Here is a 52,417-nt window from a genome sequence, read left to right as displayed (position 1 = left end):
GGCGGCAGGTGTGGGTGCTGGTGGTGTGTGAGTGACTGGGTGTTAATGTGTGGGGGAGGGGCTGTAGTTATTAGAATGGTATAATAAAAAGAAGAAAAATAATAAGAAAATATACTGGTGCAGCAGTAGAAAATGGCTCGGTCCTTGGGAGTAATTTTATTTATTTTTAAAATGATTTTAAAAATGAAAAATTTTTACTCCCAAGGAGTGAGCCATTTTCTACTGCTGCTCTGATTCAAAACAATGAATCAGAAAAATCTAAATAAATCTAAGAAAATTATAGACAAACATTGCTACAATAAAAATGACTGACCCAAGACAACAAAGAGGCACCTATTAAAGTTTTCTGTCATGGAGGTGTGTGGGTGGGGGTTTTTTTTTTTCCTTTATTACTAAGTGTGGTGCTCTATTTTTTTTTTTTTTATTTACAAGACTGGAAAACAATACTACAAAGTTAGACACAAAATTTACAGCAGAATGCAACAGAGTCTAAGGCGCAAGACAATGCGTTACAGAGTCTAAGGCGCAAGGCAACGCGTTACAGAGTCTAAGACGCAAGGCAACGCGTTACAGAGTCCAAGGCGCAAGGCAAACTGTTACAGTTTAAGGCGCAAGGCAACACGTTACAGAATTTAAGACGCAAGGCAAGGCGTTACAGAGTCTAAGGCACAAGGCAACGCGTTACAGAGTCTAATACGCAAGGCAACGCGTTACAGACTCTAAGACGCAAGGCAACCTGTTACAGAGTCTAAGACGCAAGGCAACCTGTTACAGAGGCTAAGACGCAAGGCAACACATTACAGAGGCTAAGGCGCAAGGCAACACGTTACAGAGTCTAAGGCGCAAGGCAACCCGTTACAGAGTCTAAGGCGCAAGGCAACCCGTTACAGAGTCTAAGGCGCAAGGCAACACGTTACAGAGTCTAAGACGCAACTCAACACGTTACAGAGTCTAAGACGCAAGGCAAACTGTTACAGAGTCCAAGGCGCAAGGCAACACGTTACAGAGTTTAAGACGCAAGGCAAGGCATTACAGAGTCTAAGGCGCAAGGCAACCTGTTACAGAGGCTAAGACGCAAGGCAACACATTACAGAGTCTAAGGCGCAAGGCAACCTGTTACAGAGTCTAAGGCGCAAGGCAACCTGTTACAGAGTCTAAGACGCAACTCAACACATTACAGAGTCTAAGACGCAAGGCAAACTGTTACAGAGTCTAAGGCACAAGGCAACGCATTACAGAGTCCAAGACAGAAGGCAACCTGTTACAGAGTCCAAGACGCAAGGCAACGTGTTACAGAGTCCAAGACGCAAGGCAACGCATTACAGAGTCCAAGACAGAAGGCAACCTGTTACAGAGTCCAAGACGCAAGGCAACGTGTTACAGAGTCCAAGACGCAAGGCAACGCATTACAGAGTCCAAGACAGAAGGCAACCTGTTACAGAGTCCAAGACGCAAGGCAACGTGTTACAGAGTCTAAGGCGCAAGGCAAACTGTTACAGAGTTTAAGGCGCAAGGCAACGCGTTACAGAGTCTAAGGCGCAAGGCAACACATTACAGAGTCTAAGACGCAAGGGAAACTGTTACAGAGTCTAAGGCACAAGGCAACACGTTACAGAGTCTAAGACGCAAGGGAAACTGTTACAGAGTCCAAGGCGCAAGGCAACCTGTTACAGAGTCTAAGGCGCAAGGCAACACGTTACAGAGTCTAAGGCGCAAGGCAAACTGTTACAGAGTTTAAGGCGCAAGGCAAGGCATTACAGAGTCTAAGGCGCAAGGCAAGGCGTTACAGAGTCTAAGGCGCAAGGCAACACGTTACAGAGTTTAAGACGCAAGGCAAGGCATTACAGAGTCTAAGGCGCAAGGCAACACGTTACAGAGTCCAAGGCGCAAGGCAACGCGTTACAGAGTCCAAGGCGCAAGGCAACGCGTTACAGAGTCTAAGGCGCAAGGCAACAAGTTACAGAGTCTAAGGCGCAAGGCAACACGTTACAAAGTTTAAGACGCAAGGCAAGGCATTACAGAGTCTAAGGCGCAAGGCAACCTGTTACAGAGTCTAAGGCGCAAGGCAACCTGTTACAGAGTCTAAGACGCAAGGCAACGCGTTACAGAGTCTAAGGCGCAAGGCAACACGTTACAGAGTTTAAGACGCAAGGCAAGGCATTACAGAGTCTAAGGCGCAAGGCAAACTGTTACAGAGTCTAAGACACAAGGCATACTGTTACAGAGTCTAAGGCGCAAAGCAACCTGTTACAGAGTCTAAGGCGCAAAGCAACCTGTTACAGAGTCTAAGGCGCAAAGCAACCTGTTACAGAGTCTAAGGCGCAAGGCAACGCGTTACAGAGTCTAAGGCGCAAGGCAAACTGTTACAGTTTAAGGCGCAAGGCAACACGTTACAGAGTTTAAGACGCAAGGCAAGGCGTTACAGAGTCTAATACGCAAGGCAACCTGTTACAGAGTCTAAGACGCAAGGCAACCTGTTACAGAGTCTAAGACGCAAGGCAACGCATTACAGAGTCCAAGACAGAAGGCAACCTGTTACAGAGGCTAAGACGCAAGGCAACACATTACAGAGTCTAAGGCGCAAGGCAACCTGTTACAGAGTCTAAGGCGCAAGGCAACACGTTACAGAGTCTAAGACGCAACTCAACACGTTACAGAGTCTAAGACGCAACTCAACACGTTACAGAGTCTAAGACGCAAGGCAACGCATTACGGAGTCCAAGACAGAAGGCAACCTGTTACAGAGTCCAAGACGCAAGGCAACGCGTTACAGAGTCTAAGGCGCAAGGCAACCTGTTACAGAGTCCAAGACACAAGGCAACCTGTTATAGAGTCTAAGGCACAAGGCAACGCGTTACAAAGTCTAAGACGCAAGGCAACCTGTTACAGAGTTAAGACACAAGGCAATGTGTTGCAGAGGTTAAGACGCAAGGCAACATTTTACAGAGTCTAAAGGCACAAGGCAACCTGTTACAGAGTTAAGACGCAAGGCAACCGCTAACAGAGTCTAAAGGCACAAGGCAACCTGTTACAGAGTCTAAGACGCAAAGCAACGCGTTACAGAGTCTAAGGCGCAAGGCAACCTGTTAGAGTCCAAAGGCGCAAGGCAACCGCTAACAGAGTCTAAAGGCACAAGGCAACGCGTTACAGAGTCCAAGATGCAAGGCAATGCGTTACAGAGTCCAAGACACAACAGTAGTCATATCCAGCGCAACATTACAGAGTTAGAGGTGACACAACATTAGAGACAACACTACATCACAGAGATAGATACAATGCAACGTTAGAGTTGGATGCCACACAGAGCTAGACGCAATGCAACAGTACAGTCAGACCAACACAGTGCAATATTACAGCGTTAGATGCAATGTTAGACACAACACAATGTTGCGGAGTTAGACACAATGCAACCTTAGGGTTGGATGACACATGACAGAGTTAGACACAACGCAACCTTACAGAGTTAGACGCAACTGTAGAGTTAGACACAATACAACATTAGAGTTGGATGCCACACAACAGTTAGATGCAACCTTACAGAGTGAGATGAAACGGTACAGCCAGACCCGATGCAACATTCTTTAGATGCAATGTTAGTTGGACGCAACACTCCATTACAGACTTAGATACAATGCAACATCAGTGGGATGCCACACGGACACAACACAGCCTTACAGAGTTAAACACAACAGTACAGTCAGACCCAACACAACATGAGAGTTACATGTGATGCAATATTACAGTCCAATGCAAGACAACATTAGAGTTGGGCACAAAAGTTATAATTAGATGCAACAATAGTTAGATGTGATCCAATATTACATAGTTAAACATGATACAACATTAGTTAGACACAACACATTGCAACATTACTAAGTCAGACACAACATTAGACACAATACATCAGAGTTAGACCCAAGACAAAATGACAGAGTTAGATGCCAAAGACTATACAGCAGAGTCAGACAGCTAGAGACTACAAAACACTACACACTAGTCTGCAAAGTGAGATACAACACAAGAGAGTAAGACACAACTAAACACTATGCAAGACAGTACCATTATTCAATACAACATAACACAATAGAGGTAGCCTCAACACAGACTGATTACAATAGCTAAATTCAAAATTGTATGCTCAATACAAATTCCACTCAAAACTGTGGAATACTATAAAATCACACACGGTACAAGTTAGACTCAATAGAGCTACTGTCCATACAAGTTATACTCAAAACACTTCTGTACAACTGTTACACTGAAAACTAGGCATGGAATTTCAACTTCAACATTACTAGCTTTTTTACCAGGTAGGTACCTGGGAACCTCACAGGAAATTACAGTGACTTAAAGTTGCACCAGCACTCTTAACTATACACCTCTGAACAATGTTTGCTTTTAGGAAGTCCTCTGGCCGTCCCGAGGCGCGGCTCCACGGCGACTCCTCTGGCCGTCCCGAGGCGCGGCTCCACGGCGACTCCTCTGGCCGTCCCGAGGCGCGGCTCCACGGCGACTCCTCCGGCCGTCCCGAGGCAGAACTGCCAAGGAGCGAAAAAAAAAACCCAAAACCCCCTAGATGTACCTACTTTTCCAGCATTCTCAACACAGTAACTACAGCCTATTCCGCATCTCTCACCCCAGCAGTACACACAGTCAAGCCTCCATCATTGAGGCAACATCTTAGCCAGAACTAGTTTCTCAAGCCAGAAAGAGAGAAAGCTATGCAGACCTCACTGGGCCCTCAAAAGTCAGATCTGCTTTTTTTAAAATTATTATTTCATATAATTATACTATCAATTACAACCCCCTTCCTCAAAGACATCAAATTTATAGTTAACTTATTACAGTCCAGTTCTGCTCAACAGTAGCCAGCAGGACTGACTCACCTAACCCTTCAACTGCAACATACCAAACAAACTCCATATCACCATGCACAAAACATACCTGCCCACCATAACAAATTATTACCACATTCCAGGGGAGCACACCCCAGGAACTGTGTTCCCAGGTGCTTCAAAATTTGGCCCTGCCTCAAAAAAACCCAGTCCCAGCTCGGCCTGCGCCCAAACCTTGGCGATGATCATCGCCTCGCAGACCGGCCGGGACCAGGGAAAAAAAAACCCAGCTGGGGGAAAAAAAAAAAATCCCCCAGCTGGGGTTTTTTTATTCTATTTTTTTTTTTTAAAGTTAGGTACCTGCAAAGCAAAACACTACACAGAAAACCTCATAAGCAACCCCACCACCCCCCAACCACACAGGCCATCCCTGCCACATAAACCGCTCCTTCCTCCCAGCCCATGCGTGCCACCACCTGCCAGCCACAACAAGCCATCACCCCTAGGCTGCACGGCTCCCTAGGAACTCTGTTCCCAGGCGCCTCAAAATTTGGCCCTGCCTCAAAAAAAACCCAGTCCCAGCTCGGCCTGCGCCCAAACCTTGGCGATGATCATCGCCTCGCAGACCGGCCGGGACCAGGGAAAAAAAACCCAGCTGGGGGAAAAAAAAAAAAATCCCCCAGCTGGGGTTTTTTTATTCTAAATTTTTTTTTTTTTTAAAGCTAAGTACCTGCAAAGCAAAACACTACACATACAACCTCATAAGCAACCCCACCACCCCCCAACCACACAGGCCATCCCTGCCACATAAACCGCTCCTTCCTCCCAGCCCATGCGTGCCACCACCTGCCAGCCACAACAAGCCATCACCCCTAGGCTGCACGGCTCCCTAGGAACTCTGTTCCCAGGCGCCTCAAAATTTGGCCCTGCCTCAAAAAAAAACCCAGTCCCAGCTCGGCCTGCGCCCAAACCTTGGCGATGATCATCGCCTCGCAGACCGGCCGGGACCAGGGAAAAAAAACCCAGCTGGGGGAAAAAAAAAAAATCCCCCAGCTGGGGTTTTTTTATTCTACTTTTTTTATTTTAAAGTTAAGTACCTGCAAAGCAAAACACTACACATACAACCTCAGAAGCAACCCCACCCCCCCCCAACCACACAGGCCATCCCTGCCACATAAACCGCTCCTTCCTCCCAGCCCATGCGTGCCACCACCTGCCAGCCACAACAAGCCATCACCCCTAGGCTGCACGGCTCCCTAGGAACTCTGTTCCCAGGCGCCTCAAAATTTGGCCCTGCCTCAAAAAAACCCAGTCCCAGCTCGGCCTGCACCCAAACCTTGGCGATGATCATCGCCTCGTAGACTGGCCAGGACCTGGGGAAAAAAAAAAAAAATTGTGTTCAATTTCTTTGTGCTAACTGCCTGCATAGCAAGACATTCTACTCCACATACAACGTCAAGGAGCACAATAATAAGTGACTCCCACCTCTACAGCCCCAGACACTCATCCACCTACACACACACGCTCACATTCCCCCCTAGACGCATTCAGACACAAATGCTTGCACAGATGCAAAGTGCTTCCTTTTAGGAACCAAGGGCATTCTTGCTTCAAGTCTTCACTTCCACCTGGGGCTGGCTTGCATGCATGCATCAAGGCTGTGCTTCAAGTCCTTGCTGGCACCTTGAGCTTGCATCAAGTTCTTCCATCACTAGCTTGCTTGCATAAACACATCAAGGTCTTGCCTGCACAAGTGAAATAATTGCTTGCATCCATGCTTGCATCCATGCTGGCAGGCATCAAGGCCATTCCTGCTTGCATGCATGCACTAAGGCTAGGCTTGCATCAAGTCCTTAGTTGCACCAACTTCTTCCATCACATCCTTGCCCACAGGTGAACACTGACTTGTGTGCATACATACAATTCATACATCACAGGCCAGGAGCCAAGTCCTCACTGCTTCAGGGGCATGCACCAAGGACAAGCTGGCAGGCGGGCAGGCATCAAGTGCACGCACCAAGTCCTCGCTGGCAGGCAGTCAGGCAGGCAGGCATCAAGTGCACGCACCAAGTCCTCGCTGGCAGGCAGGCGGTCAGGCAGGCAGGCATCAAGTGCACGCACCAAGTCCTCGCTGGCCGGCAGGCGGTCAGGCAGGCAGGCATCAAGTGCACGCACCAAGTCCTCGCTGGCCAGCAGGTGGTCAGGCAGGCAGGCATCAAGTGCACGCACCAAGTCCTCGCTGGCAGGCAGGCATCAAGTGCACGCACCAAGTCCTCGCTGGCCAGCAGGCGGTCAGGCAGGCAGGCATCAAGTGCACGCACCAAGTCCTCGCTGGCAGGCAGGCATCAAGGGCGTGCACTGAGTCCTCGCTGGCAGGCAGGCATGCACCAAGGGAGTGCACCAAGGGCTGTCTGGCATCCAGTCCTGGCAGCAACTGGTTGCTTGTCTGCACACACCAAGGGCTAGCTGACATCAAGTGCACCCACTGAAGGCTGTGTGGCTGCCTTGTTTACATGCCTGCATCAACTTCTGGCTGGCAAGAGCTGTCATTGAGCTATTACATGGCTGCACTAAGCCCTTGCACCAAATCCTTGTTTCAAGTGCATGCACCAGGGCCTAGCTTGCACACAAATGCTGGGTTCCTTGCACCGAGGGCTGGCTTGCCTGGACATAAAGGGCTTGCATGCACCAAGGGCTGGCTTGCTTGCATACATTTGATGCTTGAATTCTCCTTGCCTAGCAATCACCATTCAGCACACAGGTTGTCCTCCTGCGTCTGAAAAACAATACTGAATAAGTCATCTCAATACTCAGCAGTAGCTTAACAATTCCAGACATCTTGTTTCCATTAGAGATTAATAACCCTCTTTCACACTACAAGCAGGCAGAGAAAAAACAAGCAAAAATACCCCAACCAAACCCAAATGTTAAGTCCCACACATACCATAAATAACACCCTTGATTATGAACTGCTTTGCTACCACTTCAATGGCTTATCCCACACAGCCTTGCTCATCCCCCCTGTAGCTGCAGAGCCAGGCAGAAACTACTTTCCTCAGTAGTTGCATCTATGGCTACTTGATGGGCTGTATATTGTATGACCGTAGGCTACAAGTACGGAGCGTATCAGCACATTAACCATAGAACCTTACTAATACACTTCTGTTGACAATTATTACTTCCATGCCTCGGGCAGAGCACCTCCAACCAGACAAACATATGGAACAACACTGCACATAAAAAAAACAATGACACACCAGAGACAAAAGAAAACTCTGAGGAGAATGACCCCCAGACCAGAGATGCCACAGGGCAAGAATACCTAGGGGCTGCAAGGAAGTCTCAGCGGCAGCCCCAGAAAAGTGGAAGACCGTGGCCCCTTACTAAGGGATATGGCCACAAGTGGGAGGATGCATGTGCAAGAAGTGGTGCCTAAAGACCTTAGAATGTAGAGGATGCATAGAAGAAGCCCCAGAAGAGGGGACGGATGCAAGGAAGTGCAAGCAAGCACTCAATTAGAAAAGTTGACATGGCCTGCAATGCCGCCGCAATAGACAACTGACCAGAAACTTTCCTTGAAGAGTAGAATACTGGGGCCCTGTAAAGACATACGGCTGCAACTGGAAGGATGCAAGTGCAAGAAGCCCTGCTTAAAGGCCTAAAAACAGAGGATGTGTGGAAGAAGTCCCAAAATGGGGATTTAAGAAAATGGATCAATAATCACTGAGGATGCTGACATATCCTGCAATGTCTATGCAATAGACAACCGACCAGAAATTTCCAAAACAAAAGACCAATCCAAGCTTTAAGATGGCAATGCAAGAAGAGCCATGCCCACTTGGCACCTTACCAAGAACAGACATTCAAGACCCTAGAGATGATGCCCAAGGCACATACCACATGCCTTAAGCACCAAGATGACATCAAGGCCTGTGGAAAACTTCATACATGGCAGACAGGCTACATAGACTAAACAACAACACAGATACAGGCTAGAACTACCCTGTCTGGTGCTTGCTATCTCTGAGCTGAGAATTGAACCCCTCCCTATACCTGCACAAAGGTTACTCTTCCAGCACAGCCCTCTACCGTATGCTAAATCCCCTCCCTGCCACTCTCAACATTCTGCCTTCTTCCCAACCCCAAACTGCAGCCCCCTCAACTTAACTTTCAGAGGGCCAAAGACCTGAAGCCGTCCCTGGCAGAAAAAGCTCAAACCACATCAGCTAAGTGGGACAACCCTGCACGGCTAGGTTCCTCTTGATTATCATCTACAAGAAAACCAAACAGAAAACAGCACCGATAGTCAGCATCGCACTGCTCAGTGCTAATATACTTGTACTACACCCACAGCTAAATTGCCAAGACATTCTGCTCACCTGTTCTGTCCCAATTCAAACATCCAACGCTGCAGCCATCATCACGTGGGGCACCTAAGATAGGCAGACAAAAATTACTGTTGTGCTTCTGAGAGATCAGTCCCATGCTCCTTCTCCCCACTACCCGGCTCGCCTCAACTGCTCTTCCCATTGGAAAGGCGGCCTGCACAGCACCTGCAAAATCAAAGATAAATGCTCAATGGAGTTGCTGTGTACTACACTGATCTTAGACACCAATTTGGACAACCACCCCCTCACCTCTCAAACCATTTTTCAGCATGAAGTTTAACCCCTCTGAGGCTGTATGTGGCACCTGCAAAAGAAGAGAGGTACTTAAGATACTAACACAAAGCAGAGGCTGCCCCCAGCAATACCCATCTCCTGCTATGTTTCCTTGACCGCTCTCCTGCCCAGCATCCATCATCTCAGGCTGCCATGGTGAGGTTTGGTCTCCACCTGTAATGTGCAGACAGCAAGGGATGCTTTTAAGATCACAAACTGAAAATGTAGATTAGCTATTTATATTGCCACCGGCCACAACTTCCCAATGACACCACAGCTGACTCACCTCCCTATGGCACTCCACCTGCAACTCCATCAGCAGCTTTTGGTACACCAGTTGTCCCTCGCATCTGAAAAACACAATATCAAAGCAGTCACTCAGACATTCAGTGACACCTTAACGGTTCCAGACCTCTCACTTCGATTTAGCAATACCATCTCTACCACAAACTACAGCCAAGCACAACAAGTCAACGACCAAACCCAAACATTACATCCCAATCTCTTTGAATTTAAACTGCTCCGTTACCACTCCACTGGATTCTCCCACACACTTTTGGTCATCCCCTCTGTGGCTGCAGAGCCAAGCAGAAACTGCTCTCCTCACCCACTGCACCTAGGGCTACTTCTTCTGCAATGTATGGTATGGTATATGCATATCAGCATATTAACCACAGAATCTTGCCCTTCTACCTCTACTCACTCTTACCACCTCCATGCATCGGGCAGAGCAGCTCCAGCCAGACACGAAAGATAGAACAATACTGCACACAGGACGGATGTCATGAACCAGGGACAAAAGAACTCGCTGTACGAAGAATGATTCCTGGATCAGACATACCATTGGACAAGATGTTGTACAGGACTACAAAGAAGAATCTATGACAGCCCTGGAAAAGTGAAGTACCGTGGCTGATTACAAAGAGATACAGCTGCAACTGGGAGGATGAAGGAGCAAGAAGCCCCATTTAAAGACCTAAAGATGCAGAGGATGCATGGAACAAGTCCGAGAACAGGGATCCAAGAAAATGCGTGACTAACGATCGTGGATGCCAACGCAGGCTGCGAGGCTGCAGCAAGAGACAACTGAACAGAAGCTTCCAATACAAGACCGATCCGCACTTTAGGGTTGCAATGCAAGAGTAGCGGTGCCCAATCGAGACCGCATCGATGAGTACAAGCATTCAGGATCCTAGACATGGTGCCCAAGGCATGTCCAGCATGCCTTGAGGGCAAAGAAGACATCAAGACCTGCAGAAAACTTAAGACATGCCACACAGACTACAGAACCTAGATGACAGACACTGGCAGGAAGCCCCGTTGAAAGACCTAGAGGTGCGGAGGATGCACGGAACAAGTCCCAGAACAGGGATCCAAGAAAACAGATGACTAACAAATGCGGATGCTGACACATGCTGCAAGGCTGCAGCACAAGAGACATCTGACTGCAAACTTCCAAAACGCAAGACCGATCCACGCTTTAGGATTGCAATGCAAGAAGAGCAGTGCCCGATTGACACTGCATTGATGAGTACAAGCATTCAGAACACTAGACATGGTGCCCAAGGCACGTCCAGTGTGCCTTGAGTGCAAAGAGGACATCAAGACCTGCAGAAAACTTAAGATGTGGCACACAGACTGCAGAAACTAGATGACAACAGACACAGGCTAGAACTGCCCTGCCCATGCTAGTTTTGGGCTGAGAAGCAGGCCCCTCTGCCTTTGCCTGCCCAAGTGGGACTCTCCCTGCACAGCCCTCTCCCCTATGTTACCTTTAAAATCCCTCCCTGCCATCCCCAACCTTCTCCCCTCTTCCCAGATCCACCCCAGCCTTGGTCCCTCTACTTAACTTTCAGAAGGCCAAGAGTTATCCTCAGTAGAAAAAAAAACACTCCAACAGCATCAGCTATGTGGGATGATCCTGCAGTCACCAGGTTCCTCTTTGCCATCTGCAAGAAAATGAAATGGAAGACAAACAGTGCCAACAGTTGGTATTGCACTGTTCAATGTCAGTGTTCTGTACAACAACTTGCTCTGCCTAACTGCCACATTGTTCACTCATTTGCTATTTGCCATTTCTAGTGTCAGCTGCTGTGGCCGTTATTACCTGGGACAAGTAACTCCAGAGAATTACTGTTTTTCTTGTGAGAAGTCTGTCTTGTGCTTCTTCTCTGTACTACTCTGCTCATCTGAAATGCTCTTCCCATTCCCAAGGTGGCCCACACAGCACCTGCAAAACCAAGGATAAATACTTAACCAAGTTGCCAAATAATACTTCGCTCTTCAAGACATATCTAACTTCCTCCTCACCATCAGCCCCACAATGATGACAATAAGCCGGACTACCTCACTGGTGCCACAGAATTCCATGCAGTCTGCTTACCTCTCCTCTTCACCACTCCCATTGTAGGAATGCAGTAGTGGCGATACCCAGGACAACAGAAAGATGAGCCACAGGGATCCAGATGTTCACAGACTACCTAACTTTAGTCACAGGAATGAACAAAAAAACTTGCAAAAATATTCTAAATGAAAATCAGTAAAGATGACAGACACAGAAGACAAAAAACACAGGACACTCACCATGCAGCAATGGAGACTGGAATTACAGAGACCATCAGCCAATGGAAAAAACCTCACAATGTTGGGATTCGACTACTCAAAGACCTAAATTGGAAACTCAATGACCATAAAAACCACAACTGATAACAAGGATGAGGTAACAACTACTGCAAATGATACTAGAGCAAACCTCACTGGTAAGTTAAGGAAAAATCCAAGACTCTGGTAGTAAGGGAGGCTTGCGTGCCCACAGACTAGATGAAGAAGAGTTGCTCTGCTTCTAACTATCACAAGCCAAGATAACATCCATCCTCTTCCCTGACAAACGCAAAGGAAAGTAGGGACAGAATCCTGCATTGCAGAAAAGCACTGAGACCATACCTTTAAGTAGTGAGGTCTCTGACATTCAGATGGATGGAGACAGGATGCATCCAAAGAAGTCAGTGGGGGAACAAGGGAAGTAGAAGGCACAAGGGAAGGAGAGATCTCAGAGCCCTAGAGATTACGTTTTGAGTGTAGTTGATGCTTTTCAAGATCAAACTCATCTGATATTCAAACCAGATGATTGCTGCACAAAGGTCAAGATGATCCATACCTTGTGTCTCAACTTCATCGTATCACCCATCAGCTGCAGAGAGGGCAAACGTGGATGGCCCTCACATATGACTGCCAAACTAAACTGAGAAAGATCGATGAACCTATCTCACTTCCCTTAACCATCCCCCAAACCATTAAAGTCCTTCTCCACTCCTGAATGGCCAAAGAAAGAACTCTGCTCCTTCCTAACAGCACCTACCCTCTTTTTGAGCCCTCTGACTCTTCACTGTTGCTGTTCCTTGGGAGCTGTGCTTCTGAGCCCTTCCCTGTGTTCTGCTGGCCACTCCTATCTTCTGCCAGCCCACAGATTCAAACTCTCACTCTAGCCTTGCAAACTGAATTCCATATTATTATAACCTACAAGGTGTCTGTTACAAACTGTGAAGCCTCTAGAGCCAATGCATCCCCCCACATGGAACGAGGAACAGGAACAAGTTGTCCCATAACCAGAAATTCTAGGCAAAGGCAGAGCACCCAGAATAAAATAAAAAGAAAGCAAACTATTAAAACATCCTGCCACCTCCAACACCTGATGAAAAATTACAGACCTTAAAAGAAAAGCACGCACCTCCATAAACAAAAGAAATGTACTTACAGCTGTATATGCTGTTTAGCCTGGACTCCTCCCAAACTCTTACCTCCAACAGCAGCCTCTGCTTCTCTGAAAAAAAAAACCAAACAAAAAAGCCCCAACAAACAAATAAACAAAAACCTTATCAAAATAGCTTAGCCTACTCAAAAGCTGCAATGAGTTGAAAGAATAGTAGAGCACTGGTCTTAAGGAAGACCAGAAGCTGAATGACTCCCTAGTGGAAGGCCTGTGGCTTATATACCCCTGAGCCTCCCCACCCACCACCTGGGACTAGGGTGTGGCAAACCCCTCAAAGGCATAAATAGAGCCTGGGGAGCAGCTGTGTTTTATTAAGTTTGCCTTACACTCACAGCAAGAAAAGCACTGAATACAAAAAAGGACCTTTTACTGGAAATAAGGGTATTTGCTCTTTCACTACAACATCATTGTTAGTACAACATCATTATGCCAGTGATGTGACTAAGTATTGAACATTTTAGGGCTAGACTTTTTGGTGCCTTTTGTTTACTATATTGTTGTACACCCCCCCCCCCCCATCCCCAGCCTCTCTGTACCTTTCTTCTTTTATTTTTCTGTTCTGTTTTCTCTCCCTTTTCTTTTCAGTCTTCTGTCTGTCCTGTGCCCATAGGTCTCTTTTCCTTTTCCATCTTTGTCCCAATCTACAGCCTTCTCTTTTTCCCCACAATTTCACTGGCCTTATTCCTGGAGGTCTTTCTTTTTCTGTGCCTGCAAGTGCCTTGCCTTCCTTTCTGTCTTTCCAGTCTTCTCTTTTTCTCCCTATCCCTTTGTATTCCTCACTATTGCTATTTTAGTTTTTCCTTGCATTCTGGGTCTTGACAGTCCCCTTTCCTGCTCCTCTTGCTATTTCTGATCTTTTTTGCTATTCCCTGCCCTTTTTTTATAATCCTTTGTCTGCAGGGCTCCTGACGTCTCTCTTTTTTAATCCAGTCCCTTGTGCTTCTCAAACAAGTCAGCTCTACTTTATGTACCTACATGGCTTTATAAGATTCTTATGTTGAAATTTTCTTCTAAGCTTCTGCTCAGAGAAGTGTTGGTAAAAAGATCCATGTGTTTATATCTTCAGGATGTCTAAAGTGGCAGAGCTTCAGTGTATTTTCTTCCCCTCTCTCCCTCCCTGCCCCAGTGCTCTGTGACTTATAGGCACGGGACCCTAGCTGACTTGCTTTTTGTTACATGCCTGGGATTCACAGATCCCTGCAGTGGCAGCCGACTAATGATGTTGCACCGGTGATTGTATTGAGTTAGTTCTGTGAGAGGAAGGGGTGCAACTCAGCTGATAAAAGCAAAGGCTGTGTCTGTACTTGATGTAAATATAGGGGTTTGACAGCCTTTCTTCTTTTGTCTGGGGACTGCTTTTATTTTTAGCTTGTCTATGACAGATTTATTGTACTTGTCAGCCTGGACATTTTAGCCTGATGACTACACAAAAGACATGGCTGCATGCGATGGTAAGACTGGTGGGAAAAGGGCAAGAAGAAGATCAATAACAAACAATTGCAAACACCCTTTAGAGTTTGCTACTTCTTCAGCTGCTGAGAAACAGGACGGTCTCTGTGACTTTGCTACTGTACGAGAGCACGACTAGGGCTGCAGTAGCGCATTTCAGTCACCTAGTGGCAGCAGAGAGACACATTAATGGATGCGGGCTGCAGAACCACTTTTGTGTCACCTGGTGGCAGCAGAGTCCCGGGTTAATTGACTCGAGCACGACACGCAGAATCAAACTTCACAACTCAGGAGAGTGATAAAGCAGGTATGTTTTATTTGTAGGAGAGATTTTTCTCCTCCTAGCTTGCACACCATATTGTCTAACAAGCAGCTACTTATAGTGTAAAAAGATACATACTCATTAACATGGACTAGGCTACTACAATGAGTTCACTAAAAGGGCATTTCTATTACAATTATTTCCATTATTCTATTATCATAAGTCCACTCCTGGCCTCACATGAATTGGCTGTGTTTCAAACCACAGAAACGGTTAGCCTTGGACAGTCTTTTCTCACTGAATCAGAGCTACACAGCTTCTGCCTGGGCTCCGAGTGTTCCTGACAACATGTCCGTGTTTTGAAAAAAATGTCTTCAATTCTTGTTACTGAATACCTGTGTTGGTTAACTCTTTCATTCTTTGTTTTAGGCTGCTGTACTTGTTTTCGGTCACCCGGTGGCAGGGAAGAGCCGGGTTTGATGACTCGGGCTGCAGTACCGCGTTTTAGTCACCCGATGTCAGCAACGAGCCGGGTTAATCGACTTTGGCTGCAGAACCGCTTTTCGGTCACGCGGTGGCAGCAGAGACCCGAGTTAATCGAATCGAGCTGCAGTACCGCATTTCGGTCACCCGGTACCAGCAGAGAGCCGGGTTAATCAATTCGGGCTGCAGAACCGCTTTTCTGTCGCTCAGTAGCAGGGAAGAGCTGGGTTTGACGACTCGGGCTGCAGTACCGCGTTTCGGTCACCCGGTGGCAGAAGAGAGCCGTGTTCGACGACTTGGGCTACAGTAGCGCTTTTCTGTCGCGCAGAGGGAGCAGAGAACCGGAATAATAAGAGGAAGCTGCTGTCGGCAGCAAACAACAGCGCTTTCCTCCTTCGCTCATTTTTTCTTCTCTGTCCTTCCAGTTCCCCTCATCCTAGGCTGTGACCCATCCAAATAAAGATGAGAAGAGAATCTCCCACAAATTAAGTGTCAAAGGTTCACTTGTGCCCCTGAATGGAAACCACAATGAAAGTCAGGACTTGCAGGACTGTAAGCAGCATCGCTGGACTAAGTTTTATAAACAACCGGTGAGAATACCATTTATTTTAGTATTTATTCTGTTTTTTGTACATGATTAAGAGTTATTTGGACTAAATCGTATCTCATCAAATATAAATGCTTCACACTAAGATGTTCTCAATCACGTTTGTGTGAAAGTTTGGCACAGAAAAGCAGCCCAGGCACCCTCTTAGTGTTAAAATATATTATTTCCATCAATGTTTACAGAAGGGTGCAGCAAGAGGAACAATTCTTTCTGACTGTACCACTCAAAATGCTTCTACAGACAGACAGTGCTGCAATGAACACATGCTCTGGCTTGTTGAAGGGGTCACAGGGCTTGTGTTGGGGTCTCTGGGCCCATTTTGGGGGTCTCTATTCCCATTTTGGAGACCACTGTGCTTCTTTTAGGGTGTCTTTGCTCATTTGGGGGGTCCTATTTTCAGGTTCTTGAGGTTTCTTTTGGGGTCTCTGAGACCATTTTTTGAGTCTCTGCCCACTTGGGGGACTTGGTTTTTTGGGTCTCTGAGCTCATTTTGGGGACCTTAAGCTTGGGTCCCTGGGGTTCATATTGGCATCTCTGTGCCCATTGTTGTTGTCTCTGGGCTTGTTTTGTGTGTGTCTGTGCTCTTTCTTTGTGTCTCTGCTCCTATTTTTGTGTTCTCTGTGTATGCACAACCCCAGGCTCTCTATTAATCATAGGACTCACTGTTATTCTTCTCTTCACTAGCATGTCTATGCTTCAGGCAGAGAAGCTCCAACCAGACAAACATCCACAGATGTGCCTGGCTGAGTCAAGAGCTCTGGCTGGAAATCAGGAAAAAAGAGGAAAATATACAAACTCTGACCGAAGGGGCAGGTGACTTGGGAGGACTACAAAGATGAAGTGAGATGGGGTAGACAAAAAAATCAGAAAGGCTAAAGACCAATTAGAGCTTAGATTGGCCGATTCTGTGAAAGATAATAAGGAATCCTTCTAAAAATGCATTGATAACAAAAGAAGAACCAAGAAGAATTTCCATCCTTTACTGGATGCAGGGGGAACAATAGTGATGAAGGATGAAGATAAGGGGCTTAGGGCTGCCTTTGCCTCAGTCTTTAATCGTAAGGTGAGATGTTCCCTGGATACTCCACCTCCTGAGCCAACATGGGTTCACGAAAGGCAGATCTTGACAAACTAACCTGATTGCCTTCTATGACAAAGTGACTCAAGTACCGGATGATGGAAAGACTGTGGATTCGAGGACTTCAGTAAAGCCTTTGACACAGTTTCTCACAGCATTCTGCTTCAGAAACTGTCAGCCTTTGGCCTGCACAGGTGCACACTCTCCTGAGTAGAAAACTATTTGGGTGGCTGGGCCCAGACAGTGGTGGTAAATGGACTTAACTCCAGCTGGAGGCCAGTTACAAGTTGGTTTTCCCAGGGCTCAGAACTGGGTCCAGCCCTGTTCAACGTCTTTATCAATGACCTGGATGAAGGCATTGAGTGCACTTTTAGCAAGTTTGGAGATGACAACTAAGCTGGGTGGAAGCGTGGATCTAATGGAGGGTAGAGAGGCTCTGCAAAAGGACCTGAACAGGCTGGACCGATGGGCTGAGACCAATGGCATGAGGTTTAACAAGGCCAAATGCAGGGTCCTGCACTTGGGGTGCAACAACCCTATGCAGTGCTACAGACTAGGAGAAGTCTGGCTTGAAATTTGCCTAGAGGAGAAGGATCTGGGGTGCTGGTTGACAGCTGACTGAACATGAGCCAGCAATGTGCCCAGATGGCCATGAAGGCCAAGAGCACATTGGCTTGTATCAGAAATGGCGTGACCAGCAGGTCCAAGGAGGTTATTCCCTCTCTGTACTTGGCCCTGGTGAGACTGCACCTCTACTACCGTGTTCAGTTCTGGGCCCCTCACCACAAGAAGGATGTTGAGGCTCTGGAGTGTGTCCAGAGAAGAGAAACGAAGCAGGTGAGGGGGCTGGAGAACAAGTCTCACGAGGAGCAACTGAGAGAGCTGGAGTTGTTGAGCCTGGAGAAGAGGAGGCCGAGGAGAGACCTTTTAGCTCTCCAAAACTACCTGAAAGAAGGTTGTGCAGAGTAGGGAGATGGCCTTTTCTCCCAAGTGACAGAGGACAAGACAAGGGGGAATGGCCTCAAGCTCCACCAGGGGAGGTTCAGGCTGGCCATCAGGAAAAAACTTTTCAGGGAAAGGGTCATTGGGAACTGGAACAGGCTGCCCAGAGAGGTGGTTGAGTCACCTTCCTGGAGATGTTTAAGGGACAGGTGGATGACATGCTGAGAGGCATGGCGTAGGGAGTGTTAGGAATGGTTGGACTCAATGATCTATTGGATCCCTTCCAACCTAGTGATTCTATGAGGCTGTACACAGGGAGGAAGAACAAAACAAGACTTCCTTGATCCAAGAGGAAAGGACTAGACACCTGTTTAGGCAAATTAGGTATTCATGTCTATGGGGCCAGAGGGGATTCACCCAACAGTAGTGAGAGCTGGCAGACATGCTTGCCAAACCTCTTTGCACCACCTACCACCAGACCTGGCTGACTGGTGAAGTTCCATTGGTCTAGAGCCTGGCAGATGTTGCACCCATTTACATGAAGAGCTGGAGAGAAAGGAAACTACAGACTTGTCAGTATGACCTCAGTGCGAGGGAAGGTCACGGAGCAGGTTATCTTGGGTACCATCTAACAGCACATACAGGACAACTGGGTGACCAGGCTCACTCAGCATGGGTTTATGAAAGGCAGGTCCTGCCAAACTAACCTGATCACTTTCTATGAGGAAGTGACCTGCTTGATGGATGAGGGAAAAATTGTGGATACAATGTACCTGACCTTTATGGAAGCCTTTGACACAGTATCTCACAATATTCTCCTTGAGAAACTGGCTACCACTGGCCTGGAGAGGCATACCCTCTGCTAGGTTAAAAACTTACTTGATGGCTCAGCCCAAAGAACAGCAGTAAATGGTCTAAAATCTAGTGGGAGGCTGGTAACAAGTGATGTTCCCCAGGGCTCAGTGCTGAGTCCAGGGCAGTTCAATATCTTTATCAACGATGCGGATGGTGAGGTTGAATGTACCCTTAGCAAGTTAGTAGATAACAAAGTAGGAAGAAGTGTCGATCTATTGGAGGGTTGGGAGGCTATACAGTGGGATCTGAACAAGCTGGATCGAGGTGCTGAGGCCAATGGGATGAGTGCAAGCATTCGGAACTGTAGAAATAGTGCCCAGAGCACATGCTCTGTGTCTTGAAAACAAAGAGGACATGCAGACCAGCAGAAGATCTAAAACACAGCACACAGACTAGATAAACTACAAAACAATACAGACAGAGGCTGGAACTGCCCTGCCTGGCAGAGGCTGGTGGTTGGCTGAAAAGTAACCCTTACCCATATTTACCTGCCCAAAGAAGACTATTCCCCCACATCCCTGGTCCGCCAACTTAGCTTTCAGAGCAGCAAGAGTCAGAAACTGCCCCACACAGGAAAAGCTCAAACCATATTGTTTAGCAGAATCAAACCCTATAACCCAAAATGAGTTATAAAGCAGGTATATTTATTTCCAGCACTGGGGTGCAAGGGCATTCTCCTAGCTTGCACACCATATAACTTTACAAGCAGTTACAGTGTCAAGATATGCATAGTTCTAAGAACCTACTACATATTCATAACCTTTCCCCACTTTGTATTATAATTAGTTCTCGAAAGTTAACTCTAGTCTTCAATCTGTGAAGTGCCTCCGGGCGGTCACGGGCCGGGGTCTTATGGATGAAGCAATAGGTCTTCCTCAGCAGAAATTTTTTCTCCTTGAACTTTGTGCAGATGCAGTCTTGTCTGGGTGTTTTCAAACTCGTGAGCCAAAAGCAGCCAATGCCCACTTATCACTAAAGTTCTGCTAGCTGACTCCATTATCAGCCTCCAAGGTATTCAAGGTGAACAGCACCAAGCTGTAACGAAAACTCCCAACCCCCATGTCTGCTTTCGCTCATCAATGGGGCCTAACTAGAGTGATTCTACAGTCACACAGTTCCTCTTCATCATCTCCATGAAAACCAGACAGGAAACACACAATGCCCAGAACCAGCATCACACTGCTTACGGCCAAGATCTTGTACTACACCCACACACACCCACCGCAAAAGTGCCAAGGCATTCTGCTCACCTGCTCCATGCTCACTCAAAATATCAGATACTGCATCTGTCATCACCTAGGGCACCTCAAATAACAAAGACAAAATTAATGTTGCAATTGTGCAAAATTAGGTCCATGCTCCTCCCTACTACCCAGATCACCTCAAATGCTCTTCCTCTTCCCAAGGCAGCCTGTATGGAACCTGCAAGACGAAAGATAAATGCTCAACTGAGTTGACATGTACTACTTTGCTCTTAGACACCCATTTGGACAACCTCCTCACATCTCAAACCATTTGTTGAAATGAAGCTTTGCACCACTGAGGCTGCATGAAGAGAGCACAAAAGAAGAACGGTGCTTAGATACAATCAAAATACACAGGCTGTACCCAGCAATTCCCATCTCCTACTCCATTACCTGGACTGTCCATCCCCCCAGCCTCCACCATCCTGTTAGGCCATGTTGAGGCACGTGCTCCAAGATGCAAACAGCAAAGAACTAAAAATAACAAAAAACTAACCTCTGACACTCGCACTCCACCTGTAATACACAAACAGCAAAGGATGGGCGTCCCTTCGTGGACTTTAAGGCAGCTGAACGATAACTGCCGCTTCACATAACTCACCATTTCTGCCCCCTTCCAGGTCAGCTCCGCGGCCACTATGCTGCTTTGCTCGTTGCTCAGTACCTTCCAAGTGAAAACACAAAACCAAAACCTGTTATCTAGTCATATAGCCACCGGACACATCCTCCCACCTGCACCACAGCTGATTTGCCTCCCTTTGGCAACCTACCCGCAACTCCATCAGCAGCCTTGGGCCCACAGGTCGTTCCTCTGCATCTGAAAGACACAATATCAAAGGAGTCATCCCGACGCTCAGTGACGCCTTAAAGATCACAGATCTCTCGCTTCCTTTTAGCGATACCGTCTCCACTGCACACTACAGCCAAGCAGAACAAATCCACAACCAGACCCAAACCTGGAGTCCCACTCCCTTGGAAATTCTTAAAACTGATTCGCTACCGCTCCACTGCCCTCTCCCGCACAGTTTTGGTCATCCCCTTCGTGGCTGCAGAGCCAAGCAGAAACTACTCTCCTCAACCGCCGCATCTAGGGCTACTTCTTCTGCAACGCACTCTACGCCCCTAGACTGCAAGGTTTAGGCATATCAGCGTATTAACCACAGAACCTCGCCCTTGTACCTCTGCTGACTCTTATCCCCTCCGTGCATCAGGCAGAGCAGCTCCAGCCAGACACAAAACACACAGAACGACGCCACACCCAAGACCGATGTCGTGAACCAGGGACAAAAGCAAACTCGCTGTAAGAAGAATGACTCCCGGACCAGACACGCCACCGGGCAAGACGACGTACAGGGCTATGAGGAAGCATCTATGGCAGCCCTGGAAAAGCGAAAGAACACGGCTCGTTACAAAGAGGTATGGCCGCTACTGGGAGGATGAACGTGCAAGAAGCTCCGTTGAAAGACCTAAAGGCGCAGAGGATGCACGGAACAGGGATCTAAGAAGAGGGATGGCTAACGATCGCGGAGGCTGACGCAAAAATCCTACTGTCCCTTTGCCACTCTGGATGGTTTTGGAGAGTGAAAAACACTTCATTCTACTTACCCTCTCTTTAAAAACAACATTGGTTGCAAAACGGTACTGCCATCCTCTTCTTACTGATTGAGCCTCCGGCTCCCCCCGGCCAATTCCTTCCAGTGCTGCAATATGCATCCTAATGGGCTCGCGCCCGAGGAAATTCTTGCTCGGTTTTGTCCCCGTTACACTACCTTCTGACTCTGCCTGTCTCCAACTTCCACAAATCATTTAAACGCTTACAAATGTCCCATCTCTAAGTTCTCAGGAACTTCCCACAAAACTAGCAACAACAACAATCCCATCTACAGATTACAGATGCTCAGGACAATAGGGTGATCCCAACCTAGCTGAGTAGCACAATAACACTACGATAGTCCAAACACCAAATCTGATCCATTGCCGCGGTCCGCCCAATTCTGCCCCCCACTCCCCCTCCCCCCCTTGCTCCTCCCATCCACGGAAACCTTCTGCTTTTACACTTACAAATTATTCTTTTTTCTCACACACAGCACCTAACTCACCTAACTCGCATACCAGGAAGGGGGAAAAGGGAGGGGCACTCTCAGTCCCTTCTCCCATTTTTCTCTTCTGTTTTTTCCCTTCCCTCCTTCTATGCCAGGTATTGTAGAATGTCATCCTTTGCAGCCTTCCATTCCAAAGGTCTGAGGTAAATATACCCATTTGCCGGCTCAACAGATGTTTGGAATTAAAAGGCTTCACAGGTGCATTCCTAGAATCAAGACAAACAGGGCTTCTAAACTATTTGCAAGTATTTCAACATTTTCAGCTCAGTCCACCTCTGAGGAAGAACGTCCCCCGGTAAGCTATCCCTCTCAATTCTGCTGGTACTCCGTTATACGTCAAACAAACAATTCACAGAGTATATTTATGACATAAAACACACAACGTATAACAGTGATCACTCGCTTTGTTCTTCTCCGGCTGCTTCCTTCGCAGGAGAGCGGAACCGCGGATCGGAACTCTGCACTCGCTTCGCGCTCAATTGCGCGTCTCACACAACCACACTCACATACAAACACTCCACAACATAGGAGAAGTTTAAAATGAGCTCTTAACGATCTTAAAATACACACGGTACCAATACTGAAGACTTGCAACAGGTGTAGAAGACGATAGCTACCTCATACGCAGCACTCCTGCTTCCTCAGCAAGGAGAATCCAATTCGTAATAACGTTATACTATAATATTATCTTGTCTATAATACCAAAATCCCTCACTCTGCGTCTCCGTCTAACGAGAAGCTTGGGATTATATTTTACCTGCTGCTCTGCTATCACAGCAGCGAGCACCCACACCAGACCACAACAGCTAATTTGCTATTTTACCCAGGGGCGGGCAGTGCCACCTCCTCACCCCACGCAAGTAGGGGATTCATATCCCTCCCTCACGGCCTTACGGGGTCTCGGCAAAGGGACCCTAACCCTTTGTCACCACATGAGGCGTCCCATCCACCACTTACAGACTCGTCCCCCACTACTCTGCAGGTACATCCAAATTATTCTACCGTATCATACGTAAATCACATACCTGGTCCGCCCGCTGATGGGCCGTCTCTCCCCCTGCAGCGATCGGGTAGAGATGGGAGATTCTCCGGAGAAACAGCTTACCGGGGTGCGCCTTAGAATGTCCCACTCCCCACCGATCCTGCAGCCGGGCAGAGAGGGTGTCCCATCTGGAGTGCCAAATTGTTTTGCGGAATCAAACCCTATAACCCAAAATGAGTTATAAAGCAGGTATGTTTATTCCCAGCGCTGGGGTGCAAGGGGGTTCTCCTCCTCCTAGCTTGCACACCGTATAGCTTAACAAGCAGCTACTTCTAGTGTAAAGACATGCAAAGGTATAAGCGCCTACTACGTATTCATACCCTTTCCCCGCTTCGTATTATAATTAGTTCTGGAAAGTTCGATCCAGTCTCGCGCCTGCATAGTGCCTCCTGAAGGTCGTGGGCCGGGGTCTTAGAGATGAAGTAGGAAGTCTTCCTCGGGATGACTATCTTTCTTTTTGAACTTTGCGCTGACTCGGTCTCCTCTGGCTGCTTTCAAACTCCTGAACCAAATGCAGACAGCTTTCTGCATTCCAATGCCCACTTATCAGTAAACTTCCGCTAGCTGGCTCCTTCGTCACCAACTTCCAAGGTCTTCAAGGCAAAGAACGCCAAGCTCTAACAAACACTCCCAACCCCCCCTTGTCCGCTTTTGCTCATCAATGGTGCCCAAGGCACGTCCGGCATGCCTTGAGTGCAAAGAGGACGTCAAGACATGTAGAAAACTTAAGACGTGGCACACAGACTACAGAAACTAGATGACAGACACGGGCTGGAACTGCCCTGCCAGTGCTAGTTTTGGGTTGAGAAGCAGGCCCCTCTGCCTTTACCGACCCAAACAGGACTCACCCTGCATGGCCCTCTCCACTATGTTACCTTCAAAACCCCTCCCTGCCATCCTCAACCTCCTCCCTTCTTCCCAGCCCCGGTCCCTGAACTTAGCTTTCAGAGGACCACGACTGAAACTGTCCTTAGCCAAAGCAGCTCGAACCACATCTGTTAACTGGATCAATCCTGCAGTCACCAGGTTCCTCTTCATCATCTGTGAGGAAACCAAAAGGGAAAAACAGTGCCAACCGTCAGCACCACAATGCTCAGTGCCAACATCTTGGACTCAACCCACAGCCCCACTGCAAAACCGCCAAGGCATTCTGCTCACCTGCTGTCTGCTCGCTCAAACTTCAGGCCCCACAGCTGCCGTTGCCTAGGGCACCTATGGTTCCGAGAAACAAAATTACTTTTGTGCTTGTGAGAAAAATTAACAGTCCCGCCCTCCTTCGTGCTATGATCCAGCCTCACCTCAGAGGCTCATCCTGTTCCAGAGGCTGCCCGACTGGCAGTGGCAAAAAACACAATCCCTCAGCTGAGTTGCTTGACACCGATTCAGAGAACCACCTCACCTTCTCAGATCGTTTGTCGGCACAAAGCTTGGCCCCCTCTGAGGCTGCATGCTGAACCTGCAGAAAGAGACATGCTTAGGCGCAACACAAAGACACAGGCAGGGCCCAGCAATTCCCACCCCCTGCTGCATTACCTTGACCACTCACCCACCAGCCTGCATCTTCTTGGACTTCCATGCTGAGGCTTGCACTCCACCTGGAATACACAAACAGCAAAGGACGGGTGTCCCTTCATGCACTTTAAGGCAGCTGAACAATAACTGCAGCTTCATGCAACTCACCATTGCTCTCCCCTTCCAAGTCAGCTTCACTGCCACTAGTCTGCTTTGCTCATTGCTCAGTACCTACCAAGTGAAAACACAAAGCCAAAACCTGTTAACTAGTCATATAGCCACTAGTCACATCTTCCCAACGACACCACCACCAACTCACCACCCTCTGGCGCTCTACCCGCAACTCCCTCAGTAGACTTTGGCACACACGTGGTCCCTCTGCATCTGAAAAACACAGTATCAGGAAAGTAATCCTGACACTCAGTGATATCTTAACTCTTCCAGACCTCTCGCTTCTGTTTAGCGGCACATCTACACTGCACACTACCAAGCACAACAAATCCACAACCAAACCCAAACCTTAGGTCCCATTCCCTTGGAAATTCTTAAAGCTGCTTTTCTACCGCTCCACCGGCTTCTCCCGCACAGTCCTGGTCATCGCCTCCATGGCTGCAGAGCCAAGGAGAAACTGCTCTCCTCATCCGCCGCATCTAGGGCTACTTCTTCTGCAACGTACTCTACGCCCCTAGACTGCAAGGTTTAGGCATATCAGCATGTTAGCCATAGAACCCTGTCGTGATGCCTCTGCTGACTCTTATCACCTCCATGCATCAGGCAGAGCAGCTCCAGCCAGACACAAAATACACACAGAACACCAGCACGTGCAAGACCCATGCCACAAACGTGGCACAAAAGAAAACTCACTCTGAGAAGAATGACTCCTGGACAAGACGGGCCCATAGGGCAAGATGACGTACAGGGCTACGAGGAAGTATCTGTGGCAGCCCTGGAAAAGCGAAAGAACGCGGCTCGTTACAAAGAGGTATGGCCGCTACTGGGAGGATGAACGTGCAAGAAGCCCCATTGAAAGACCTAAAGGCGCAGAGGATGCGCGGAACAGGGATCCAAGGAAAAGGATGGCTAACGACCACAGATGCCGCTGCAAAATCCTACTGTCCCTTTGCCACTCCGCACGGTCTCAGAGGGTGAAAAACACTTCATTCCACTTTCTGTCTCTTTAAAAAGAACATTGGTTGCAAAACGGTACTGCAATCCTCTTCTTACTGATTGAGCCTCCGGCTCCCCCCGGCCAATTCCTTCCAGTGCTGTAATATGCATCCTAATGGGCTCGCGCCCGAGGAAATTCTTGCTCAGTTTTGCCACCGTTATACTACCTTCCGACCCTGCCTTTCTCCAACTTCCACGAACCATTTAAACACTTACAAATGTCCTGTCTGTAAGTTCTTGGGGACTTCCCACAAGGCTAGCAACAACAACAATTCCCATCCACAGATTACAGACACTCAGGACAATAGAGTGATCCCAACCTAGCTGAGTAGCACAATAAAACTTTATGATAATCCGAACACCAAATCTGATCCATTCCTGCAGCCTGCAGAATTCTGCTCCACCACCCCTGTCCACACAAGCTTTTTGCTTTTACACTTTCAAATTATTCTTGTTTCTCACACAGAGCACTTAAATCGCATTCCGGAAGGGGAAGGGTTAACTCTCACACATAACACTGAACTCGCATACCAGGAAGGGGGGGAAAGGGAAGGGCACTCTCAGCCACTTCTCCTGTTTTTGTCTTTTTTTTTTTTCACCCTTCCCCTGTGCTAGGTATTTTAAAATCTCATCCTTTGCAGCCTTCCATTCCAAAGGTCCGAGTAAATATACCCACTTGCCGGCTCAACGGACATTTGGAATTAAAAGGCTTCATCAGTGCATTCCTAGGATCAAGACAAACAGGGCTTCTAAACAATTTGCAAGTATTTCAACATTTTCAGCTCAGTCCACCTCTGAGGAAGAACGTCCGCCGGTAAACTATCCCTCTCAGTTCCTCTGGTACTCTTATACATCAAACAATTCACAGAGAACACTTATGACATAAAACACATAACATATAGCAGTGATCACTTGCTTCATTCGTCTCTGGCTGCTTCCTTTGCAGGGGAGCAGAACTGCGGATCGCAACTCTACACTCGCTTCGCACTCAATTGCGTGTCTCATGCAACAACACACTCACAAACAAACACTCCACAACATAGGAGAAGTTTAAATGAGCTCTTAGCGATGTTAAAATACACACGGTACCTATACTGAAGGTTTGCAACAGGTGTAGAAGATGATAGCTATCTCATACACAGCACTCCTGCTTCCTCAGCAAGGAGAGCTCAATTCACAATATTATCTTACCCATAACACCATAATCCCTCACTTCGCGTCTCCATCTAATGAGAATCTTGGCATTATACCACAATCTCTCACTCTGTGTCTCCATCTAACAAGAATCTTGGGATTATATTTTACCTGGTGTTCATCTCCCACAGCAGGGAGCACCCATACCTGACCACAAGAGCAAATTCGATATTTTACCAGGGGCGGGCAGTGCCACCTACTCACCCTGCTCAAGTAGGGGACTCATATTCCCACTAGCGGACTTACAGGGTCTCGGCAAAGCTACCCTAACCCTTCGTCACCACATGAAACGTCCCATCCACCATTTACAGACTCGTCCCCCTGTACTACTCTGCAGTTAAATCCAAATTATCATACCAAATCATGCATAAATTGCATACCTGGTCCGCCCACTGATGGGCAGTCTCTCCCCCCGCAGCAATCGGGTAGAGATGGGAGATTCTCCGGAGAAATAGCTTACCGGGGCGCGCCTTAGAATGTCCCACTCCCCACCGATCCTGCAGCCGGGCAGAGAGGGTGTCCCATCTGGAGTGCCAAATTGTTTTGCGGATTCAAACCCTATAACCCAAAATGAGTTATAAAGCAGGTATGTTTATTCCCAGCGCTGGGGTGCAAGGGGGTTCTCCTCCTCCTAGCTTGCACACCGTATAGCTTAACAAGCAGCTACTTATAGTGCAAAGACAGGCATAGGTGTAAGCGCCTACTACATATTCATACCCTTTCCCCGCTTCGTATTATAATTAGTTCTGGAAAGTTCGATCCAGTCTGCGTAGTGCCTCCTGAAAGTCGTGGGCCAGGGTTTTAGAGATGAAGTAGGAAGTCTTCCTCAGGATGACTATCTTTCTTTTTGAACTTTGCACTGACTCGGTCTCCTCTGGCTGCTTTCAAACTCCTGAACCAAATGCAGACAGCTTTCTGCATTCCAATGCCCACTTATCAGTAAACTTCCGCTAGCTGGCTCCTTCGTCACCAACTTCCAAGGTCTTCAAGGAGAACAACGCCAAGCTCTAACAAACACTCTCAACCCCCTTGTCCGCTTTTGCTCATCAATGGTGCCCAAAGCACACCTGGCATGCCTTGGGTGCAAAGAGAGCATCAAGAGCTTCAGAAATTGAGACACAGCAGACGGACAAGAAAAATGACACAGCAACAGACAGAGGCTGGAACTGCCCTGCCCATGCTAGTGTTCAGCTGAGAAGTAGGCCCCTCTGCCTTTACCTGCCTAAAGAGTACTCTTCCTGCTTGGCCCTCTCCCCTGTGCTACTCTTGAAATACCTCCCTGCCATTCCCAACCTCCTCTCCTCTGCCACACCCTACGCCAGCCCTGGTCCCTGAACTTATCTTTGAGAAGGCCAGGAGTCATTCTCAGCAGAAAAAACTGCAACAGCATCAGCTATGTGGGATGATCCTACAGTCAACAGGTTCTTCTTTCCCATCTGCAAGAAAACCAAATAGAGAACTAAAACTGTGCCGACAGTCAGCATTGCACTGGTCAGTGTCAGTGTCTCACAGAACAACTTGCTCTGCCCAACTGCCATGTTGTTCACTCACTTGTTCCACACTGTTTCTAATGTCAGATGCTGCAGCTGTTATTACCTAGGGCAACTAAGATAAGAAGGGAAAGTTACTGTTGTTGTGAGAAGCCTTTCCTGTGCTCCTTCTCCCTACTACCCAGCTCATCTCAAATGCTCTTCCCGTTCCTAAGGTAGCCTGCATTGTACTTCAAACCCAAAAGTAAATACTTCAGAGTTGCCATATAGTTCTTTGCTCTGAGAGACATACTGAACTTCCTTCTCACCATCAGCCCCACAATAATGAGAATAAGCCTGAATAGCTTACCAGTGCCCCAGAATTCTATGCAGTCTGCTTCCCTCTCCTCCCCATCACTCCCTTCATAGGAACACCGTGGCAATACCCAGGACAAAAGAAAGGTGAGCCATGGGGATCCAGATGTTAGGAAGTTACCCAACTTCAGTCACTGGAGGGAACAAAAAAAACTTGCAAAAATATTCTATTTGGAAACTAGTAAAGACGATAGACACAGAAGGCATGAAAACACAGGACACTCACTATGCAGCGATTGAGACAGACCAAAGGATGAAGCAGAGAAGATGAAAAGCCCAATGCAACAGTGCTGAGAGGCACTCAAGGCCAATAATTTACAAAGACACCAAAGGGATTACAGAGGCAGTCAATCAATGGAAAAACTCAACATGTGGGGATTTGACTACTGAAAGACCTAAATTGAAAACTCAGTGACCATAAAAAACCCACAAGGGATAACAAGGAGGAGATAACTGCTGCAACTAATACTAGAGCAAACCTCACTGGTAAATTAAGGAAAAATCCAAAACTCTGCTAATGAGGGAGACTCATGTGCCCACAGACCAGATGAAGAAGAGTTGCTCAGGTACTAAATCTTACAAGCCAAAATAATATCCATTCTCTTTCCTGAGAAATGGAAGGGAAAGTAGGGACAGAATCCTGCACCACACATAAGTGCCAAGTCCATACCTTCAAGTAGTGAGGTCTCTAACATTCAGATGGATGCAAAGAAGTCAGTTAGGGAACACAGTAAGTAGAAGGCACAAGGGAGCAGGGATCTCAGAGCCCTGGAGATTACATTTTTCAGTGTAGCTGATGCTTTTCAAGATCAAACTCATCTGCTGTTCAAACCAGACAATTGCTGTACAAAGGTCCAGATGATCCACACCTTGTGTGTCAACTTCATCTTATATCCCACCATCTGCAGAGATACTAGAACAGGTCAAACCTGAATGGCACTCACATCTGACTGCAAAACCAACCTGAGAAAGGCCAATGAACCTACCTCCATTTCTCTAAGCATCCCCCAGTCCTAAACCCTTAGTTCTTCTCTAATCCTGAACAGCCAGAAAAGGAAGCCTCCTCCTTCCTAACAGGACCTGCCCTATATTTGAACTCCCTGACCCTTCTGTGTTGCTATTCCATGGGAGCTGTGCTTCTGAACCCTTCCCTGTGTTCTGCTGGCCCCTTCTATCTTCTGCCATCCCACAGACTCAAATTCCCACTGTAGGCTGCAAATTGAATTCCAGGTTATTGTAACCTAACTGCTACAAACTGCAACAGCTCTAGCACCAGTGCATCATATCACGTGAAATGAGGAACCGCAAAAAAAATCTCATAATCAGAAATTCTAAGCAAAGGCAAAGCATCTAGAAAAAAAATAAAAAAAACCCCAAGCCCAAACTATTAAAACATCTTGCCATCTCCAACACCCAATAAAAAAGTCGCAGGCTTAAAAACAAACACATCCCTGTACACGAAAAAATATACTCACAGCTGCATATGCTGCTTAGCGTAGACTCCTCTCAAAGCTCTTACCTCCAACATATGCCTCTACTTCTCTAAAAGACAAAAAAAAAACTAAACAAAAATTACTAAAATAGCTTAGCATGCTTAAAAGCAGCAAACACTTGAAAGAACAGCAGAGCACTGACCTCAAAGAAAATTAGAAGCTAAATGACCTCCAGAGGCAAGGCCTGTGGCTTATATACCCCTGGGCCTCCCCACCCACCACCTGGGAATAGGGCAGGGCAAACCCCTCAAAGGCATAAATAGGGTCTGGGGAGCAGCTGTATTTTATTAACTCTGCCTCACATTCACAGCAAGAAAAGTGTTGAATGCAAAAAAGGAATCTTAGCAGAAATAACAGTATATGTTCTTTCAATACAATATTGTGCCAGTGATGTGACTAGGTATTGAATGTTTTAGGGTTGGACTTCTTTGTTCCTTTTATTTACAGTGCTGTCATGCTATTTTTTTCCCCTTGGTTTTCCTGTACTCCTTTTATTTTTCTGTTCTGTCTTCTCTCCCTTTAATTTCAAAACTTCTGTCTCTGTCCTGCATCTGTAGTACCTTTTTCTTTTTCCATCTTTCCATCCCAATCTTCTTCCTTCTCTTTTCCCCCCAATTTAACTGCCCTCATCCCTGGACTTCTTTTTTTTTCTGTGCCTGCAAGTGCCTTGCCTTCCTCTCTCTTTCCATTTTGCTCTTTCTCTCCCTATCCCTTTGTATTGCTCACTGTTGCTGTTCTAGTTTTTCCTTTCATTCTGCACCTTGACAAGCCCCTTTCTTGCTCATCTTGCTATTCTGATCTTTTCTGCTAATCCCCGCCCTTTTTTTTTAATCCTCTCTGTCTGCATGGCTCCTAATGCCTCTCTTTTTTAAACCAGTCCTCTGTGCTTCTCAAACAAGTCAGCTCTACTTTAAGTACCCACATGGCTTTATAAGATTCCTACTCACTCTGAAATTTTCTTCTAAGTTTCTGCTTAGAGGAGTGTTGGTGAAAAGATCCATGTGTTGATATCATCAGGATGTCTAAAGTGGCAGAGCTTTAGGGCATTTTCTTCCCCTCTCTCCCTCCCTGCCCCAGCGCTCTGTGACTTAGAGGTGCGGGACCCTAGCTGACTTGCTTTTTGTACATGCCTGGGATTCACAGATCCCTGCAGTGGGAGCCTGACTAATGATGTTGCAGCAGTGATATAGTATAGTAAGGGTTGGAAGGGACCTTAAAGATTATGTAGTTCCAAGCCCCCTGCCATGGGCAGGGACATCCCACTAAACCAGGCTGCCCAAGGCCCCATCCAACCTGGCCTTGAACACTTCCAGGGACAGGGCATCCTCAACCTCCTTGGGCTACCTGTTCCAGTGTCTCACTGCTCTCATGGTGGAGAAATTCTTCCTAACAGCTAGCCTAAATCTGCCCCTCTCCAGTTTATAGCCATTCCTCCTTGTCCTATCCCCATAAGCCATTATGAATAGACCCTTTCCAGCTTTCCTGTAGGCCCCCTTCAGGTACTGGAAGGTTGCTATAAGATCTGCTCTGAGCCTTGTCTTCTCCAGGCTGAACAGGCCCAACTGTCTCAGCCTGTCCTCATACAGAAGGTGCTCCAGCCCCCTGATCATCTTTGTAGCCCTCCTCTGGACCCATTCCAACAGCTCCATATCATATGTTGAGGATTCCAGAACTGGACGCAGTATTCCAGATGAGGTCCCACAATAGGAACACTCCACCTACGACACACACCCCCCCCAAGTCTCTCGGCGCTGATTGGTCACTGCACTCTGAGTGATGTGCTGCTCAGCCAATGGGAGCGCTCTCTCCTCTGCCCCACCCCCCCATCCCCCCACCCCCACACCGCGCTCTGTGGGCGCTGTTTGGCCATCTGACACTGACTGATGTGCACCCTATCCAGTAAGTGCGCAGACCACGGGGCCCAGCCCCTGGGCGCTCTGCTGGCACTGATTGGTTGAATCTATCTGAGTGACTCGCGGCTCAGCCAATAGGAGCCCTCAGTTTAGGACCCGCCCCCGCCCCCCTTGGCGTTGATTGACCACTGCTCCCTGAGTGACGCTTGAATCAGCCAATGGGAAGGCTCGATTTAGGGCTCCACACACCCTCCCCCTGTACTTTACCAGCTCTAATTGACCAAAGTTACATGACTGACGTGTGGCTGAGCCAATGGGAGCATTCCATCTATAGCCCGGCCCACTCCCGCCCCCCCGCTGCTCTCTCAGCACTGATTGGTCGCTGCTCCCAGAGTGACGTGCAGCTCAGCCAATGGGAGCGCTCGCTCCTCGGCCCCCATGCTCCCCCTCACTGCTATGTTGGCGTTGATTGGTCACTGTTCTCTGAGTGACGCCTGCCTCTGCCAGTGGAAGATCTTGTTCATCGCCCCGCCTCCTCGACACTCTGTCGGCGCTGATTGGCTGCTGCTGAGTGACGTGCAGCTGAGCCAATGGGAGCCTCCATCCTCAGCACACACATCTCCATTCGTGCTCTTGGCGCTGATTGGCCAACGCTCTTTGAGTGACATGAGGCTCAGCTAATGGGAGCGCTAGGTTTAGGACCCGCCTTCCACCACTCTCTCAGCTCTGATTGACTGCTGCTTCCTGAGTGACGCGCTGATCAGCCAGTGGGAAGGCTCAGTCTAGGGCTCGCGACGCCGGTGCGCTCTTAGCGCTGATTGGTAGATGCTACATGAGTGACGCACAGCTAAGCCAATGGGAGTGCTTCGTCTACAGCCCGCCCCCCGCCCTCTCAGCACTGATCGGTCGCTGCTCCCTGAGTGACGCCCGGCTCAGCCAATGGGAGCTCTCCCTCCTCTCCCGACTCTCACCCCATTTGCAGTCTGTCTGCGCTGAGTGGGGCCGAACCCAGGCGAGACGAACCTTGCCGTGCGGAACTGTGCCGAGCCGAGGCCACATTTTGGGGCTGTCAGGGGACACAGGGGGCGCGGGCAGCCCGGGCAGTGACAGGGAGGCTTACGGGGGAGACTCGGGGGCACACGGGGCGCTGTCCCTCTCCCAGCCCCAGCCTGCATCCCACTGGCCACAGGCGGCGGCGGGCAGGGTGGGAAGAAGACGGCGAAGAGCAGAGCCGAGCCGTATCGTGCCGAGCAGTGACCGGGTGGAGCCGAGAAAAGCCGAGCGGCTCCGAGACGAGGTTTGAAAGGCGCCGCCCGCCTGCTCGCTCGCTCTCCGCCCCGCCTCTCCCTTAGCGCGGCCCCGTGCACCACCCAGGCTGCAGTATCGCTCTGCGGCCGCGGCACGGCAGCACTGAGCACCCCCGTTCAGTCACAAGCATTGGTGGAAAAAGGGGAAAAGCGCAGCTTTTGAAAGCGGTGGGGGAGAGGGGGCGGGAAGAGGGAATCTCTAAACCTTTCGCTGCAGGACCGCGCTGCAGCCACAACGCGGCCACCCTGGGCCGGGTGAAGCTATTTTTGCCGATTTTACCATTTTATTCATTTTGGGGATCGACACGAACGGGCGCCGAATTGGCCGGAGCAGCAGCCCTTACGGCGCTGCCCGCACAACCCTCACCTACTGCCGGGCTCCGGAGCGTTGCAAACCGTGCCTTCCCTGGGCACGACTGCGTCTGACCATGACTGAGGTGCCAGCACTTTGGTCCGGTTCCACACAGCACAGACGTTCCCAGGTAGGCAAACAGGGCTGCGCCTAACGTTCAGCTGCAGCTGCAGGCTCCGCGCTTCCTGCGCCACTGAGGGGACAGTTTCAGAGCCGTCTACAGCCCTGAAATTTCATGCACCTGAACTGCTCTCCAAATAAAAGCTGAAAGACAGAGGTGACATTTCCAGAGGAAAGGAAGCTTTCTCCTGCACCCGCACAGCCCCCGGTACACGTCCTCCGGGCGACGGAAGCTGTTCCGACAGGAAGTACTTCAGCTTTGCAATACACAAAGGCTAGAAAGGAAAAACTGACCCAGTGCAGGAAAATACACAGAATTCAAATCCAACACAAGCGGATTTTTGAAGTGGCAGATGCATCGACAATGAGAATATTTCCCAGCTGAACATCCACACGCGAACGCGATCCAGCAAACTCCCCCAGCACACGAGAGAGCCCTTCCAAGTCAATAGACTGACCATACAGGGAAGTGGACTGCCGAATCGGAGCCTGCACTGCACGGCATGGCATTCCCAGTGCGAGACCCTGGCTCACGGCACGATCGCCACGCACCCTTGCACGGTCTCTGCCTCATTCTTTCTTCGTTTGAAACACTGAAAAAGTAAAACGCCTACAGCACACAGCGACCGATCAAAAGCTTGAATCCAGACAATGCTGGTTTACACAGGGCTCTTCCGGCTTCCCTATGCCTGGGCAGAAGAGGCCAAAGGGTCCCCAGATACGGACACGGTGCTCCCAGTCACACAGCAAAGGTGGTGACAATGCAACCCAGGCAAGACCGCACATTCAGCCTGGGCACAGGCAGCTGAAGGAAATTCGCTTCCCACGCAGCACCGAGAAGAGTGACCTGTGAGAGGGAACACACAAAAAGGAATGTTAGCAGGGTGGTGAGATGAAGTGGCCCTCGGCCCCAAGACAAAAGCGTGTTCCTCCTTCGCCCACATTTCCTTCTCTGACCTTCCAATCACACACACACACCCGCCCCCCACTACAGCCCACCCAAAGAAAGCCAAGAAGAGAATCTCCTTCCAAATAACAGCAAAATTTTTCACTTGTGTCCCTGAAAGGAAGCCGCAAGGTACGGGAGGACTTGTGAGACGGAAAGCAGTGTCACCGGGCCAAGTTTCAGAAAAGTCCAGAGAGAATGCAATTCATTTGAATAGTTCTTCTGTTAGAAATACTTTGTCAAAAAGAGAAACCAAACCAAACTGAATCTTCCCCAGTGTAAACTCGTTACACTAAGACATTCTAAATCACATCCACGTGAAAGTCTGACCTAGAAAAGCAGCCCGGGCACACTGCTATTTATTCTCCTTTTGAAGCACAAAAGGCTCCCAGCGCACCTCTTAACACAGACTATGGGCCTAAGAAACACACACATGAAAGTAAGGGGTACGACAGCAAGGCAGCTCTTCCAGACACACACGTCACTGCAGGTTCAGCAAGTGCCTCTACAGGAAACGGATTCGGCCCAGCAGTGAGGGACAGCAATCGGGTTAGGAATTTTGATCTACTTCAGGTACACGATATTTGTATAAAGTAACAAGGCCTGGCTTAGTCTCTGGAGGACAAAAGCCTAGACCCGAAGCCAGGCCATGGAGACCACACAGTACTGCCTGTGTGCCATGCCCTGAACACCTGCCTCATACGGAGTTCGCCTCCTTCCGCATTTCAAGCATAACAAGAACGGAACCAAGTGTAGCACTGAGACAGAGCGATCGCACAAAAGCAACTGCTCCCTCTCTTCTCTGCCTGTCCAGAGAGCGCAGAGGGACGAGACCTCTCTCCTACTATCACACAGATGCCCGTCAGCACCAGAATTTATCTAAGACGTCGGGAGACTTTGGCACGGTCAGTGGCTGATCGCTGGGCTTCACTCCTACGCTGCGGCATTTGTGCACCGGGTTTGCCTTGTGAATCTGTGAAAAAAGAAATCAAAGCCAAAATGAGGCAAATGGCTGCAGTTTTGAGGAAGGTGAAACTCGAAACTCGCAGGGGAGATCACCCGTGCGACAAAAGCACACGTCAGTCTGTAAGACTGCTCACTGCCTTGGGCACTGGAGTAAGCCACCAGGAACACGCAAAGCACACTTCAAGGTTGTGGATTTCACAAAGATCATTCCACCTGTGCAGCTCCGAAACCTAGCCATCTCAGCAGAGCTGCCTCTCTTGTTTGTGGGGGTGGTTTTGTTTGTTGGGTTTTGGGTTTTTTTCAGACCAGTTGTACAGCTAAGGAGGAGTCAGTTTGCAACAGGGAAACTCGAAAAGACAGTCTTAACACAGCTCAACATTTAGTATACTCACGCATCCCTTTGGGTTACTCTACAGTCCTTGTTCACAAAGAGCTCACTTACCATTTTCTCATCTTGGCCAAGCAACTTCTTCCTTTTCCCACTGCTCTTGTCACTGTCTGACCTGCTCTTGGTGCCTCTTCCTATGGCTTCTCTACCTGCCAACTGTTACTCAAATGCTCACAGCTCCCTTTTTGTCGCCAGTGCAAGGCTTTCAGGAACTTCAGCACCGAAAAGGCTCTCTAAATTTAGAAACAGGAGGAGACAACATTGTCGCACAGACAGTCTGGTGAAGCAGCGCAGTACTAGTGTCAAACGGAAGCCTCCCTCTGGAGCGCTTCACCTTGCGCAGGTAGTTACTAGATACCTCCAGGCTTCAGGAAAAGAGAAAACCTTACGCCCAAACGTGAGATGTGTTAATGCAGACGTTACCCCATCACAGATGTTCTCATGGGAGAAGCAAGCACGCAATTGTTAGCACAGACGAGTTTTTAGATGGCTCTGTACCCAACAAAGCTCAGTCTGCCCTATAGATGCCTTCACCTCCTTAGAAAAGGGAGAAGTGCCAGCTCTCTCTACGGGGAGCTCCCCGCATCCCACTGACCCTTATCCCAAGCCAGCCCAAATCAGTCACCTGTTCAATACAGCTGCCACATTAGTGCAGGACAGGGGAATGGCAAGAGACGAAAACTCCCACGCTCCCTGGGGACACGAGCTGCTAGGGAATTGCTTGGGTAAGCACAGGGCACTGTTGGCTCTGCTGACAAAGAAGAGGCAACGGCCAGTCTAAACATCATTTGGCAGCATCAGTTGAGTTAGCAGCGAAGCCTCTAGAACTCAACCTGAAAAAAGCTTAGTTTCCTTTCGAGGGACAGAAAGCTCCCGGCAACTGCAATGGGATGAGCTTTAAACCCTCCTGCCTTTCCAAGCCCTGTTTAAGCTGTGAGAGAAGAGAGCCTATCTAGTGCCAGACGTTAACAAAAAGACCCTCTCCCCTGCTCCAACTTCACCACTCGCAGCACTGGAAAGGCCAGGTTGAGCAAATTCTTTGCTTAGAAAATCATATTGAAACCAGAAAGTCATGTCTCATGCTGCCTGCTGGTTGCTTTTGCCAAACATTGCCTCAAGAAAATTTCAGGTGTCCGCTGCAGTCTTCCCATGAGAAAAGCAGGAGGTTGTTTACACGCCAATAAATCCCCAGGCACAGAGAGCGGTCAACAAAGGGATCCAGCTACGCACAGCTCCTGCTCACAAAATACCTCACAGCTCTTCATATGGTTGTGGGAAATCCCATCGCTGACCTCAAAAGGGGAAGGAAATCCTCAAATGCACCAATCCTTAACCCACAGCAAAAGCCTCTCCCCCAGGACAGGACAGTCCATTGCTCAAACTCAGATCCCCGTACCACTCGGGCAGGACGCTTTCTGAAAACAATCGCAACAACACGCGCTGCTTCAAGTCCGGCCATGCCCCTTACCCTTTTCATCCTACTGGCTGTTTGCAGCTATGTAAGGTGGCAGCGCTCCCCATTCATCCATACACAAATGGAACAGCTCAGGCCAAGTGCGGGTTTTGACCTTCTCTGGCAGCTTCAGATGGTCAAAGGAAGGCAGAGGTAGAGCTTCAAACTGGGGCACCTAAAAGAAACAACTGGAAATATTTCTCTCCCCTTCCTCAGAGGCAGGAAGAAGCTTTGGGAGTTTAGCAGATGCTAAGATGCTAGACAGCGCGAGGCGAGTTCTGCCACATCCACTTCACTTCAGCACTGGAATCCAAGGCAGCTTTGAGCTCGTACCCTCTCCTTTGGCAATTCTTGCTGTATTCTCTCCCTTCATATTCACTGCGCTCTGTCTGTCACGGGCATCGGAAGAGAAGGGGCAAACTTCCATGTGCCTCTGCTCTGGCGGTTTCCGTTTGAAGGGCACTGCATAAGTTAGCTTTGCTCACAGGGACCACCTCCTTTTCCTTAAGGCACATTCCTGTTAGGATCTGACACAGCACAGGAGCTTTAGATTTTTGCAGGGAGGCTACAACTCCTCCCTAACAAAGCCACGAGCATTCAAGCTGCATTTGTGAGGGGCACAACGGCAGCACGCCAGTACTCTGTACACAAGTACACGCTTCAGAGAAAGACTTGATTTGGACACAGTTTGCTCAAGAAAGCTCGCACCTCTCCCTGCTGGCCTGCACACACGGTTGCTGTATGCACACTTTGTTCGTTAACATGGACAGCTCTGTTCCTCACCTTAAAAGCAACGCTTCCCTTTGCACAGGTTCGGTTGGCAAAGTACATTTCACCTTGGCATTGCTGTCTCAAACTGGCATTCACTAAATGTGACGCCATCGCGTTCTAAGTTGAACACTCTGGCCAGTGCTGTCAACCCAATCGACGGTGATCAGCAAAGACAAGTCGCGAGACAGCCACATACCTGAACGCTGCTGGCATCGAGGGCACTGTCGCTCTGCTTCTCCATCTCCCTGGGGAGGTGTCGGTATCCCGCAGGGGCTCTCTCGTCGCCAAGACTTCCATCAGATTCTCTCTGCTGACAAAGCAAAAGGAATGAGTTGTTATGGCAAAATGCTCCAAGTAACCGTGCTTTAAATGAACCATCTCCCGCAGCTCTCACCACCGCGTGCAACACCCCAACACCTGGCGAGTTCTAAGCTAAGACAGACCAGCCAGAGCCCATCACAGGACCTGTAGAGATCCTCTAGCTTTTGCTGCCACTCCGAGGCCGTCAAAGGGAGGACGATCGACTGCATTTTCCAAATGGAGGCTTTTCTTGAGGGAGTCAGGCGGACTGCGGTTCATTCCGGTACAGCAGCCTCTGAAAGGCCGCCCCTCCTTCTCCTGACCTCAGGCTCACTGCCATAGGTTATCTTGGACATTAAGCTAATGGGAGAAATATTTTAGCATCCGCTCTTTCCCACCTCGACTGCCCAATGACCTCCTGAGGCACAAGTTCAGCCAAATTTAAAGGAGATGACAAATACTGAGAATGCAGTAAGAAGCACAAGAAACTCAAGCTTATTTCACTCACCTTCACCTCCAAATAGAGCCCTGGCTTCAGGTCTTACAGGCCTTTCTTCTCTTTCACAAAACCAGGATTGGGAATCAGGTTTCGGTCACCTCCCCTGAAAGAACCTTCTCAGCCGTGTGCAAATTCTGCCCAAAGAAACAGTTCTGGCCTCCTTGCCAGCCCCAAAGAGAATAACGTTTGTGACATCCGTTCTCATCTTTTTCAGCAGTGGAAACTCTTCCTTATTAACCAGGCATCAGCATTTCTCCTCACTTGGACTCTAGCTGGCTGCTTGCCTTGCTCTGGTTTCCTCTGCGTTGTAGCCCATCCTCTGCCTGCTCTAGAGAAGAGAAAGCGGAGGTCGGCTTTCGCACAGCTCCAAGGAGACACACCATCTGAGGAACACTGTTTATGTAATTGCGTCACCCATCTCCAACATAACAACCGTGACACAACATCAACTCATGCATAAACAGGCACGTACACACGTGCAAAGGAACACTAAAAAGAAACAACACAAGGCCTCGCTAGGCAACAGCACCATGAAGACGGTCCCACAGAAACCAGACCGAGGCATTCTCATTTAGCCAGTGAAGAGCAGGTAAAGTTCATTCTCCTTCTCCCCCCCATGCCATGCCAGAGCACCCACCGATATCCCTTGTGACGGGACAAGAGACAGAAGAATACAAGGCTCTGAAAAAGCAGGGCTGTTCCACAAGACTTTTGCCAGATTTTCTGCAGCAAGGACACTCTCCAGACTGGCTTTTCAGGCTGTGAGGAAAAAGAAACATGTACGATATGTTAGGAATTTTTAACGCCACCTCAGAATATCATCACAATGCTAACAAAGTCATTTGCCAAGTTACAGGTGACAAATGGAGCTTAAGTATGAAAAGAGACAAAAGCCCCACACACGACGAACAATGATGCAGTTAACAACACGACTACGCCACTGGCACAGAAGCCAGACCAAGAACAAGGATCACACCAAGGCCTCATCCAAAGAGAAACAAATCAAGGAACTGAAAGCAACTTCCCAAACCAGGAGTCAGTACCATGTACGTCATCCTTGGTCAGAGCCGCAAAGTGGACGTTTCTCCTCTCACCTGAATGTCAACCGCTTCCATTTTACCGTGGTCACCCTCTTCTTCCACCGTGAGCCTACAAGAGAGATGGGAAGCCTCCATAGTGGTTTGCAAGGACAAGGTACATCTAACAGGTGCATCTGCATTTCCCTAAGGTACTTGAGGTACGGACTCTACAGTTAATGTTAAGAACATGACAACTCCCCTTCGGTATTTGTGTTACAGGAAATGTTTTAACACAAATACTAAAAATAAGTCTAAAGCGATGTTAAGCCTCAAAATATATGAGAAGGCTAAATAGATATTCTGTGTAAATGGAAACAGAGAAATGTCTAAACCGAGATGATTTGTAGCAAGCGTAATGGATGTTGCACCATTGTAAAACTCTGTGACATGGAAAGGTTTGAAATGCAAAGAACCCTGGTTATAGAAGGGATCCAAAAAAGCCACCTCCCTCCTAAATCCATACTGACAATATAAAAGCGTTTTCCAAAGCTCCCCTTCCCCTTCTTCCCCTCATCCCCTCCTTTCCCCCCGTCTTTCCCCATTTTTCCCCCTTCTCTCCCCTTTCCCCCTCCTCTCCCAAGTGGGGATTTCCCCCGCGGGGCCGCACGCAGAGCAAAGACACAGCACCGAAGCCCCCGAACGGCCCCGAGCCGGCCCCGGAGGCAGCGAAACACAGCCCGGCCCCGGGAAGACTGCGGGTCACAGAGAGCGAGCCCGGAGCGGCGGCGCCGCCCATACAGTGCGGGCGCGCGGGCCGGAGCGGCGCGGCCGGCCATAGCGTGCCCCCCCGCCATCCCCGCTCAGAAATCGAGCCGCGCCTCTCTGAGTGCCTCTGACTCACCCGAGCCGAGCCCCGTTCCGGCCGTGCATGAGCGGTGCCGCCGCAGCCACGCTCCAGTCGCCGGCGGACAGCGGGCAGCGCCCGATCCCCATCCGCAGCACGACTCGGACTCGGCCGTACCCCCACCCCGCACTCCGCCGCCCGTAGAGCCGGCCCGGGACCCGGCGAGGCGGAGCTCGGCGCCTGCGGAGGCGCCGGTCCTGGCGCCGCCACGTGGCCGTAACGCGGGGGCCGGGGGAGTGGTACTGCTCAAGGCGGAAGCCGAGCGGAGCGGAGCAACACGGGGCTGCAGGGACATGGGGGGACGTGAGGAACACAGGGGACGCGGACACCACGGCTGCAGGGAGAGCGACCTTCACGCAGCCCCCACTCCGATGACTCCACCGTCCCTGCGCGACACCCGTATTGCAGTACCGGGCTGCGGCCAGAAGGAGACAGCACTGAGACCCCGCACCGTTCACCCTGCGGTCACCGTTTTTCCCACACCAGACACAAAAGCGCGCTGAACTGGCCAAAGCAGCAGCAACCACAGAACTGCTCTCACAGCCCTCACCGTGCTCCTCGGCTTTTGAGCCATGGAATTGCAAACCGTGCCTTCGGTCAAACCGACCCTGACAAATATGCCGGCAGTTTGGTCCGATTCCATGGAACGTGTACACTCCCAGACTCACGGACAGACCCGCAGCAAACAGGGCTGCTTTAGCATTCAGATGGAGTTGGAGGATTTGTGCTTAATGGTTACATTTTCAGACCTGTTTACATCCAGTAAATCTCACCTTAACCAGGCAACTGCTCTGCCAACAAAAGCTGAACGACAGAGGCTGCATTTCCAGAGGAAAGCCAGCTTTCTCCTGCTCCTGCACGCCTTCCAGAACACATTCTCTGTACAATGGAAGCTGTCCTGATGGGAAGTACTTGACCTTTTCAGCTACGTGAAGACTACAAAATAAAAAAAACAACCTGGTCCAGGAAAATGTGCAGAATTCAAATCCAACAGAAGTGATTTCTTATATGGCGGACACACCAATGGCAAAAGTATTTCCCTGCTGAACATTCACACACAATCGAGATCCAGGGAACTCCTCTAAGCATGCAAGCAAACCTATTAAAGTCAATTGACTACCAATGCACTAGAGTGGGCTGCTAAATCGGAGCTTGCATTTCACAGCAGAGTATTCAGTCTGTCAGATTCTGGAAAACAGTGTGTTCACAACACACCCGGAATGATCTTTTTCTTTCTTTTTATCTGAACATTGAAAAAGTAAAAGACATACAGCACATGTCAACAGGAAAAAAGGACACTGAGGAAACTGGATACAAATTTAAAACAAAGAGCAGCACTATTGAAGTGATCCCTAGGATAAGGTATTTACCATGTAAGAGTAATACTTTGAACAGCAGCACACTCTCCAGCCAAGTTCTGCAACATCAATACATGATCGCATACATCCATTCTTTACACAAATGAAGCCACCTCATTCAGCCTTTCCTTGGGGGGGATTTTACAATCAAGATTCTAAAAGTTTGTCTGGACTGGGAAGACCAACTAGACTGGTCTCTACTTTTCTCCAGGCAAGGTTTCCAAAACAAGAAACCAGAACTCCGGGTGAATTACTGTACCAACAAAAGTAAAAAGAACAGAAGTGATTGTGTCTTATAAGGTGTACCATCACTGAAAAGGCTCCACATGGGCACTTTTTCTTTTTCCTTCTAACAGCTCTGGAATATTGACTCCTCCTATCCTGTGACCCACTAAAACCCTGAACCTTTACTCCAAGGAGATTAAAAAAGTATCTTCCTATTAAACATACTAAATAGGCAAAAACTGTAGAGATAAAAATAAGCATCACCATTTCATAAGGAAACTTGAAGTTACTCAACAAATTCTTAAGAGCTGAAGTCCTTCTTTGGAGCTGCTCTATGATCTTTTCAAGTCCCCCTGACAGCTGAGGGCCACTGAGAAAATTATTAATAAAGTACTTTTTGTCTAACAGTGCTCAGACAAGGGAAACAATTTAATTTTCCAGTGTCTTCTCACTGGACATGTGGACAGCAGTCCAAACAGTAAAGACCCACCAAAAGATGCTGACAACATCTTTTCAATGGGCACCACCAGAGTTCTTCAGCACCCAAAAAAGAGAAATTGTTTTTTTCTTTCACTGGCCATGCAACAGGTTTGTCAGTGAAAAGAGGAGGATGAAAACTTACTGCCTGCATCCAACCTTTTTTTTTTTTAAATAATTTTTCCACACAATATCTTCTACAGTGATATTCTGTGGCACAGTTAGGGTTTCCATATACTCTAGCACTACCAGAGCTTCTAAGCACAGACCAAGACTCTATACAGAGCTGTTATATCTTCAAGAGCTGTCCTATTTATAGACTACTGTCTGCAAAACAAAGTAAACCAGTTTGTTTTGAAGCCTTTCCCCCCCATATCCCCTCCACACCCCTTTCTCCTTAACTTTGCTGCACTGCTGCTACAGGACAACTTCCTGCAGTACCACTAAGAACAATATTGTCTCCTTGGTTTGGAAGTGTTATGGCAAGGCTCTAAAGTGCCATGGCCGGCTTGGAGAAGGCAAACAGGAATTCCAGATTTTGAGTTACTAGATCAATTTACTGTAAATTACAGGAAACTCAAACTTCAAAACCAAAAGTATAATCTATGAATGTGAAAACAATGCAGAATTTAAAATCTGATTTACCAAAAAAAAATCCTGTTCTTTTTACTGATCTTCACTTGGTAGCAAATCTTCACCACTATACACCAAGCTATGTTTTTATAGGTATATTTTTATATACATATACACACACATATATATGCAGACAAGCTTCTATGAATTCATATTTTCTCCACTGCACAATAAAAATGCACTTAATGCACAGGCTACTAGATATTAAGCCAAGACAGAGATTGAAAGAAAAATGGTGAAGTTTTATTTCTCTTCTTTTCCATTTTCTAGGATTAAAATTCATAGTTTTCAGCTAAAAATCAGGACTGACTGCATTTATTTTTCCCAGAAATTGGACTTAAAACTATTTAGCATTATCAGTGTAGACTAATCACAGGTATATATAGTTCACCACACAGAAGAGAATTAGTTATTAGTTTATCCATCATAAATGTTTAAATCATCTAGCAGAAAGAATTCAGAGAAGTCCAAGGTAAATTCTTAAGTGCTATGGATTAAATTAATATCCTACAATTACAGCAACACTGTTTTAGTTTATAAGAGTTTAAGTGGTGCATAAGTGTTATGCAGGCTTGTTCTCCTCTACCCCAGAATGGATGCCACCATTCAGGATAAGCTCTCATTGCAGGACAGCTAGAACACCTAGCAACACACCACAGGAATTTATAGCAAATATGGTATGATCATACAGGGTTTCATGTTTGGAGTAATTTAAAAGTAGGGAGCGATGGGGTCCCCCATTGCAGAGACCATCTGCAATCATAGTTTTGTTTAACTGACACACTCTCTTTTCCCCATTTCGTCTTGCAAACTTCACTTAGAAACCTAGCTAATGCTTAGATTCTCACCTTGCAGAAACCATATGGGAATTCAGCAAATTTCCATTATACTCCCAAATATATGGAAAGAGACAGGCATGTTCATGTGTCCTCCCTGCTGCCAGAAGGCAGATTCTTGTTAAAAGACAGCTTTTCTGATCCGAGTGTCTTCCACCGGACTGCTTTCAGGTGTTCACAAGACCTACATAAAGCCAAGTGTTCCCCGAGGAACTGAATAATTTTGACTTTCAGAAGCACCCAAGTGGTGTACACAAATGTGCAAATGAAGAGAACAGAAGTGCTTTTTGTCCTGCCTAGCCCCAGTTGAGAGAGACGGGCATCCCAGTCTCTGTTGTGCAATGAAGGTTAGTTATTGATGCTTTGTGTCTCTGGGAGCAGCTTGGCTAGTACTCCTTAAAACAAGAATCTTGAAGTGTGGAGTTTACACAGTGCCTCATAACACATTCTTGGCTGCTGCCAACTGACAGCAGGAATGAACCACGAAAAGCAGAGTCATAAAAATATAAGTTATACATTTCTAGATATAAGTCATGCTCTTTATGCTGCAATCCAAAGATATACATTCCAGCGTTTGTCTCCAGGAACTCTGAAGTACAAAGCAAAACAGTTTTCTATTCCCGAGTTCAGGGAGGAAATGGGAAGGAGGAAGAGAGCGCCTCCCACCCCCTCGCCCCCACCCCCATCCACCCGTCCGTAGGGAAACAAACAAACCAACAAAGAAAAAAAACAACAAGCACCCCAACAAAACCCGAAAATGGTTAACCAAGAGCCTTGGTCTCAAGACCAAGGAAAGCAAAGGAATTCAAACTGAACAAGGACGTATTTGTTTTCATACGACTAGATCTACAGTTACAAGGTCACTTAAGCATTAACATAGGTATTTCCTAGTAAGAACATCCCAGCTGGTTTTATTTCCAAACGTGAGGTGGCAGCATACGGACACTGGTCTCTAAAGCCTATCGGTGCCATCTCCGAGAAAGCCGACCAGTTCGGTTACGCGAGTATAACACAAGCTGCCCGCTCTAGACCTGAAAGCTTACCAGAAAGCTGTGAAGCCTGCATAAAATAATAACTTTGAAGATATGTCTTTCATCTACTACCGCTATGCCTGCCCTCAAAGGCAATCGTAAGCCACCAATCGTAAGAGGAAAAGCGCACTGATTATCAGCAACGACGGCCCTACGATTACGGCTTGTCAGCCACGCGCAGAAAATAGGAACTGAGGAGGCGTCTGGGCTTTTTGGAGATGCTCGGGAAGCTACGCTAGCCTTTGTTTGCGTAGGTACAAACGGGTGGGGCCGGGTCCCACCGGGAAGGGCCGGGTGCGGAGCCGGGGCCGCAGCGAGGGCAGCGCGCCGGCTGCGGGGCCAGGGCCGAAGCGAGGTCACAGCACGACCGGGCCGGGTGCAGGGCCGGAGCGAGGGCAGGGCCGGTGGGCGGGGCCGGGTCCCCCCAGGAGGGGCGGGTGCGGGGTCGGAACGCGCGAGCAGGAAAGGCCTTTTTTGGGGCTCGGAAGCGCCATACAAGGCGCGCAGGAAGCGCCATATATGGTGTCGGGTTCCGGGCGCAGGGCTCGCCGGGAGGTTCTACTACCTGCGGTGCCGGCGCTGTCCGGGAACGGGCTCTTCGGGGTTCGCTCTGCCGAGTCGACTGGACGTCAGCTTCTTGGGAATCAGAAATCATGTCTTCTTCAGACCAGCGGCGAACAAAAAGACCTCGCGGAGGCTGCACGGTCGGTGCTTTTCAGCCCCAAGATTTACTTCCTATGTGCGGGCTGAACGCCGCAGCAAGCGTGGGAGCAAAAACCTCGTGCGTTTTCTTCCCTTCATGTCACAAATAGGGGCGCAAATGCAAACCACACGTTCCTGCAATTCAGACCGAATAGTAAAGGTTCAATTATGAGCACTTTCTAGGAAGTTGCACCAAAGGGTACCAGGATGAAAGTGGCCATGGTTGGCATATGTGGGCAATGCCCCAAGCCTGTCAGGGTTTGAGAGGTGTTTGGATGGTGTCCTTAATAATAGGCTGTAACTTTTGGTCAGTCCTGACGTGGTCAGGCAGTTGGACCAGATGGTCATAAGCCCTAGGTTCCTTCCAACTGAACTATTCTTTTGTATTCTGAATGTCTGAACAGAGCAGTGCCCACAGATCAGAAAGGGCTTGGGCTGACTCTAGCTGTTTATTTTGACTTTGGGAACTGGTGGGGGAAGTTAGGTTTAGATTTAGGTAATGTTACTTGCTTCCTTCCTTGAAGCATCAGGTCTGAAGGCCCTTCTTCATTGTCTCACCTCAGGTAAGTGTATTTCTGTGGCTTCTTGCGTGGGTTACATACTCAAACAGTGTGAAGCCAAACATTCAGCTTGCCCAGTCAGTCTGCCTTGGCTGGATGCTGGAACTCCTTGAGATGAAAAAAGCTAGTGCTATTTTCTGAAAAGGCCAGCATGGCCAAACGCAAAGTCACTGTTAGCAGCTTGCACACTGCACCTGGCACTGCAGGCACAAACCACTGCAGAGACAACGCAGCACAGGCCCTTCCCCACAGCTTGTCACAACCTGTGGAGGACAGTCCTTCCTGATAGACAAAAGACTGGGATTTACCAGCTCTTAGGTATCTTCCAGAATTGATGCCATTTGCCAGAGGTGGGCTGCATCCCCAAGAAGGGTTAGCCCAGGGGCTTCATCAGGTTGCCCTTCCTAGCGAGTGGGGTTGATTTTGGCAAGCAGCAGGGCAAGCTGTTTCTGACAGACTGCTTGACAGTTTGTACTGTGCCAGGTGCACTCATCAAGGCCTATATCTGCATCCCAGCTCCTCACAACTGTAAATATTGGTGACTTTCAGAAAGCTTACCTGAAAGGACTGACACCAGAACCCTCCTCTGTATCTGTGTTGATGTGTGCAAAATTCCATAAAACAGTGTCACCTCTTCTCATGTATGCAAATATCTGAGTCCGGTCTGCAGAGAGTTCACGTATCCCCTGAAATGTATTTCAGACTGCCATATAAGGAGGTGCTTTCCTCCTATAAATGCTGAAACATCCATACTAAAGGCTATCAGGCCTACGGGCTTACATGCCCTATGTTGCGTCAAGGAGGAATTTATGACAGCCCTCAGCTGAGCAGGGCTACCTTCCATCAACCGGCCATTTGGACCGAACTTATTGTATTCACTGCTTTATTATCTTGCCATCCAGTGACATTTCTGACTGATTCTAATTTTCAGGCCTCATTTTCAGCACTGGCAGAATTCTTTTTCTTCCTAAGGTTAGCTCACACGCTTCTGGAAAAGCCCGAAACCAGGAATCATGGCTACTTTAAAAGAGCAGTTGATGTACCTAATGCAAGCACATGTGTGCTCAATCCATGCCTTTGTGAGCAACTGGATTTAGGAGTGATTATCTTCCTTCCTTTTTTTTAAGCAGGTATTTCTCCAGGAGACAAGCAACACTTGTTAACTTCCCAGTCACTCAAGGAGCCAGGGTTGCTGCAGCACAGTCTTCCTACATAGCAACATAAAGGAAAAATGTGGAAGTCTGCATGATTTGATATTTTATTTATTTTTTTTTCTGAAGGGTATTGTACACCAAATATCCCATCGGCAGGAAAGCGCATTCAATGTGTTTAGAAGCCAAACAGTCACTGTCATTTTAACAAACACAATTACAAAGTAAAAATAAACCACAAAATAATGAACCGCATGTTCATAACATACAAAAAATTGCTGCCTACTCAGTAGGTAACTACAACATTTCAACTCCTGAATATATATATATATATATATATATAAATTTACATTTTTGTAACAAAAATAGACTTTGAGAGGTGTGGGGGGTTTTTTGCTTACATTTCATCCCCCAGGACTTTCTTGTACTCCCCTCCCCACCCATTCCCTGCTCTCCCTTACATTCTTTGAAATACAATCCTTTCACTTTAAGGCTAGATGCAAAGCATCCATTCACACAAATGCATGACGTCAGCAAGGCTTCACAAAAAAGGCACCAAGACTTGTAACTTTAAAACCAAAACTTCTGCCACATGTGAGTGTGTCTCATCAGATGATATTTACATAGCATCACTCTAACATGCTCAAACACAGTTAAGTGCTGTTCCCAAAGAAGTTTGAAACTCATTACAGCATTGTCACTGAAATAGAATTTACATTTACAAAATATGGCCCTGCAAACTCCAAATAATACAATATGGATACCAAAGATTTTTCACATCATTAGTACCTAAAGGAAAGGAAAACCATGTCACATGTACACTTTACATCAGCTATATACTTAATCAAAAGTCCTTTCTTTCTAATAAAAGACTACTGTTTACGGGCAAAATTATACTGAACTTATATCCACATTCCATGCAAATTAAGTCATTCAACAGAGGTGGGAAACTTAAACGGCTGTTGTTTCAGGCAGCTGAAGTTTAAAGAAAAGTTAAATAGCCTTGCAACGTATGGTATTGGGGGAGTAATTGGAAACTCCATGTCTGATAGTACCAATGGAAAAGGTGCATTCTCATGTTCCAGAAGGTAATCTCAGCAAATCTCAATTGTCCTTGGAGAAAAGGCTGATGTCATGTCTGAAAGTGCTGAAGTCACCTGTGAGCTGAAATTGTTGGTGACCCCTGGTGAAGAGAAGGAGGTAGCCACTTGGGTCTGAAAAGTGGCAGTGCCAGAAGGGTAAGTGGTGGCTATAGAAGGAGAAGGGAATGTGGTGTGTGCAGGGGAGGGATAGGAAGAGGGAGCAGGGGAGGAATACACTGTGCGCACTGGTGAGGGGTAAGTGGTGGCTATGGAGGAAGGGTAGGATGTAGTCACAGGTGATGAATAGGTGGGAATCGGGGAAGCAGTTGAGACTGGAGCTGCCTTTTCCACTTTCTTGTCCTTCTGCCTAAGGTGGATTTTAGTGTGTCTCTTCCTCTCATCACTTCTGGCAAACTTTCTGCCACAAATATCACAGGCAAATGGCTTCTCTCCTGTGTGTGTGCGAATATGCGTAGTCAAGTGGTCGCTTCTGCTGAAGTTCCGCATGCAAATGCGGCACTGGAAAGGTTTCTGTCCTGTGTGGATGCGAATGTGCCGTGTTAGCTCATCAGACCGTGAAAACCTCCGGTCACAGGACTCCACGGGGCAGGCATAGGGTCGCTCATGAGGAGGAGTCTTGCTAGGACGATTTGGGTATTTCCTCATCCTGCTGGGCTTGATCAGCTGGGACTGATAGTTCGTGTTGAGGGTCTTCAACTCTTGTGAGCCTGTCTGAGTTGCAAATGCTTTAATAGTGGACAGCGGCGTGAGAGAAGGCTGCTGTGCTCTCGTCTCAAGGGCTGGGAAGGGCTTCTGATCAGTTGGAACAAGACTGAGCTCACCCTGTTGCTGAGGGAACAGGTAATCCGGGATCATTGGCACCTGAAAGTTGGTTTTAGCAGTCGGATAAGCTGGAGGTGGATACTGGATGGGAGCTCCAGAGGGGTTGGGAAAGGACTGGGTCTGCGGTTCAGGGAAAATGTCAGAGCTGGAATTAGGAAAAGTTGGTGCAGCTGAATAAATTGGACTGTTCTCACTAGCTTGGACAGAACAGCTCAGAGGGGTACTCTGGGAGGAGGAGGATGGTGATGATGAGGAAGCCGTAGAGGTGGGAGGTGCGTTAGCCATGCCCACTAGCCCACTGACCAGGCTGAAGAGGGGCTCTGGCCATAGGGTGTTGCTACTGTTGGGGGCCGGCTCTAGGGAGAAGCGCCCCGTGTAGGTTATCGGTGGCAGTCGCGTCGTTTGGCTGGGATAGCTGGTTTCTGGCAGGCTTTTCTCGCTGTTCAGTGGCATCTCGGGAAAAGTGTCTGAAAAGAGAGGAAGAGCGATTGCTTCCAGCAGCCACCGCAGCTGCTGCTAGTGGTTCGCGAACCCCCCCCCGCCCTTCCCGCGCAGCGCAGCCCGAGATCTGTGCTTCTGGTTAATTAATAATTCAGTGTAACATATCGCAGCGCCGCTGGCGGCTCTCCAGCAGCAGCCAGCCCGGAGCCACTGACGCAGACGGGAGATTCCCCCCGCGCAGCCGCCGGGACCGGGGCGCCGCTGCAGCGCGGAGTCCCCGCAGGCGCCGCTGTCCCCGCGGCGCACTGGGACTCCCCGCACGCTTACCTGCCGCGAGGTGCTCAAAATGCTGCTCCCCGGGTTCCCCGGCGGCGCTGAACCCCGCGCTTTCGGGGGCCCCGGGCGGGGCGAGGAACTGAGGGCCCCCGCCGCCGAGCAGCATCATCTCCTCCAGCTTGGGATAGTGAGGGTCCATGACGGGGGGCGAATGCGGGAAGGCGCCGAAGGGGTCGGCGATCTGCAGCGGGGGCAGGAGCTGCATCTCTGCCTTGGCTGCGGCCATGAGGGCGCCGGGCGCGGGCTCCGGCGGGTGGTGGCGGCGCCGCCGCGGGCCCGACTAACGGGCTGTAGCTGCGGCGAGGCAGCCGTCGCCTGCTGCGAGCTGCGAGCCCCGCGCCGCCGTAGCCCCGGCGCTGCCCGCTGGAAGCGCTCGGCGGCGGCAGCGCGGCTCCTCTCCTTCTTCTCCTCCTCCCTCCCTCCCCCCCTCCCTCGCCCGGGGCCGCCTCGACTCTGCCTGCTGGAAGCGCTCGGCTCCCCGCCCGCCCGGCGCTGCCTCTATATATCGGGTCCCACCGGCCGCGGCCCGCCCCGGCCCTGACGTACATGGCCATATGTGGAAAGCAGGAAGCCCTTATATGGATGCGGATGGAGGACCCCGCCTGGCGTCAGTGCCTGGCACTGGGGAAAGCCGGGCTGAGGGGGGGCTCTCCCGCCCCGCATCGGGTGCCCCGCGCCCGTTGCGGACCTCTCTCCTCTCACCCCAGGCAGCGCTGTCGCGGCGCCGCCGGCCCCGGGGCACTGGGTCCCCAGCTCCCGCCCGCCCCGCCGGAAGCCTCCGCCGCACTTTCCATATTAGGAAACTCCCTTATAAGTCTCGGTTCCGGCGGAGGCTTCCCGCTCCTTATATGTCGATTCCGGCCGCGGCGGGGGGGGGGGCGCGGGGAGCCCGGGTTGCCGCCGGGCCGCGGAAGCTCGCGGAGGGCTCGGGAGCGCGCGGCTGCGGCCCGGGCCGACAACTTGGGGGCCTCAGGGAGCGCCCGGGAGGCTCCGCCGCGGCCCCGCGGGCAGCGCCGTTTCCTCCACACGGCCCCGTTTGCACTACTCGGTCCCTCCGGCTCCACGGAGGGGGGGCACGCCCGGCAGCCTCGAGCAGGAGGGGTTTTGCGCGCGCGGGAACGGAGGAGCCCTGCCAGCAGCGCCGCGTTCCGCGCGCCTCCGTCCCGCGGCGGAGAGCGAGGCGGTGAGAACAGCGGGGCCGCAGGTACCGCGCGGCGGAGAGGGACGGCGCTCGGGACTCCGCTCCGCGCGGAACCGCCAACAGCGGCGCGAACCGCAACACAACGCCTCCGGGCTGGGAGAGCCTCCGCGCTATAAATAGACGC

General features: G+C 49.0%; 2 protein-coding genes and 2 long non-coding RNA genes across 8 annotated transcripts; all 4 read right to left on the bottom strand.

Moving 5' to 3' along the window:
* Positions 1–28,137: 28,137 nt before the first annotated feature.
* LOC128853674 (uncharacterized) lies at positions 28,138–29,957 on the bottom strand. The gene is made up of 3 exons (XR_008452349.1): positions 29,717–29,957; positions 29,042–29,180; positions 28,138–28,638 (listed from the first exon to the last, which is right to left on the bottom strand). It is a non-coding gene; the product is annotated as an uncharacterized LOC128853674 (long non-coding RNA).
* A 3,957-nt stretch (positions 29,958–33,914) lies between these two features.
* On the bottom strand, positions 33,915–39,914 carry LOC128853653 (uncharacterized). 5 transcript variants are annotated; one of them, XR_008452311.1, is made up of 4 exons: positions 39,504–39,914; positions 38,892–39,005; positions 37,940–38,451; positions 33,915–36,704 (listed from the first exon to the last, which is right to left on the bottom strand). It is a non-coding gene; the product is annotated as an uncharacterized LOC128853653 (long non-coding RNA). The 5 variants fall into 5 exon arrangements; XR_008452310.1 differs by having other exon boundaries at positions 33,917–36,090; positions 36,526–38,451; positions 39,504–39,910; XR_008452309.1 differs by having other exon boundaries at positions 33,920–38,099; positions 38,258–38,451; positions 39,504–39,909.
* Positions 39,915–39,933: 19 nt separating this feature from the next.
* On the bottom strand, positions 39,934–44,972 carry LOC128853626 (uncharacterized). Its single transcript, XM_054079732.1, has 4 exons — positions 44,959–44,972; positions 41,415–42,080; positions 40,589–40,643; positions 39,934–40,253 (listed from the first exon to the last, which is right to left on the bottom strand). The coding sequence occupies exons 1-4, from the start codon at positions 44,970–44,972 to the stop codon at positions 40,062–40,064; spliced, it is 927 nt and encodes a 308-aa protein (XP_053935707.1). The 3' UTR covers positions 39,934–40,061.
* Positions 44,973–48,812: 3,840 nt separating this feature from the next.
* Positions 48,813–51,520, bottom strand: EGR1 (early growth response 1). Its single transcript, XM_054079946.1, has 2 exons — positions 51,084–51,520; positions 48,813–50,782 (listed from the first exon to the last, which is right to left on the bottom strand). Exons 1-2 carry the CDS (start codon positions 51,316–51,318, stop codon positions 49,485–49,487), a joined length of 1,533 nt encoding a protein of 510 aa, XP_053935921.1. The 5' UTR covers positions 51,319–51,520; the 3' UTR covers positions 48,813–49,484.
* Positions 51,521–52,417: the final 897 nt, after the last annotated feature.

This window comes from Cuculus canorus, chromosome 14 (genome assembly GCF_017976375.1).
Source record: "Cuculus canorus isolate bCucCan1 chromosome 14, bCucCan1.pri, whole genome shotgun sequence".
NCBI lineage: Eukaryota > Metazoa > Chordata > Aves > Cuculiformes > Cuculidae > Cuculus > Cuculus canorus.
The sequence above is the reverse complement of the archived record's forward strand: the minus strand, read 5'-3'. Positions and strand labels throughout refer to the sequence as shown.

Excerpts from the sequence above, each read along its gene's own strand:
- LOC128853626 (XM_054079732.1), bottom strand. Across the intron at positions 40,644-41,414 it reads CGGAACGGGGCTCGGCTCGG|GCTCACGGTGGAAGAAGAGG; the intron begins GTGAGTCAGAGG and ends TCTCTCTTGTAG. Across the intron at positions 40,254-40,588 it reads TGGAAGCGGTTGACATTCAG|CCTGAAAAGCCAGTCTGGAG; the intron begins GTGAGAGGAGAA and ends TTTTCCTCACAG.
- EGR1 (XM_054079946.1), bottom strand. The coding sequence starts at position 51,318 with ATGGCCGCAGCCAAGGCAGAGATGCAGCTCCTGCCCCCGCTGCAGATC. Across the intron at positions 50,783-51,083 it reads TTTTGAGCACCTCGCGGCAG|ACACTTTTCCCGAGATGCCA; the intron begins GTAAGCGTGCGG and ends CTCTCTTTTCAG.